The sequence below is a fragment of the Bufo bufo genome, unplaced genomic scaffold (assembly GCF_905171765.1).
Source record: "Bufo bufo unplaced genomic scaffold, aBufBuf1.1, whole genome shotgun sequence".
NCBI lineage: Eukaryota > Metazoa > Chordata > Amphibia > Anura > Bufonidae > Bufo > Bufo bufo.
In genome coordinates this window covers 15373-87461 of record NW_024401189.1, presented here as the reverse complement: position 1 = coordinate 87461, position 72089 = coordinate 15373, and the positions used below count along the sequence as shown (strand labels likewise).

Below are 72089 nucleotides of genomic sequence, written 5' to 3'. Positions count from 1 at the left end.
CATAGAGCACAGTGTGCAGATACTGCAGATGTTTACCTCACAGGACTTATAGGTGAGGACAGAACCCCTCTAATCATATACTGGGTAATGAGCCCCGTCCTCCACACCATAGAGCACAGTGTGCGGATACTGCAGATGTTTACCTCACAGGACTTATAGGTGAGGACAGAACCCCTCTAATCATATACAGGGTGATGAGCCCCGTCCTCCACACCATAGAGCACAGTGTGCGGATACTGCAGATGTTTACCTCACAGGACTTATAGGTGGTGACAGAACCCCTCTAATCATATACAGGGTGATGAGCCTCGTCCTCCACACCATAGAGCACAGTGTGCGGATACTGCAGATGTTTACCTCACAGGACTAATAGGTGAGGACAGAACCCCTCTAATCATATACAGGGTGATGAGCCCCGTCCTCCACACCATAGAGCACAGTGTGCGGATACTGCAGATGTTTACCTCACAGGACTTATAGGTGGTGACAGAACCCCTCTAATCATATACAGGGTGATGAGCCCCGTCCTCCACACCATAGAGCACAGTGTGCGGATACTGCAGATGTTTACCTCACAGGACTTATAGGTGAGGACAGAACCCCTCTAATCATATACAGGGTGATGAGCCCCGTCCTCCACACCATAGAGCACAGTGTGCGGATACTGCAGATGTTTACCTCACAGGACTTATAGGTGAGGACAGAACCCCTCTAATCATATACAGGGTGATGAGCCCCGTCCTCCACACCATAGAGCACAGTGTGCAGATACTGCAGATGTTTACCTCACAGGACTTATAGGTGAGGACAGAACCCCTCTAATCATATACAGGGTGATGAGCCCCATCCTCCACACCATAGAGCACAGTGTGCGGATACTGCAGATGTTTACCTCACAGGACTTATAGGTGGTGACAGAACCCCTCTAATCATATACAGGGTGATGAGCCCCGTCCTCCACACCATAGAGCACAGTGTGCGGATACTGCAGATGTTTACCTCACAGGACTTATAGGTGGTGACAGAACCCCTCTAATCATATACAGGGTGATGAGCCCCGTCCTCCACACCATAGTGCACAGTGTGCGGATACTGCAGATGTTTACCTCACAGGACTTATAGGTGAGGACAGAACCTCTCTAATCATATACAGGGTGATGAGCCCCGTCCTCCACACCATAGAGCACAGTGTGCAGATACTGCAGATGTTTACCTCACAGGACTTATATGTGAGGACAGAACCCCTCTAATCATATACAGGGTGATGAGCCCCGTCCTCCACACCATAGAGCACAGTGTGCAGATACTGCAGATGTTTACCTCACAGGACTTATAGGTGAGGACAGAACCCCTCTAATCATATACAGGGTGATGAGCCTCGTCCTCCACACCATAGAGCACAGTGTGCAGATACTGCAGATGTTTACCTCACAGGGCTTCTAGGTGAGGACAGAACCCCTCTAATCATATACAGGGTGATGAGCCCCGTCCTCCACACCATAGAGCACAGTGTGCGGATACTGCAGATGTTTACCTCACAGGGCTTCTAGGTGGGGACAGAACCCAACTGGTCTCATGTAAAACTGCAGCTTTTCCCCAAATCTTGAAGCATCCTTCTCATTTTGTAAGTTTGACCTTTGCCCTGCGGCAGCTCTGTCTTCAGACTGTGTACGGCCGTGTACTATGGGAACAGCTCTGCCCTCCTGTAATAGTTTCCGCTATTCACATCCGTCATAGGGTCTCAGTACCGGAGAAACGCTTCCATTCATTGTCAATGCGGACAAAGCGTAACAGAACGGAGCGCTCCAAAATGCATTCCGTTCCGCTTAGTTGCGATCTCATACCAGAGAGCAAACCGCAACATGCTGCAGTTTTCTTGCCGTCATGGGATGAGGAGCAAGATCCGTTTTCTCTTTCACAATAGAAAACGGATCCATCTCCCGTTGACTTTGAATGGAGTTCATGACGGATCCGTCTTGGCTATGTTACAGATAATACAACCGGATCCGTTCATATCGGATGCAGATGGTTGTATTATCAGAAACGGATCAGGCAAAAACGCAAGTGTGAAAGAAGCCTTAGACCTCTTACGCCAGAAACTGCCGTTTGTCACTGTTTAAGGCTCCATTCACTCGTCCGCAAATGGGTTGCGCATCCGTTCCGCAATTTTGCAGAACAAGTGCAGACCCATTCATTCTCTATGGGGATGGAATGGATGCGGAGAGCACACTATGTGCTCTCCGCATCCGCATTTCTGGAGTGCGCCACCGATCTTCCAGTCCGCGTCTCCGGAAAAAAATAGAACATGTCCTATTATTGTTCACAATTGTCCAGACAAGAATAGGCATTCCTATGGGGGTACCGGCCGGGTGTATTGCGGATCCACAATTTGCGTATCCGCTATACATTACGGACGTGTGAATGGACCCTAAACGCCACTTGGCCTGAATGTAGGCAACACCACCCTCTCCAATTTCTGAAAGGGGGGGTGGTGGGGGGGTCATCCGCCCATTGCTGCCAGTTTGCACAACGGGGAGATGCATCAACGGCCTTGCGGGCATCAGAAGCAACGCGGGTGCTGGGGTTCAGGGTAAGTATGACCAGTACGAGGGGACCGGGCATTTTGGGGGGCATTATAGGGGTTGTATAGTCATCATTGTGGGAGATGCATCCAGACGAGTTTCCTACTCCAGTATTGATCTCCTGTGCCCCCCCGGAGTGAGAGGCGCCTATTATACAGTCAGGTCCATAAATATTGGGACATGGACACAGTTCTAACATTTCTGGCTCTATACACCACCACAATGGATGTGAGATGAAACGGACAAGATGTGCTTCACCTGCAGACCGTCAGCTGTAATTTGAGGGTATTTACATCCAAATCAGGTGAACGGTGCAGGAATTACAGCAGTCGCATCTGTGCCTCCCACTTGTTAAGGAACCAAAAGTAATGGGACAGAATAATAATCATAAATCAAACTTTCACTTTTTAATACTTGGTAGCAAATCCTTTGCAGTCAATTACAGCCTGAAGTCTGGAACGCATAGACATCACCAGACGCTGGTCTCATCCCTGGTGATGCTCTGCCCGGCCTCTACTGCAACTGTCTTCAGGTCCTGCTTGTTCTTGGGGCATTTTCCCTTCAGTTTTGTCTTCAGCAAGTGAAATGCTCAATCGGATTCAGGTCCGGTGATTGACTCGGCCATTGCAGAACATTCCACTTCTTTCCCTTAGAAAACTCTGTGGTTGCTTTTGCAGTATGCTTTGGGTCATTGTCCATCTGCACTGTGAAGCGCCGTCCAATGAGTTCTGAAGCATTTGGCTGAATATGAGCAGATAATATTGCCCGAAACCCTTCAGAATTCATCCTGCTGCTTTTGTCAGCAGTCACATCATCAATAACTACAAGAGAAGCAGTTCCATTAGCAGCCATACATGCCCACGCCGTGACACTACCACCACCATGCTTCACTGATGAGGTGGTATGCTTAGGATCATGAGCAGCTCCTTTCCTTCTCCATACTCTTCTCTTCCCATCACTCTGGTACAAGTTGGTCTTGGTCTCATCTGTCCATAGGATGTTGTTCCAGAACTGTGAAGGCTTTTTTAGATGTCGTTTGGCAAACTCTAATCTGGCCTTCCTGTTTTTGAGGCTCACCAATGGTTTACATCTTGTGGTGAACCCTCTGTATTCACCCTGGTGAAGTCTTCTCTTGATTGTTGACTTTGACACACATACACCTACCTCCTGGAGAGTGTTCTTCATCTGGCCAACTGTTGTGAAGGGGGTTTTCTTCACCAGGGAAAGAATTCTTTGGTCATCCACCACAGCTGTTTTCCGTGGTCTTCCGGGTCTTTTGGTGTTGCTGAGCTCACCGGTGCGTTCCTTATTTTTAAGAATGTTCCAAACAGTTGTTTTGGCCGCGCCTGATGTTTTGCTTGCTTCACTGATGGTGACATCTCTTTGGATCTCATCTTGAGAGTTGACAGCAACAGATTCCAAATACAAATAGCACATTTGAAATGAACTCTGGACCTTTTATCTGCTCATTGTAATTGGGATAATGAGGGGATAACACACACCTGGCCATGGAACAGCTGAGAAGACAATTGTCCCATTACTTTTGGTCCCATAACAAGTGGGAGGCACATATGCAAACTGCTGTAATTCCTGCACCGTTCACCTGATTTGGATGTATATCCCCTCAGATTAAAGCTGACGGTCTGCAGGTAAAGCACTTCTTGTTAGTTTCATTTCAAATCCATTGTGGTGGTGTATAGAGCCAAAAATGTTAGAATTGTGTCCATGTCCCAATATTTATCGACCTGACTGTATTTGGGCTCTTAATAAATGAGGGCATCTCTGGCCCTCCGTGCGTGAAAAGATCAAATCTATGCCAGCTGGGGGCTATAATTTATGACCGTTTTTGGCATAAATTATAGTAAACACAACCAGATTTTGAAAAAAATTGCAAATGATGGTTCAAATCTTGCAGGCACCACAATAGTGGCATTAAAACATGGATTCCTGTGCCCCATGGTTAGTGCAGTGCATTCAGGAGGGGCACGCTCCCCCTGCCTGCCTCACAGTGAAGGAGGGGGGCCGCTCCCTCTTCTGTCTGCTTCAGTGATACTATGGAGGACCCTCAGCAGAATATGCACCCCGGGTCCTCCACCATCCTTAAAGGGGTTGTCCACCATTCTTTTGCCTTTCTTCAGAGTAGACCCCCCCTGTTGGGTAAATTGGCCGTTTGAGATTTAGATGACATTTTCGGTGGCAATCCTCATCAGGGATAGACCCCGAAATGACGGTTCTGTATAAATAACCCGGGCATCACACCTCAGTGCGCCAAAGTCATGGAAGCCAATGCTGCTTTATGCTACTTCCACAGCCTGCTGGGAGTTGTAGTACTCAGTGGCTGACCCCCAAGCAGCATCACCAATATCATGCTGAAATCAACCTGCATTACCATTTTAAGATCTCTGCTTGCTGTGATTCGGAGGATTCATGTTGCTATCCAGACTTAATACTTTTTTGTCCAATGTTTTTGACCGGATCTGCGACGGAGCCTTCGAGACAAACGTGAACGTGGCCACAAACATGAACGCAGCCATCGCGTCACGCACGCAGCCACAAACGTGAACGCAGCCTTCGGCGTCACGCACGCGGCCACAAACATGAACGCAGCCATCGCGTCACGCACGCGGCCACAAACGTGAACGCAGCCTTCGGCGTCACGCACGCGGGCACAAACATGAACGCAGCCATCGCGTCACGCACGCCGCCACAAACGTGAACGCAGCCTTCGGCGTCACGCACGCGGCCACAAACATAAACGCAGCCTTCGCGTCATGCACGCGGCCACAAACATGAACGCAGCCTTCGCGTCACGCACGCGGCCACAAACGTGAACGCAGCCTTCGGCGTCACGCACGCAGCCACAAACGTGAACGCAGCCTTCAGCGTCACGCACGCGGCCACAAACATGAACGCAGCCTTCGCGTCACGCACGCGGCCACAAACGTGAACGCAGCCTTCGGCGTCACGCACGCGGCCACAAACATGAACGCAGCCATCGCGTCACGCACGCAGCCACAAACGTGAACGCAGCCTTCGGCGTCACGCACGCGGCCACAAACATAAACGCAGCCTTCGCGTCATGCACGCGGCCACAAACATGAACGCAGCCTTCGCGTCACGCTCGCGGCCACAAACGTGAACGCAGCCTTCGGCGTCACGCACGCAGCCACAAACGTGAACGCAGCCTTCGGCGTCACGCACGCAGCCACAAACATAAACGCAGCCTTCGCGTCATGCACGCGGCCACAAACATGAACGCAGCCTTCGCGTCACGCACGCGGCCACAAACGTGAACGCAGCCTTCGGCGTCACGCACGCGGCCACAAACATAAACGCAGCCTTCGCGTCATGCACGCGGCCACAAACATGAACGCAGCCTTCGCGTCACGCACGCGGCCACAAACGTGAACGCAGCCTTCGGCGTCACGCACGCAGCCACAAACGTGAACGCAGCCTTCGGCGTCACGCACACGACCATATTTTTCATCTGTGTGCTGTGACTTAGTGATTTTCATTGGGCCATGCGCACATCTTTATTTTTTTCGGATGCGTGTGGCCATCCCACAAATGATAGAACATGTCTTAGTCTGGTCCGTAGTGTGGACGAGAATAGCTGTTACTATGGATGGATGGGGGGGAGAAAGATGCGGAAGGTGTCCGTGTTTTGCAGATCCGTGGTTTGCGGATCAAAATACAACATGGTCACATGCATGAGGCCTTTGGCTCTATCCGTAATCAAGAGCGTTTCTGTTTTATGACAGCAAGCGAAGGTGTTGACAACAGTGAGGAGGCGATTCACTAAGTATATCAAAGTAATTAAAGGGGTATTCAGGTTAGAACAAGTTAGGGGATGTGTTGGATCGGTGGGGGTCTAACTGTTGGGACCCCCACACAACTATCAGCATTGGGGTCCCATGTCTCCCTTTTTAAAGAAGCAATGGTCGAGCATGCAGTCCACCGCTCCATTCAGAGTCTATAGGACCGCCGGAGATAACCCAGCGCTGTACTCAGCCTATAGAGATGGATCGGCAGTGCGCAAGTTCTGTGGGGGTCCCACTAATCCAACCCTTCCACCCCACCCCCCTCTGGTCGCTGCTTTTTCAACCCAAATACCCCTTTAAAGACGGTTACATCAAGTTCTCCCCTATGCTGTAGGGGGATAACATAGATTGGTGGGGGTCCTACTGCTGACCATGAGAATGGAGAGGTCATCAGTATAAATCCCCTATAATTCACATGAAATACCAGACACAGCCCATGGGGAAGAGTGGCGCATTTATATAAAAACTACTCGCCGCCTCCCGACACTTCCCGCTTCTTCCCCGGTCCCTTCTGACACACTGGATATTAGCAGTGATTGGCTGATTGATCGAGAGGAAGCAGGAAGCGAAGACCAGTGGGAGATCCGGGAAGTGCCATGGCGGGAGCAGGGGGATCAGGGAGGGGAGTAATGAACCAGACATCCCAGCTAGTGCGAAGAGGAAACCTTAGGGGAAGAGATTGATCAAAATGGCTGAGGTGCCCACAGCAACCAAGCAGATTCCACCTTTATTTTCCAAAGGAGCCGTGAAAACAGGGAATCTGGTTGCTATGGGCAACTAAGCCAGTTCTACTTTACACCAGTTGTCAGTGTAGATTTCACACTATGCGATGCAAAGGGAGAGATCCGGCCAAATCCGCATACGTATCATATGCAGACTGTAGTTATTTTGTGGGATTAGAGCCAGATCGGCACCGCATCATTGCCGTTATGGCTTTAGAAAACCCTGGTACACAGCTGTTAGGCCTCATGCATACGACCATGTGCCGGCCGCGTCCGTGCCGCGTGCCTGCCATTCGCGGATGCTGACCCATTCATTTGCATGGGTGCTTCCGTGGGCTTCCAATCTGTGCCTCAGTTCAAGTTAATGGGTTCTCATCCGTGATACGATGCCCGTATATTGTGGACTTCCTGTTTGCGGGTCGCAATACCTGCGTGTAGCCAGCAGCGTGTTTCTGATGATGCCTTTCTTCCTGGAGGCCGATGCAGCAAAAGTACTGAAAACGTTGTTTATCCCCTGCCCGGCGGCGCGCTTCTCCGCACATGCTTGCAGTCACGGGGGCAGCGGCCTCCTCGCAAGTCACGGTAACCCCGCCCCCTTCCCTGCCCCTTCGCTGTGACTGACAGCGCTTATGCCCGACAGCCGGCCGTCAGTCACAGCCCCCGTGGCTGCCCCCGTGACTGCAAGCATGTGCGGAGAAGCGCGCCGGCAGGGGATAAACAACGTTTTCAGTACTTTTGCTGCATCTGCCTCCAGGAAGAAAGGCATCATCAGAAACACGCTGCTGGCTACACGCAGGTACTGCTGGCGGCTTAGGATGTGACAGGTTCCCTTTAAGGCTTCCTGCACACAAACGTTTTTTTCTGTTTCCGTTCTGTTTTTTGCGTTTTGTATACGGAACCATTCATTTCAATGGATTTGCAAAAAAAAAGGAAGGTATTCCGTGTGCTCTCCGTTTCCATATTTCCGTTCCATTCAAAGATGGAACATGTCCTATTATTGTCCGCATTACGGACAAGGATAGTACTGCTCTATTAGGGGCCAGATGTTCCATTCCGCAAAATACGGAATGCACACGGACGTCATCCGTGTTTTTTGCAGATCTGTTTTTTGCGGACCACAAAATACTGAAAAAGCCTTGCGGTCATGTGAAGGAGGCCTAAAGTGAATGGGTACGCGTGCTGTCCGTGGAGAACACGTGCAGCTCACATCTGTGAGTTACTGATGTGTGAATGAGGCTCAAGTCTGTAGTGGTCAGTCACTGGTGTGACTAAGGCTACTTTCACACTAGCGTTATTCTTTTCCGGCACTGAGTTCCGTCCTAGGGGCTCAATACCGGAAAGGAACTGATCAGGCATATCCCCATGCATTCTGAATGGAGAGCGATCCGTTCAGGATGCATCAGGACGTCTTCAGTTCAGTCGTTTTGCCTTTTCAGGACAGAGATAATACCGCAGCATGCTGCAGTTTTATCTCCGTCCAAAATTCCGGAACACTTGCCAGAATCCGGCATTCTTTCCCATTGACATTCGGCAAAATGGATCCGGCGTTGTGGTCTGCGCATGCTCAGGCCGCAAAAAATGTGAAAAAAAATAAATGCCGGATGACTCCAGAGAGACGGATCCGGCATTTCAATGCATTTGTCATATGGATCAGGATCCTGATCCGTCTGACAAATGCCCTCAGTTTGCATACGTTTTGACGGATTTGCCTGCCGCGTGAAGTGTGAAAGTACCCTTAGGCCTCATACACACGACTGGATGTGTTTTGCAGTCCGTAAAACACGGATGACTCCTATGTGACGTCCGTGTTGCAACTGTTTTGTTTTTGTGGAACCGTTAATGGGTCTGCGGTCGGCATTTTGCGGCTAAGAATAGGACATGTTCTATCTTTTGCTAAACATATGGAAGAGGAAAGCACACGGATGATCCATGTGGTATCCGTCATTTGTGGATCAGCAGTTTAGGGTTGGAGCTCCACTAAAACCTTTCCTCTATCCCCAGGAGAGGGTTTGATCTTCCTGATTGGTGGGGGTATGATGGCTAGGACTCCACTGATCCTGAGAACGAGGGTGGTCCTGATTGTTCCTGTCTGAACGGAGTGGTGGGTCATGCGTGCATGCTGATGGACTATTTACTCTCTGGGGCAGTTGGACAGAGCTCCGGACCTGTCTCCAACGTGCATGCTGGACCTGAAGCCTTGTTCACAGTCGGTGGTTTCCATTGGTGATTGTGGTCAAAAACCCAGAACAGACCTTTCAGTCATCGTGTAGGCTCCACTCTTGGTCTTGGCTCTAAACCACTCATTTTTGGCGGACCCTGGTGCCCTGTAACAAGCTGTAGACACAGCAGGGCTCCAGACTAAAAAAAAATAAACAGGAGCCATTGGTTCCTAAACTGAAAAATGTAGGAGCCAAATTAAATTTTTAGTCGCCAAATTGAAAAAATATATAATTATAATTTTTAAAAAAAGACTTGGAGAAGAGACACAGGTCACAGTGGTGAGTACCACATACCTATGACATCCAGTGACATCTCCTGTCATGTAGACCTTCTCTTTCCTCTTCTCCTCCATTTGACCCAGACCGCCATGACAAATTCTTTCAGCCGCATCTTGTCTCTACAGAGTTTGTTACAGACACGTTAGATTTTTCCATCAACCCCCCCCATCCTAGTGTCCCAACAATGGCATCCTGCTGCCACCCCCAATACTGTGCCCGTGGTGCTCCGCAATGCCCCATGTACTATACTGCTGAAAAAATAGTGACCCCACTAGAAATAATGTCCCTATAGTGTCTACAGCAATCATAAATGCCACCTAGAGTGCCCCCAGTAATAATGATAAAACCTTAGATTAATTCCCCCCATCGGCAGTAGGGTTGTCAGGATACCAAAATTTTGATTTGATTTCGATACCATAAAGTATTGGGATACATTTCCATTAGAAAAATAGCTGTAAAGTGGCCCATTTTGAGCCTTAGCAACCAGGGCCGGTGCAAGGATTTTTGCCAACACAAGCGAAGCTACATTTTGGTGCCCCCCCACCTCGCAGATCACCTGGCCCTGGTCCCGTCTGCAGCAGCTGGCTTCTCCTCCGTGTGGTCCTGGTATCTTCTATCTGCTTCAGACAATTGCTGGTTGAGGACCGTATTTTTCTCCCTCTAAGACGCACCTAGGTTTTAGAGGAGGATAATAAGAAAAAAATATTTTCCATTACACCTCAGGTCAGACCAGCAATCAGAGCCCCAATGTTAATCAGACCTCAGATCAGACCCCCAATGCCTCAGATCAGACCCCCATGTCAGACATCAGCCCCCCATGTCAGACATCAGCCCCCCATGTCAGACATCAGCCCCCCATGTCAGCCATCAGCCCCCCATGTCAGCCATTAGCTACCCAGGTCAGCCATCAGCCCCCCATGTCAGCCATTAGCCCCCCATGTCAGCCATTAGCCCCCCATGTGGCCATTAGCCACCCAGGTCAGCCATCAGTCCCCCATGTAAGCCATCATGCCCCCATGTAAGCCATCAGCCCCCCATGTCACATTTCTCCCTCTCCTTTTTACATAATCCCCTCTGTCACATCACCCCCATGTCACATTTCTGCCCCCATGTCACATTTCTCCCCCTCCATGTCACAAATTGTCACATTTCACCCCCTCAATGTCACATTTCTCCCCCTCAAGGCCCCAATGTCACATTTTCCCCCCACCATGTCAAATCACCTATGTCACATCAGCCCTCCATGTCACATTTCACCCCCTCAATGTCACATTTTTCCCCCTCAAGGCCCCAATGTCACATTTTCCCCCCACCATGTCAAATCACCTATGTCACATCAGCCCTCCATGTCACATTTCACCCCCTCAATGTCACATTTCTCCCCCTCAAGGCCCCAATGTCACATTTTCCCCCCACCATGTCAAATCACCTATGTCACATCAGCCCTCCATGTCACATTTCACCCCCTCAATGTCACATTTCTCCCCCTCAAGGCCCCAATGTCACATTTTCCCTCCACCATGTCCAATCACCTATGTCACATCAGCCCTCCATGTCACATTTCACCCCCTCAATGTCACATTTCTCCCCCTCAAGGCCATAATGTCACATTTTCCCTCCACCATGTCAAATCACCTATGTCACATCAGCCCTCCATGTCACATTTCTCCCCCTCAATGTCACATTTCTCCCCCTCCAAACCATGTCACATCACCACCTTCGTGCCACATCATAATCACATCATTACCCCCTATTGTGTCACATTTCAGTCCCCCCCCATGGCACATCATCTCCCCTGGCCCCATCCCCACGTCACAGACTACAGACATTGTCCCCCCTCCCATCATGTCACAGTCACCACCCCCCCTCCTCCATTTATGATTGTTGTTTGTGTAATAAACACCTTTATGCCGTGCACTCTGGCGCTAGTGCGCTCATCAGTGATCACCTACCCACCTGCTGCTACGGCAATCTGGCTGTGTGCGAGTCAGACTCACAGACACAGTCAGCTCCAGTCCCTGCTGCTGCTGCGCCATTCGCCTCCCTGGCTTCACCCCGTGACCGTGTTGCTGGGCCCGTGCCGCTCTGAGTGAGGGCCGCATGGCGCACGCAGGCTGGGGCGGGCGGCCGGCGGCGCAACTCACAAGTAAGTGATATATATAAAAAAATATCAAAAATCAAGGTTCATTTTTCCGCCCGCCCGCAGGGTGCGCCCTAAGGCAGCCGCTTGGTCTGCCTCATGGTAGCACCGGCCCTGTTAGCAATGCCCCCCGGACCATTAGGAGGGGGACCCATGGCTGAATTGGCATTAAGCCATATTTGAACTTTAGTTGACCTTGGTTGAGGAGGTTTGTGTTGGTAGGCTAGGAGGGCAGAGAAAGATGGTTTTAGGCGGGAAAGTTTCCCGCTGTTTTGGTTATGGTTTCTGGGCTGATGTGCTCTGCCCAGCAACCTTAAGTTGATTGGTTGGTAAGTGGGCCTGTAAATGCTCTAGGGCTAGGGCAGTTTTTCTGGGCCCTGGTGATAGGGCTCTGATTGGATATGGGAGTCCTCTGGAGTGAATAAGAAGGTGGGAGACACAGGCTGCGGTGCCTTTTGAATTGACCTGCAGCTGTCAAAAGGACCGTTCGTGCCCCGCCCGCCCTCCCAAATTTTTTATTTTAGTCGATTATGATAACGTTGTAATCGGGCCATGGCGCTGTGGGTGTTGAGGATAGTCGTCCCCGATATGGGGATGGACTTGTTTATGTGTACATTTGATCTTGTACTGCTGAAGGTAAGTCCGAGTCTATGACTGGACTTTGTTATGAGTATGTTTTTAAGTTATAATGTTATTTATTAAGTTAATAAACAGGCCATGGCCTTTAACTCCACTCTCTGTCTATGTGTATTATTTATAATAATAATAATATATATATATATATATATATATATATATATGTGTTCAGGTATGGGTTGCTTTGGTGTAAATGTTATGGGCGATCATTCTATATGACATATTCTGCCATGTCCGGTTTCAGTAAGTAGATGACAGAAATGGTCAGTATCGCTGCCCCTATACATTACAAGGATAAAATGCCAGTTACACTTTACAGCACCCGTCCCATGAAGTGATGGCATATTGCTTGGCCCCTGAACCATGTCCTAGCAGTGTGCCATCCCTCCATAGGACGGGCGGACAGCGTGTGCTGGGAGTGTCTGGTATAGAAAAGTCCACTCTTGAGGACTGGAGAAGGTGCCGTGGTGACTGTTTTGTCTCTTAGTTCGCAGCCATGGAAATGGAATTTATCCTCGTGGCCGACGATGCGAAAGGGGAGGTAATGGAAATTCCATGCGAGGATGATGGCACCGTTCTGCTGTCCACCATAACTGCCCAGTTTCCTGGTGCTTACGGCCTCCGATACAGAAATCCGATGAAGCGTTTTTCGCGCGGCGTCCGCCTGATCGAAGGCATTCTCTACCCTCCAGGAAATGGCTGGGGAAATCGGGTTTATATTGTGAACTACCCAAAAGGTGAGGAGAAGTTTTCATTTGTGTGGAGCCATAGTGGAAATATCTTGTGAGGACTTTCCAGCTGACCTGCCCCTGTGCAGCATACCCCTTACGTGCTGGTGGACGTGTGAGGGGAAGCAGAGGGGCATGGGGGGACATTACCTCTGCTTACAAGGATTCCTAGGATAAGTTCCTTATTAGAAGGTCTTTGGTCTGAGGGAGGAAACCTATGTCATTGTGGGGAGGACATTTAGTCCTGAGTTGGACCCTCACCTGGTGACTTCCCGACCCCCTGTGCGGTGAGAGGCAGTCCTCGCAGTCTCCTTGTTGGGCTCTGCAGCAGCCGCCGCTCCCTCTAGTTTTTAAGGAACTTTTCTAATTCATTTGACATTTTATTTTTATTTTTTATGTTGCAGAAACTAATGCATCTTCTGCTGTAAAAATCAAGCGAGCCGCGACAAAAACCTCTGATCTCATTGTGCTTAACTTACCATGGGAAACAACAGGGCAGGATCTAAAGGACTACTTCAGCGCCTACGGGGAACTCATTATGGTCCAGGTATTGATGGTGTTAAAGTCCCCCAGTGCCCGCTGTGGTTTCATGGTTCTTGCCACTTAACGCTTTTTCTTAATGTTTTGCCAGGTTAAAAAAGATGCCCAAACCGGCCAATCAAGAGGTTTTGGCTTCATAAGATTTACTGATTATGAAACCCAAGAGAAGGTGATGTCCCTGCGTCACGAGATAGATGGAAGATTGTGCCGTGTTTGTCTGGCTAATGTCACGGTAAAGCCATGTTCGCGCTTTGGTGTATGTGTTCACATCTGTTATGATGAAGTGGTCAGTAGTGAAGTCCCTTCCCCACTAGGACATTATATATGCCCCAAAAACTAACACAACCTGCAGTGTAAAAAGTGCAATGATGCCCCGCGGTAACACGCCACGTGGCTGCGTGTGTCCTGTGACCATCGCCTTTCCTGACTACAGGTCATGTGAGCTGAACTCGCAGCATCATAGTGATCCTAGGCTGCTGTGAGTTTGGGCTGCACTACCTGCAGCTGTCAATCACACCGCTATTCACCGACCAGGCCATTTTCCAAGGTTTTTTTGCAAGGTGGACTGAGGAAAAACTGCAAATCGGCTGTCTGGAATTATTATTTTGTGTTCAGTGTGGGATAAATGCATCTATATTTTGATGCATGGCTATGCATATAAGGCTACTTTCACACTCGCGTTTTGTGCGGATCCATCATGGATGGATCCGTTCAGATAATACAACCGTTTGCATCCGTTCAGAACGGATCAGTTTGTATTACTTTAACATGGCCAAGATGGATGCGTCTTGAACACCATTGAAAGTCATTGGAGGACGGATCGGTTTTCTATTGTGTCAGACTGTGTCAGAGAAAACGGATCGGTCCTCATTGACTTACATTGTGTGCCAGGACGGATCCGTTTTCTATTGTGCCAGACTGTGTCAGAGAAAACGGATCCGTCCTCGGTGACTTACATTGTGTGCCAGGACGGATCCGTTTTCTATTGTGCCAGACTGTGTCAGAGAAAACGGATCCGTCCCCATTGACTTACATTGTGTGCCAGGACGGATCCGTTTTCTATTGTGCCAGACTGTGTCAGAGAAAACGGATCCGTCCCCATTGACTTACATTGTGTGCCAGGACGGATCCGTTTTCTATTGTGTCAGACTGTGTCAGAGAAAACGGATACGTCCTCGGTGACTTACATTGTGTGCCAGGACGGATCCGTTTTCTATTGTGTCAGACTGTGTCAGAGAAAACGGATCCGTCCCCATTGACTTACATTGTGTGTCAGGACGGATCCGTTTTCTATTGTGCCAGACTGTGTCAGAGAAAACGGATCCGTCCCCATTGACTTACATTGTGTGTCAGGACGGATCCGTTTTCTATTGTGCCAGACTGTGTCAGAGAAAACGGATCCGTCCCCATTGACTTATATTGTGTGTCAGGACGGATCCGTTTTCTATTGTGCCAGACTGTGTCAGAGAAAACGGATCCGTCCCCATTGACTTACATTGTGTGCCAGGACGGATCCGTTTTCTATTGTGTCAGACTGTGTCAGAGAAAACGGATACGTCCTCGGTGACTTACATTGTGTGCCAGGACGGATCCGTTTTCTATTGTGTCAGACTGTGTCAGAGAAAATGGATCCGTCCCCATTGACTTACATTGTGTGTCAGGACGGATCCGTTTTCTATTGTGCCAGACTGTGTCAGAGAAAACGGATCCGTCCCCATTGACTTACATTGTGTGCCAGGACGGATCCGTTTTCTATTGTGCCAGACTGTGTCAGAGAAAACGGATCCGTCCCCATTGACTTATATTGTGTGTCAGGACGGATCCGTTTTCTATTGTGTCAGACTGTGTCAGAGAAAACGGATACGTCCACATTGACTTACATTGTGTGCCAGGACGGATCCGTTTTCTATTGTGTCAGACTGTGTCAGAGAAAACGGATACGTCCTCGGTGACTTACATTGTGTGCCAGGACGGATCCGTTTTCTATTGTGTCAGACTGTGTCAGAGAAAACGGATCCGTCCTCGGTGACTTACATTGTGTGCCAGGACGGATCCGTTTTCTGTTGTGCCAGACTGTGTCAGAGAAAACGGATCCGTCCCCATTGACTTACATTGTGTGCCAGGACTGATCCGTTTTCTGTTGTGCCAGACTGTGTCAGAGAAAACGGATCCGTCCCCATTGACTTACATTGTGTGCCAGGACGGATCCGTTTTCTATTGTGCCAGACTGTGTCAGAGAAAACGGATCCGTCCACATTGACTTACATTGTGTGCCAGGACGGATCCGTTTTCTATTGTGCCAGACTGTGTCAGAGAAAACGGATCCTTCCACATTGACTTACATTGTGTGCCAGGACGGATCCGTTTTCTATTGTGCCAGACTGTGTCAGAGAAAACGGATCCGTCCTCGGTGACTTACATTGTGTGCCAGGACGGATCCGTTTTCTATTGTGCCAGACTGTGTCAGAGAAAACGGATCCGTCCCCATTGACTTACATTGTGTGCCAGGACGGATCCGTTTTCTATTGTGTCAGACTGTGTCAGAGAAAACGGATACGTCCTCGGTGACTTACATTGTGTGCCAGGACGGATCCGTTTTCTATTGTGTCAGACTGTGTCAGAGAAAACGGATCCGTCCCCATTGACTTACATTGTGTGCCAGGACGGATCCGTTTTCTATTGTGCCAGACTGTGTCAGAGAAAACGGATCCGTCCCCATTGACTTACATTGTGTGCCAGGACGGATCCGTTTTCTATTGTGTCAGACTGTGTCAGAGAAAACGGATACGTCCTCGGTGACTTACATTGTGTGCCAGGACGGATCCGTTTTCTATTGTGTCAGACTGTGTCAGAGAAAACGGATCCGTCCCCATTGACTTACATTGTGTGCCAGGACGGATCCGTTTTCTATTGTGCCAGACTGCGTCAGAGAAAACGGATCCGTCCTCGGTGACTTACATTGTGTGCCAGGACGGATCCGTTTTCTGTTGTGCCAGACTGTGTCAGAGAAAACGGATCCGTCCCCATTGACTTACATTGTGTGCCAGGACTGATCCGTTTTCTGTTGTGCCAGACTGTGTCAGAGAAAACGGATCCGTCCCCATTGACTTACATTGTGTGCCAGGACGGATCCGTTTTCTATTGTGCCAGACTGTGTCAGAGAAAACGGATCCGTCCCCATTGACTTACATTGTGTGCCAGGACGGATCCGTTTTCTATTGTGCCAGACTGTGTCAGAGAAAACGGATACGTCCTCGGTGACTTACATTGTGTGCCAGGACGGATCCGTTTTCTATTGTGCCAGACTGTGTCAGAGAAAACGGATACGTCCTCGGTGACTTACATTGTGTGCCAGGACGGATCCGTTTTCTATTGTGCCAGACTGTGTCAGAGAAAACGGATCCGTCCCCATTGACTTACATTGTGTGCCAGGACGGATCCGTTTTCTATTGTGCCAGACTGCGTCAGAGAAAACGGATCCGTCCTCGGTGACTTACATTGTGTGCCAGGACGGATCCGTTTTCTGTTGTGCCAGACTGTGTCAGAGAAAACGGATCCGTCCCCATTGACTTACATTGTGTGCCAGGACTGATCCGTTTTCTGTTGTGCCAGACTGTGTCAGAGAAAACGGATCCGTCCCCATTGACTTACATTGTGTGCCAGGACGGATCCGTTTTCTATTGTGCCAGACTGTGTCAGAGAAAACGGATCCGTCCCCATTGACTTACATTGTGTGCCAGGACGGATCCGTTTTCTATTGTGCCAGACTGTGTCAGAGAAAACGGATACGTCCTCGGTGACTTACATTGTGTGCCAGGACGGATCCGTTTTCTATTGTGCCAGACTGTGTCAGAGAAAACGGATACGTCCTCGGTGACTTACATTGTGTGCCAGGACGGATCCGTTTTCTATTGTGCCAGACTGTGTCAGAGAAAACGGATCCGTCCCCATTGACTTACATTGTGTGCCAGGACGGATCCGTTTGGCTCAGTTTCATCAGACGGACACAAAACGCTGCAGGCCGCCCCCAGAGCGGAATGGAGACTGAACTGATGCATTCTGAGCGGATCCTTTTCCATTCAGAATGCATTAGAATGCAAACTGATCCGTTTTCGCTGAGCCCTGAACGGATCCCAGAAACAGAAAGCCAAAACGCGAGTGTGAAAGACTAATTCATTATGGGGAAAGAGGGATAACGTTATTCTAAAATACTTTGTGATCTTCAGATCGCTTGGTCCTTGCTCTGCAGTGTACGGGAGATTTTCTATATTTTTTATGGAGCGCTGCCACCTGTGGGGCTCCTTGAGAACTACAGCTGTAACATGGGTCTGATTTGTAGAAAGCTGCCATCTTTTAACGAGGACCTTTCCTGGGTTTGTAGTAATTGAGATACATATCTGTACTAGGGCTGCACGATATGGGAATTTTGTGCGATTGCGATTAGGGCCCTAAAAATTGCGATAAGGATATGCGATGCGATATTTTAAGGGAATTGTGCTAGAGGTCTATTTGCTTGGATTTTCAAGGTAAAATCACACACAAATTACTGGTAATGCTGAAATGTAGTTATGCTCAAGAACAGACATACACAGTGTTTTTCAAAATAAAACATCTTTTACTAAAGTAAATAACATATTTTCATGACTGCAAAAGTACGAAATACAAAACTTACCATTTTCTTAACAGCACTGCACAGAACAGAGAAATCAAATAGAGCAGATAGAAGAACATGTGTTCATTACAATAAGATTTTCCAAACACTGAACAAACAGGAACTTTTTACAGAACACCATAGTCAGCAGCAGCAACATAAGGTAATATACCGTATTTTTCACCATATAAGACGCACCGGCCCATAAGATGCACCGAGGTTTTTGAGGAGGAAAATAAGAAAAAAAATATTTTGAACCAAAAGGTGTGCTTTTGGTGGGTTTTGAACTAATGGTAGTCTGTGGATGACACTATTATGGGGGATTTGTGGATAACACTATTATGGGGGATCTGTGGATGACACTATTATGGGGGATTTGTGGATAACACTATTATGGGGGATCTGTGGATGACACTATTATGGGGGATCTGTGGATGACACTATTATGGGGGGGTCTGTGGATGGCACTGTCATGGGGGATCTCTGGATGGCTCTTATTGGGGTCTCTGGATGGCACTGTTATGGGGATCTGTGGATGACACTGTTATGGGGGGGATCTGTGGATGGCACTGTCATGGGGGATCTCTGGATGGCACTGTTATGGTAGATCTCTGGATAACACTGTTATGGGGGATCTGTGGATGACACTGTTATGGGGGGTCTGTGGATCACACTGTTATGGGCGGTCTGTGGATGACACTATTATGGAAGATCTGTGCATGACACTATTATGGGGGGTCTGTGGATGGCACTGTTATGGGGGGTCTGTGGATAACACTATTATGGGGGATCTGTGGATGACACTATTATGGGGGATCTGTGGATGACACTATTATGGGGATCTGTGGATGACACTATTATGGAGGATCTGTGGATGATACTATTATGGGGGATCTGTGGATGGCACTTTTATGGGGGATCTGTGGATGACACTATTATGGGGGATCTGTGGATGACACTGTTATGGGGGGTCTGTGGATGACACTATTATGGGGGATCTGTGGATGACACTGTTATGGGGATCTGTGGATAACACTGTTATGGAGGGGATCTGTGGATGGCACTGTCATGGGGGATCTCTGGATGGCACTGTTATGGTAGATCTCTGGATAACACTGTTATGGGGGATCTGTGGATGACACTGTTATGGGGGGTCTGTGGATCACACTGTTATGGGCGGTCTGTGGATGACACTATTATGGAAGATCTGTGCATGACACTATTATGGGGGGTCTGTGGATGGCACTGTTATGGGGGGTCTGTGGATAACACTATTATGGGGGATCTGTGGATGACACTATTATGGGGGATCTGTGGATGACACTATTATGGGGATCTGTGGATGACACTATTATGGAGGATCTGTGGATGATACTATTATGGGGGATCTGTGGATGGCACTTTTATGGGGGATCTGTGGATGACACTATTATGGGGGATCTGTGGATGACACTGTTATGGGGGGTCTGTGGATGACACTATTATGGGGGATCTGTGGATGACACTGTTATGGGGATCTGTGGATAACACTGTTATGGAGGGGATCTGTGGATGACACTGTTATGGAGGGGATCTGTGGATGGCACTGTTATGGGGGATCTGTGGATGGCACTGTTATGGAGGGGATATGTGGATGACACTGTTATGGAGGGGATCTGTGGATGGCACTGTTATGGGGGATCTGTGGATGACACTGTTATGGAGGGGATCTGTGGATACCACTGTTATGGTGGATCTGTGGATGGCACTGTTATGGGGGGGATCTGTGGATGGCACTGTTATGGGGGGATCTGTGGATGGCACTGTTATGGGGGATCTGTGGATGGCACTGTTATGGGGGATCTGTGAATTGCACTGTTATGTGGGATCTCTTGGATGACACTGTTATGGGGGATCTGTGGATGATACTATTATATGGGATCTGTGGATGGCACTGTTATGGGGGATCTGTGGATGACACTGCTTTGGGGGATCTGTGGATGTGTCACGGAACCATGAACCAGACGTACAACAAGAGATAAGTGAAAATAAGAAGGCTTTATTGAAAATAAAGCTGTAAAGCAAAAGTCCAAACGGATGGTGAAACCGAGCAGAGTCTTTGCGAAGCCAGAGGTCAGGAACCAGAAGGGTAGTCAGACGAAGCCAGGATCAGGAACCAGCAGGGTAGTCAGACGAAGCCAGGATCAGGAACCAGCAGGGTAGTCAGACGAAGCCAGGATCAGGAACCAGCAGGGTAGTCAGACGAAGCCAGGATCAGGAACCAGAAGCAGTCTTAGAAGCATGTGAACACAAGAGGACCAAGCAAGGAACTGAAGCCACAGACCTCCTATATATATGAGCTAGGCATCCAGCTCCTCCCAGGGGAAGGAGGAGCCGCAGGGTGGAAGGCTACAAGAAACCCAGAAACCAAGATGGCCGCCAGCACATGTCAAACGAAGGAGAGCAGCAAGCAGGTAAGACCATGACAGTACCTCCCCCTCAAGGGCCCCTCCTCCGCGGAGCACAAAACGGTTTCTGAAGGAAGCGTGCGTGGAAGGCTCGGAGCAAGGCAGGAGCATGGACATCTGTGGAGGGAACCCAGGAACGCTCCTCTGGACCATAACCACGCCAATGGACCAAAAACTGCAACCGACCGCGGACCAGGCGTGAGTCCAGGATATTGCTCACCTCATATTCCTCACGATTGCCCACTTGGACCGGACGAGGCCGAGGAACCGAGGAAGTGAAACGATTACACACCAGTGGCTTCAACAGGGAGACATGAAACACGTTGGAGATCCGCATGCCAGGAGGAAGCGCAAGGGCATAGGCTACCGGGTTTACCCTGCGAAGCACTCGGAAGGGACCAACAAAGCGAGGCGCCAGCTTGGGAGTGGGCACTCGAAGGTTGAGGTTGCGGGTGGACAACCATACACGGTCTCCGACCTGGTAGGAAGGAGCAGGCGCTCGTCTGCGATCAGCCTGGAGTCTCTGGCGCTGCGCAGAGACCTCAAGGGACTTCTGGATCTGTACCCAAGAAGCACGTAGGACGGAAAAGTGATCCTCCACAGCCGGAATATCCTGGGGAGAGAATACCTCCGGTAACACGGCAGGTTGGAACCCATAATTGGCCATGAAGGGAGACGTCCCAGAGGAAGAGTTCACCGCCGTGTTCCTGGCAAACTCAGCCCAAGGCAGGAGGTCAACCCAATTGTCTTGGTGATCGGAGACATAGCAACGAAGGAATTGCTCCAAGGCCTGATTGGATGGTTCTGCGGCCCCATTGGACTGAGGGTGGTAGGCCGAGGAGAAGGAGAGATGAATCCCCAACTGGGAGCAAAAGGCGCGCCAGAACCTGGACACAAACTGACTCCCCCGATCCGACACAATCTCCTTAGGCAAACCGTGCAACCGGAAGACCTCCCTGGCAAAAATCGTGGCCAACTCTTGTGCAGAGGGTAACTTCTTGAGAGGAACACAGTGGCACATTTTGGAAAACCGATCCTCAATCATGAGAATGACCGTATGGCCTCGGGATGCAGGGAGGTCCACAATGAAATCCATCCCCAGGTGTGACCATGGGCGCTCCCCGGTGGCTATGGGTTGCAGAAGGCCCAACGGAAGGTGCCGAGGGGACTTACTCTGGGCACAAACGGAGCATGCCGCTACATATGCGGCGATATCGGAACGTAGGGAAGGCCACCAGAACAGACGTGAAACAGCCCAGGACAGCTGATTCTTTCCAGGATGCCCCGCGGTCTTGGAGTTATGGTAGGTTCGCAACAACCGAGTGCGCAACTCCTCAGGCACAAAACATCTGCCGTTGGGTCTCCCAGAGGGAGCACCAGATTGAGCCGCCAAAATCTGCTCACCCAGGGGAGAGGTCAGGCTGGTGCGAATGGCGGCCAGGATCTGATTCGGAGGTATGACCGAAGTCGGAATCGACTCCTCCCTGGACAGCTCGGAGTACTGCCGTGATAAGGCATCCGCCCTGATGTTCTTGGAACCGGGTAGGTAGGAGACCACGTAATTAAAACGAGACAAGAACAGAGCCCATCTGGCCTGACGTGGTGTCAATCTCTTGGCCTCAGAAAGGTAGGTCAGATTCTTGTGGTCCGTCAGGATGAGAACCGGAACCACCGAACCCTCGAGCAAGTGCCTCCATTCTTTAAGGGCCTGCACGATGGCCAATAACTCCCTGTCACCAATCTGATAGTTGCACTCCGCGGAAGACAGTTTCCGGGAGTAAAACCCACAAGGAAGCAGAGGACCCTCTGGTGTTCTACGTTGAGACAGAAGGGCGCCTACTCCCGTCTCAGACGCGTCCACCTCGAGGACAAAGGGCAACCCAGGGTTGGGATGCGACAGAATCGGAGCCGACACAAAGGCGGACTTTAGGGCCTCAAAAGCTCGGATGGCCTCGAGCGGCCAGACCTGGGAATTACTGCCCTTCCTGGTCAGATCCGTGAGAGGCTTGGCCAGCATGGAAAAGTCCCGGATGAACTTCCGATAATAATTGGCGAAGCCCAAAAAGCGCTGCAGGGAACGAAGACCACTGGGCTGGGGCCACTGTAAGACAGCCGAAACCTTCTCAGGATCCATGGAGAACCCCTCAGCGGAAATGATGTAACCTAAGAAGGTTACCTGGGATCGGTGAAATTCGCATTTCTCAAGCTTACCGAACAGCTTGTTCTCTCGTAACCGTTGCAACACTCGTCTGACATCCAGAATGTGGGCCTCCATGGATTCAGAATATACCAAGATGTCATCCAAATAGACTACCACACACTGCTGCAACAGGTCACGGAAAACATCGTTGATGAATTCCTGAAAGACTGCGGGCGCATTGCACAACCCAAAGGGCATAACCAAGGATTCGTAATGACCGGTCCTGGTGTTAAACGCGGTCTTCCACTCATCGCCCGCCTTGATCCTTACCAGGTTATATGCCGCCCTCAGGTCGAGTTTGGTAAAGACCGTGGCCCCTTTAAGGCGATCGAACAGCTCGGAAATCAAGGGTATCGGGTAAGCGTTCTTGATCGTGATGCGATTGAGACCCCTGTAATCGATGCAAGGCCTCAACTCACCGCCCTTCTTTTTCACAAAGAAAAATCCAGCCCCTGCCGGGGACGAAGATTTGCGAATGTGTCCGCGTGAAAGCGCCTCCCTCACGTACTCCTCCATGGCCTCATTCTCCGCTACCGACAGTGGATAGACTTTGCCACGAGGAGGAACGGCACCAGATTGTAACTCTATGGCACAATCGTATGGGCGGTGCGGAGGTAGGGCAACCGCGCGCACCTTATCGAATACATCCCGGTACTCCTCGTATTCAGGAGGCAACAGAGAGTCCGAGGAAGTACACAGCAACTTGACAGACCCATGGATGCAACTAGCCCCACACTGCGGTGATCACGAGAGGATCTCGGCCGATCTCCAATCGAAAGTCGGATTATGCTTCTGGAGCCAGGGGTACCCCAAGACCACCGAGTAGTGTGGAGACGAAATAACCTGGAGGCAGACCGACTCTCTGTGAACGGCACCAATGGCTATCCCCACTGGAAGGGTCTCATGAGTCACGTGTGGCGGCAGAAGGGGTCTGCCGTCTATCGCCTCAAGAGCCAGTGGGGAACCTCGAGCCTGCAGAGGAATGGAATTGGCGGCAGCGAACACACTATCAATGAACAAACCACCAGCACCAGAGTCCACCAACGCCTGGGTCGTCACCGAGCCCCCGACCCAGGAGAGGACAACAGTGATCAGTGGTTTGTCAACACGGGAAACCGGGGACGAGGAGACTCCACCCAAGATCTGCCCCCGACAGGATCTCAGGGTACGAGCGTTTCCCGGACGGTTCGGACATGCCAACCGAAAATGCCCACCGAGACCACAGTACATGCATCGGCCCTCGCGTCTCCGGAGTGCCCTCTCCCCCTCGGACAGGCGAGCAAACCCCAGCTGCATGGGTTCACCCCCAGACAAGTCATCCCCAGGAGGCGTGGGAGGAGAGGGAGGCACGGGCGGGACAGCAAACGTAGGCACCAATCTGTTAGAAGACCTCCGCAGGTTCTCCTTAAAGGAAGGTCTCTCCCTGAGTCTGGTGTCAATCAAAATCAGGAAAGAAATAAGAGACTCGAGCTCAACTGGTAGGTCCTTAGCTGCAACCTCATCCTTCAAGGCATCCGAGAGACCATGAGAGAAAGCAGCGACCAGAGCCTCATTATTCCAGCCCACCTCTGCTGCCAGGGTACGAAACTCAATGGCGTATTCAGCTACGGATCGTGAACCCTGTCTGATGGACATAAGGAGCTTCGCAGCAGAGGCAGCACGAGCCGGCACATCGAATACCTTCCGAAGAGAAGCAACAAAACCGGAAAACTCGGCAACCACCGGATTGTTGTTCTCCCATAAAGGGCTGGCCCAGGCCAAGGCCTTGTCCGAGAGCAGCGAGATCAAGAAGCCCACCTTTGATCTCTCAGTAGGAAAGGCATGTGGCAGCAACTCGAAATAAATGCCCACCTGGTTAAGGAAACCTCGGCACTGAGTTGGCTCTCCCCCAAAGCGCTGTGGAAGAGGGGCAGAACCGGTCATACCCCGAAACACCGCAGGCGCAACAACAGGTGTCGGGGTAGACTCTGGCGCAACAACCGGAGCGGCAGTAGGAGCGAGCCCAGGAGCGACAACCGACCCATCGGCAACGGGAGCGAAATGAGCCGTGCGTTCAAGCAGGGTTTGCAACGCCACAGCGAACCGACCCAACAGGTGATCCTGCTGATCAAGTCTGGCAACCAGCGTGGGTAGCGAGGATGGCCCTGCACCGTCAGAATTCATGGCTTGGTCCTAATGTCACGGAACCATGAACCAGACGTACAACAAGAGATAAGTGAAAATAAGAAGGCTTTATTGAAAATAAAGCTGTAAAGCAAAAGTCCAAACGGATGGTGAAACCGAGCAGAGTCTTTGCGAAGCCAGAGGTCAGGAACCAGAAGGGTAGTCAGACGAAGCCAGGATCAGGAACCAGCAGGGTAGTCAGACGAAGCCAGGATCAGGAACCTGCAGGGTAGTCAGACGAAGCCAGGATCAGGAACCAGCAGGGTAGTCAGACGAAGCCAGGATCAGGAACCAGAAGCAGTCTTAGAAGCATGTGAACACAAGAGGACCAAGCAAGGAACTGAAGCCACAGACCTCCTATATATATGAGCTAGGCATCCAGCTCCTCCCAGGGGAAGGAGGAGCCGCAGGGTGGAAGGCTACAAGAAACCCAGAAACCAAGATGGCCGCCAGCACATGTCAAACGAAGGAGAGCAGCAAGCAGGTAAGACCATGACAGGATGATACTATTATGGGGGGTCTGTGGATGACACTATTATGGGGGATCTGTGAATGACACTATTATGGAGGATCTGTGGATGATACTATTATGGGGGATCTGTAGATGGCACTGTTATGGGGGATCTGTGGATGACACTATTATGGGGGATCTGTGGATGACACTGTTATGGGGGGGTCTGTAGATGGCACTATTATGGGGGATCTCTGGATGGCACTGTTATGGGGGATCTGTGGATGACACTATTATGGGGGATCTGTGGATGGCACTGTCAGGGCTGTGGAGTCGGAGTCGAGGAGTCGGGGGAAATTTTGGGTACCTGGAGTCGGAGTCAGCAAACAATGCACCGACTCCGACTCCTACTAAATTTAGATTGGAATAAAAAAAAAAAGCAAGTTTAAATGTCCCAATTCACAAAAAGTTATAATTAATTACTTCTCTACTGTAAGAATAAAGACCAATGCATGCAGTGCGTCACGTAACCGCAAAACGAACACGTTAAGTGACCGTGAAGAAGCTTTTCATGTGCTTCACTATATGGCACGCAACGCACAATTAGGAGCTGCAATACTTATACTTTCCATAGTGTTGTGTTCTGCTTTTACAGGGAACGCAGCGTCCATGTGTAACCTCGCCTCTCACTGATAAGGGGTTAAATAGAGAGTGAGACACTTGTATAAGTGAAGGGAATGGAGGGCCAATAGTTCAAGACTGAAGCTGTAAACCATTGGAAAAACTGCTGTCATTTAGCTAAGGCTATATAAACTTGTAAACTCCGATTGTAGCTTAAACTTTACACATGACTATGGGATTCTCCTAGGAAAATCATGTTTTAGAATAAATGCCCCTTCCTGGATCCTCCCACTGCCCTATCTTCAGCAGAAGATCAATTCCTGTAAAGATCCTGTTCCTGATGTTTATGCCTGCTGCTACTATCCAGCCACTTGATTGATTAATAAAAAAAAATTAATAAAACTTTGTTTTCATTGTGTTTGTCTTTTGCTTAAACTGTGCAATACAGTAGACTGTTGGCTTCCCAGCCAGTAGTCCTGTGGTAGGTTGCGTTTCTTTCCCTCAAGGAATGTATAAAATACATTCGCATATTAATACAGAGGAGTCGGAGTCGGGGAGTCGGAAGTACATAAAACTGAGGAGTCGAAGTCGGAACATTTATCTACCGACTCCACAGCCCTGGGCACTGTTATGAGGATCTCTGTATGGCACTGTTATGGGGGATCTCTGAATGACACTGTTATGGAGGAGATCTGTGGATGACACTGTGATGGGGGATCTGTGGATGGCACTGTTATGGAGGAGATCTGTGGATGACACTATTATGGGGGATCTGTGGATGGCACTGTTATGGAGGATCTGTGGATGACACTGTTATGGGGATTTCAGGATGGCACTGTTATGGGGGGATCTGTGGATGGCACTGTTATGGGGATCTCTGGATGGCACTGTTATGAGGATCTCTGTATGGCACTGTTATGGGGGATCTCTGAATGACACTGTTATGGAGGAGATCTGTGGATGACACTGTGATGGGGGATCTGTGGATGGCACTGTTATGGAGGAGATCTGTGGATGACACTATTATGGGGGATCTGTGGATGGCACTGTTATGGAGGATCTGTGGATGACACTGTTATGGGGATTTCAGGATGGCACTGTTATGGGGGGATCTGTGGATGGCACTGTTATGGGGATCTCTAGATGGCACTGTTATGGGGATCTCTGGATGGCACTGTGATGGGGCATCTGTGGATGACACTGCTATGGGGGGGATCTGTGGATGACACTGCTATGGAGGGGATCTGTGGATGGCACTGTTATGGGGGGGGGCTCTGTGTATAGCACTGTTATGGGGGGATCTGTGGATGACACTGCTATGGGGGGATCTGTGGATGGCACTGTTATGGGGGATCTCTGAATGACACTGTTATGGAGGAGATCTGTGGATGACACTGTTAGGGGGGATCTATGGATGGCACTGTTATGGGGGGTCTGTGGATGGCACTGTTATGGGGGATCTCTAGATGGCACTGTTATGGGAGGGATCTGTGGATGGCACTGTTATGGGGATCTCTGGATGGCACTGTTATGGGGATCTGTGGATGACACTGCGATGGAGGGGATCTCTAGATGGCACTGTTATGGGGGTGCTCTGTGTATGGCACTGTTATGGGGGGGGTCTGCGGATGACACTGCTATGGGGGGATCTGTGGATGGCACTGTTATAGCATCTTATGCTATGTGCCAACCACAGATCCCCCCCATAACAGTGTCCCTGCAGTGTGAATGACCCCAAATACAGGGGCTGGGGGCCGGCATCTTGATTAGGAAGATGTTGTATAATCTTATCTAACCTGCATTGCTAAAATATAATAATCATGTGTAATCCAGCTGTATTACTCACAACTAGGTTCTGTAGCAGGGAGGAGGCAGGCCGGGAGGATGGGCGGGTGGTGCGTCACTACGTCACGCGCCCGCGCTACCTGCTTCATTCATAAAGTGTGCGGCGCAGGTGCATGACGTAGTCAGTGACGCGCCTCTCCCGCCCGCCCTCCCGGCCTGCCTCCTCCCTGCTACAGAACCTAGTTGTAAGTAATAAAGCTGGATTACACATGATTATTAAATCTTAGCAATGCAGGTTAGATAAGATTATACAACAGTGAGCGGGGCCGATACATTAGGATACAGGGACTGCACCAGTCCCCACTGTCATTCCTAATCTAGATGCTGGCCCCCAGCCCCTCCTCCCTCTGTTGATACACCCGCCGACCGCGCTGTGCGGCATCGGGGCGGCCGTGTATCATTGTAGGTTATCACAGCATTTTTGGGTCGGCCAACTCGCCATATCACAATTGTTGATTATCGCGATACGATTGCTTTGGCCATATATCGTGCAGGCCTAATCTGTACCTGATGCTGCCACCCTGTCTGTTTTTTTTAAATAGCGCTTCTGCACCCCGTTATGGCCCCCCACAAATTCTGCGCTCATTATGCCAATACGGAGCAATGAGGAGGAGGCGGAGTCTTTCTCTGTGGGCGTCTCCTTCTCCCTGGCTGTGAGGGTCCGTGCTGCGATTGGACAGCGTTACCGCCAGGGAGAAGGAGACGTCCACAGAGAGACTCCGTCTCCTCCTCATTGCTCCGTATTAGCATACTGAGCGCGTAATTTGTGGGGGGCCAAAACGGGACGCAGGAGCGCTATTTTAAAAACCAGGCAGGGTGGCAGCATCAGCGGGGGGTACCCCGCAGGTACAGATATTTATCTCAATTACTACAAACCCAGGAAAGGTCCTCTTTAAGGGGATATGTCACTGAAGTCTTTACTGCCCGTTAAAACCAGACAGTGACACACAAGTCCCTTGGTTCTAATCTAGTTTCATGGCAGACTTTGTTCCTTCTATCTTCCGACCCGGACCGTGGAGGCAGCCATCTTGCCTGAACGGTCTGACAGCAATTACATTATTTAAAGCCGCCAGTATAGGCCATAGGTGCTGTTAACCGTAGGGGAGTCCTTGGCTTCTATGGGAGGATTTTATAGGCACACTGAGGAGTAGATACGTCATTGTAATCCTGCCTGTGAGGATAATGGTAGGATTATTGAAGTGATCTGTACAGCCCACAAGGTTGGCCTTAGTGGCTAGTGTGGGAACTGCAGTACTTTTTTGATTTTTTTTAATAGATTATATGGAAAACTTAAAAATTGCCACCAAAAAAGTTAGACCTAAAAACCTGATTTTACATTATTTTTGATGCATTCTTTTATTAGCTGTATATGGAGGGTTCTCTGGAAATGTTAACAGCTCTGCTGCGCCCATTCACGTGACGCTGCCATGTCACTTTATTACTATTCGTCACGACGTTGGGATGCATACTTCTAGGCCTCGCACTCATTTTGGCTTCTCTACAGCTAAGCCCGGATGAACCTATCCGCAGCTGTACGGTATATGTTGGCCGGTGCACTGAGGATATGACAGCGGAGGAACTTCGCCATTTCTTCACGCAGTACGGGGAGGTTGTGGATGTGTATATCCCGAAGCCATTTAAAGCGTATGCCTTTGTGACCTTTGTCGATGAGCAGGTAAGAGGCAGCTAAGTTATATATTGTATCTGTCATCTGTTCTGCAAGAGTAAATGGTTTTTAACGTGTTCATTCCTACATTTTAAAGGGGTTGTGCCAAGTTTTGAAGCTATCCCCTGCCCACAGAATAAGGGATAACGAAGTACCTGATTGGTGGGGGTCCAGTTCCCCATGTACACCCTGCCCATCCTGCTGTAGTCTTCAGAGGCTCCCATGGAGAGTGAATGCAGAGTCAGGGCTGTGGAAGACTTGGGGGCACTCCCTTTAAGTCTTCAGAGGCTCCCATGGAGAGTGAATGCAGAGTCAGGGCTGTGGAAGACTTGGGGCACTCCCTTTAAGTCTTCAGAGGCTCCCATGGAGAGTGAATGCAGAGTCAGGGCTGTGGAAGACTTGGGGCACTCCCTTTAAGTCTTCAGAGGCTCCCATGGAGAGTCAGGGCTGTGGAAGACTTGGGGCACTCCCTTTAAGTCTTCAGAGGCTGCCATGGAGAGTGAATGCAGAGTCAGGGCTGTGGAAGACTTGGGGCACTCCCTTTAAGTCTTCAGAGGCTCCCATGGAGAGTGAATGCAGAGTCAGGGCTGTGGAAGACTTGGGGCACTAAGTCTTCAGAGGCTCCCATGGAGAGTGAATGCAGAGTCAGGGCTGTGGAAGACTTGGGGCACTCCCTTTAAGTCTTCAGAGGCTCCCATGGAGAGTGAATGCATAGTCAGGGCTGTGGAAGACTTGGGGCACTCCCTTTAAGTCTTCAGAGGCTCCCATGGAGAGTGAATGCATAGTCAGGGCTGTGGAAGACTTGGGGCACTCCCTTTAAGTCTTCAGAGGCTCCCATGGAGAGTGAATGCAGAGTCAGGGCTGTGGAAGACTTGGGGCACTCCCTTTAAGTCTTCAGAGGCTCCCATGGAGAGTGAATGCAGAGTCAGGGCTGTGGAAGACTTGGGGCACTCCCTTTAAGTCTTCAGAGGCTCCCATGGAGAGTGAATGCAGAGTCAGGGCTGTGGAAGACTTGGGGCACTCCCTTTAAGTCTTCAGAGGCTCCCATGGTGAGTGAATGCAGAGTCAGGGCTGTGGAAGACTTGGGGCACTCCCTATAAATATTCAGAGGCTCCCATGAAGAGTGAATGCAGAGTCAGGGCTGTGGAAGACTTGGGGCACTCCCTTTAAGTCTTCAGAGGCTCCCATGGAGAGTGAATGCAGAGTCAGGGCTGTGGAAGACTTGGGGCACTAAGTCTTCAGAGGCTCCCATGGAGAGTGAATGCAGAGTCAGGGCTGTGGAAGACTTGAGGCACTCCTTTTAAGTCTTCAGAGGCTCCCATGGAGAGTGAATGCAGAGTCAGGGCTGTGGAAGACTTGGGGCACTCCCTTTAAGTCTTCAGAGGCTCCCATGGAGAGTGAATGCAGAGTCAGGGCTGTGGAAGACTTGGGGCACTCTCTTTAAGTCTTCAGAGGCTCCCATGGAGAGTGAATGCAGAGTCAGGGCTGTGGAAGACTTGGGGCACTCCCTTTAAGTCTTCAGAGGCTCCCATGGAGAGTGAATGCAGAGTCAGAGCTGTGGAAGACTTGGGGCACTCCCTTTAAGTCTTCAGAGGCTCCCATGGAGAGTGAATGCAGAGTCAGGGCTGTGGAAGACTTGGGGCACTCCCTTTAAGTCTTCAGAGGCTCCCATGGAGAGTGAATGCAGAGTCAGGGCTGTGGAAGACTTGGGGCACTCCCTTTAAGTCTTCAGAGGCTCCCATGGAGAGTCAGGGCTGTGGAAGACTTGGGGCACTCCCTTTAAGTCTTCAGAGGCTGCCATGGAGAGTGAATGCAGAGTCAGGGCTGTGGAAGACTTGGGGCACTCCCTTTAAGTCTTCAGAGGCTCCCATGGAGAGTGAATGCAGAGTCAGGGCTGTGGAAGACTTGGGGCACTAAGTCTTCAGAGGCTCCCATGGAGAGTGAATGCAGAGTCAGGGCTGTGGAAGACTTGGGGCACTCCCTTTAAGTCTTCAGAGGCTCCCATGGAGAGTGAATGCATAGTCAGGGCTGTGGAAGACTTGGGGCACTCCCTTTAAGTCTTCAGAGGCTCCCATGGAGAGTGAATGCAGAGTCAGGGCTGTGGAAGACTTGGGGCACTCCCTTTAAGTCTTCAGAGGCTCCCATGGAGAGTGAATGCAGAGTCAGGGCTGTGGAAGACTTGGGGCACTCCCTTTAAGTCTTCAGAGGCTCCCATGGAGAGTCAGGGCTGTGGAAGACTTGGGGCACTCCCTTTAAGTCTTCAGAGGCTGCCATGGAGAGTGAATGCAGAGTCAGGGCTGTGGAAGACTTGGGGCACTCCCTTTAAGTCTTCAGAGGCTCCCATGGAGAGTGAATGCAGAGTCAGGGCTGTGGAAGACTTGGGGCACTAAGTCTTCAGAGGCTCCCATGGAGAGTGAATGCAGAGTCAGGGCTGTGGAAGACTTGGGGCACTCCCTTTAAGTCTTCAGAGGCTCCCATGGAGAGTGAATGCATAGTCAGGGCTGTGGAAGACTTGGGGCACTCCCTTTAAGTCTTCAGAGGCTCCCATGGAGAGTGAATGCAGAGTCAGGGCTGTGGAAGACTTGGGGCACTCCCTTTAAGTCTTCAGAGGCTCCCATGGAGAGTGAATGCAGAGTCAGGGCTGTGGAAGACTTGGGGCACTCCCTATAAATATTCAGAGGCTCCCATGAAGAGTGAATGCAGAGTCAGGGCTGTGGAAGACTTGGGGCACTCCCTTTAAGTCTTCAGAGGCTCCCATGGAGAGTGAATGCAGAGTCAGGGCTGTGGAAGACTTGGGGCACTAAGTCTTCAGAGGCTCCCATGGAGAGTGAATGCAGAGTCAGGGCTGTGGAAGACTTGAGGCACTCCTTTTAAGTCTTCAGAGGCTCCCATGGAGAGTGAATGCAGAGTCAGGGCTGTGGAAGACTTGGGGCACTCCCTTTAAGTCTTCAGAGGCTCCCATGGAGAGTGAATGCAGAGTCAGGGCTGTGGAAGACTTGGGGCACTCCCTTTAAGTCTTCAGAGGCTCCCATGGAGAGTGAATGCAGAGTCAGGGCTGTGGAAGACTTGGGGCACTCCCTTTAAGTCTTCAGAGGCTCCCATGGAGAGTGAATGCAGAGACAGGGCTGTGGAAAACTTGTGGCACTCCCTTTAAGTCTTCAGAGGCTCCCATGGAGAGTGAATGCAGAGTCAGGGCTGTGGAAGACTTGGGGCACTCCCTTTAAGTCTTCAGAGGCTCCCATGGAGAGTGAATGCAGAGTCAGGGCTGTGGAAGACTTGGGGCACTCCCTTCAAGTCTTCAGAGGCTCCCATGGAGAGTGAATGCAGAGTCAGGGCTGTGGAAGACTTGGGGCACTTCCTTTAAGTCTTCAGAGGCTCCCATGGAGAGTGAATGCAGAGTCAGGGCTGTGGAAGACTTGGGGCACTCCCTTTAAGTCTTCAGAGGCTCCCATGGAGAGTGAATGCAGAGTCAGGGCTGTGGAAGACTTGGGGCACTCCCTTTAAGTCTTCAGAGGCTCCCATGGAGAGTGAATGCAGAGTCAGGGCTGTGGAAGACTTGGGGCACTCCCTTTAAGTCTTCAGAGGCTCCCATGGAGAGTGAATGCAGAGTCAGGGCTGTGGAAGACTTGGGGCACTCCCTTTAAGTCTTCAGAGGCTCCCATGGAGAGTGAATGCAGGGTCAGGGCTGTGGAAGACTTGGGGCACTCCCTTTAAGTCTTCAGAGGCTCCCATGGAGAGTGAATGCAGAGTCAGGGCTGTGGAAGACTTGGGGCACTCCCTTTAAGTCTTCAGAGGCTCCCATGGAGAGTGAATGCAGAGTCAGGGCTGTGGAAGACTTGGGGCACTCCCTTTAAGTCTTCAGAGGCTCCCATGGAGAGTGAATGCAGAGTCAGGGCTGTGGAAGACTTGGGGCACTCCCTTCAAGTCTTCAGAGGCTCCCATGGAGAGTGAATGCAGAGTCAGGGCTGTGGAAGACTTGGGGCACTCCCTTTAAGTCTTCAGAGGTTCCCATGGAGAGTGAATGCAGAGTCAGGGCTGTGGAAGACTTGGGGCACTCCCTTAAAGTCTTCAGAGGCTCCCATGGAGAGTGAATGCAGAGTCAGGGCTGTGGAAGACTTGGGGCACTCCCTTTAAGTCTTCAGAGGCTCCCATGGAGAGTGAATGCAGAGTCAGGGCTGTGGAAGACTTGGGGCACTCCCTTCAAGTCTTCAGAGGCTCTCATGGAGAGTGAATGCAGAGTCAGGGCTGTGGAAGACTTGGGGCATTCCCTTTAAGTCTTCAGAGGCTCCCATGGAGAGTGAATGCAGAGTCAGGGCTGTGGAAGACTTGGGGCACTAAGTTTTCAGAGGCTCCCATGGAGAGTGAATGCAGAGTCAGGGCTGTGGAAGACTTGAGGCACTCCCTTTAAGTCTTCAGAGGCTCCCATGGAGAGTGAATGCAGAGTCAGGGCTGTGGAAGACTTGGGGCACTCCCTTTAAGTCTTCAGAGGCTCCCATGGAGAGTGAATGCAGAGTCAGGGCTGTGGAAGACTTGGGGCACTCCCTTTAAGTCTTCAGAGGCTCCCATGGAGAGTGAATGCAGAGTCAGGGCTGTGGAAGACTTGGGGCACTCCCTTTAAGTCTTCAGAGGCTCCCATGGAGAGTGAATGCAGAGTCAGGGCTGTGGAAGACTTGGGGCACTCCCTGTAAGTCTTCAGAGGCTCCCATGGAGAGTGAATGCAGAGTCAGGGCTGTGGAAGACTTGGGGCACTCCCTTTAAGTCTTCAGAGGCTCCCATGGAGAGTGAATGCAGAGTCAGGGCTGTGGAAGACTTGGGGCACTCCCTTAAAGTCTTCAGAGGCTCCCATGGAGAGTGAATGCAGAGTCAGGGCTGTGGAAGACTTGGGGCACTCCCTTTAAGTCTTCAGAGGCTCCCATGGAGAGTGAATGCAGAGTCAGGGCTGTGGAAGACTTGGGGCACTCCCTTTAAGTCTTCAGAGGCTCCCATGGAGAGTGAATGCAGAGTCAGGGCTGTGGAAGACTTGGGGCACTCCCTATAAATATTCAGAGGCTCCCATGAAGAGTGAATGCAGAGTCAGGGCTGTGGAAGACTTGGGGCACTCCCTTTAAGTCTTCAGAGGCTCCCATGGAGAGTGAATGCAGAGTCAGGGCTGTGGAAGACTTGGGGCACTAAGTCTTCAGAGGCTCCTATGGAGAGTGAATGCAGAGTCAGGGCTGTGGAAGACTTGAGGCACTCCCTTTAAGTCTTCAGAGGCTCCCATGGAGAGTGAATGCAGAGTCAGGGCTGTGGAAGACTTGGGGCACTCCCTTTAAGTCTTCAGAGGCTCCCATGGAGAGTGAATGCAGAGTCAGGGCTGTGGAAGACTTGGGGCACTCCCTTTAAGTCTTCAGAGGCTCCCATGGAGAGTGAATGCAGAGTCAGGGCTGTGGAAGACTTGGGGCACTCCCTTTAAGTCTTCAGAGGCTCCCATGGAGAGTGAATGCAGAGACAGGGCTGTGGAAAACTTGTGGCACTCCCTTTAAGTCTTCAGAGGCTCCCATGGAGAGTGAATGCAGAGTCAGGGCTGTGGAAGACTTGGGGCACTCCCTTTAAGTCTTCAGAGGCTCCCATGGAGAGTGAATGCAGAGTCAGGGCTGTGGAAGACTTGGGGCACTCCCTTCAAGTCTTCAGAGGCTCCCATGGAGAGTGAATGCAGAGTCAGGGCTGTGGAAGACTTGGGGCACTCCCTTTAAGTCTTCAGAGGCTCCCATGGAGAGTGAATGCAGAGTCAGGTCTGTGGAAGACTTGGGGCACTCCCTTTAAGTCTTCAGAGGCTCCCATGGAGAGTGAATGCAGAGTCAGGGCTGTGGAAGACTTGGGGCACTCCCTTTAAGTCTTCAGAGGCTCCCATGGAGAGTGAATGCAGAGTCAGGGCTGTGGAAGACTTGGGGCACTCCCTTTAAGTCTTCAGAGGCTCCCATGGAGAGTGAATGCAGAGTCAGGGCTGTGGAAGACTTGGGGCACTCCCTTTAAGTCTTCAGAGGCTCCCATGGAGAGTGAATGCAGAGTCAGGGCTGTGGAAGACTTGGGGCACTCCCTTTAAGTCTTCAGAGGCTCCCATGGAGAGTGAATGCAGAGTCAGGGCTGTGGAAGACTTGGGGCACTCCCTTCAAGTCTTCAGAGGCTCCCATGGAGAGTGAATGCAGAGTCAGGGCTGTGGAAGACTTGGGGCACTCCCTTTAAGTCTTTAGAGGTTCCCATGGAGAGTGAATGCAGAGTCAGGGCTGTGGAAGACTTGGGGCACTCCCTTTAAGTCTTCAGAGGCTCCCATGGAGAGTGAATGCAGAGTCAGGGCTGTGGAAGACTTGGGGCACTTCCTTTAAGTCTTCAGAGGTTCCCATGGAGAGTGAATGCAGAGTCAGGGCTGTGGAAGACTTGGGGCACTCCCTTTAAGTCTTCAGAGGCTCCCATGGAGAGTGAATGCAGAGTCAGGGCTGTGGAAGACTTGGGGCACTCCCTGTAAGTCTTCAGAGGCTCCCATGGAGAGTGAATGCAGAGTCAGGGCTGTGGAAGACTTGGGGCACTCCCTTCAAGTCTTCAGAGGCTCTCATGGAGAGTGAATGCAGAGTCAGGGCTGTGGAAGACTTGGGGCATTCCCTTTAAGTCTTCAGAGGCTCCCATGGAGAGTGAATGCAGAGTCAGGGCTGTGGAAGACTTGGGGCACTAAGTTTTCAGAGGCTCCCATGGAGAGTGAATGCAGAGTCAGGGCTGTGGAAGACTTGAGGCACTCCCTTTAAGTCTTCAGAGGCTCCGATGGAGAGTGAATGCAGAGTCAGGGCTGTGGAAGACTTGGGGCACTCCCTTTAAGTCTTCAGAGGCTCCCATGGAGAGTGAATGCAGAGTCAGGGCTGTGGAAGACTTGGGGCACTCCCTTTAAGTCTTCAGAGGCTCCCATGGAGAGTGAATGCAGAGTCAGGGCTGTGGAAGACTTGGGGCACTCCCTTTAGGTCTTCAGAGGCTCCCATGGAGAGTGAATGCAGAGTCAGGGCTGTGGAAGACTTGGGGCACTCCCTTTAAGTCTTCAGAGGCTCCCATGGAGAGTGAATGCAGAGTCAGGGCTGTGGAAGACTTGGGGCACTCCCTTTAAGGCTTCAGAGGCTCCCATGGAGAGTGAATGCAGAGTCAGGGCTGTGGAAGACTTGGGGCACTCCCTTTAAGTAGAACAAATCTGCTGCAGAACTAAGCAGTGATGTCTGGGGGGCTGAGTGCAAGCGCTCACTTCTTGTTAACCAGGTATTCCCGTTTAATTGAGCAATTTACTAATATTCATCTATTTAAAATTCTGTTCATGGACCTTTTTATATCCGTGCCTTTGTCACAGTCCATTTTAGTCCTTTAAAATGCATCCGTAGGAGGGCTGGTTAGGACTAAACATGGCGTCAGTAATGTCATAAATTGTATGGTGAAGGGTGTGTGCATGACGGCCATGGATACATTACACAGGACTGATACATGGGCTGTACCATTCTTCTTCATATAGGGGTCAGCTGTCTGATATGAGAGGTATGTATGCAGAATTTTATATACATGCATATTAGAGGATTGTATCATTTCCTATTATATAAGCAAATAAACATAGTCCCCTGTATGTGGGCAATATAGCTCTGGCTTCCACAGATCAGACCTTCCATAGCACATCTATGGAGAAAATACTAATGGCTCCAGTTCTTGCCTGAGCATTGGGTAGCTTCTGAAATGTGCTCACACTGACAATTGTGGATATGACAGACCACCAGTTTTCTTAGCTTTCCCCTTTTTGCCATGTGGCTGTCTGGCTTTAAAGGGGTTGTCCCATCTATACTTGTGGCACATCCACTGGTGTGTCCTAAATGTCTGATGGAGGCAGGTCTCAGAAGTGGGACCAGCACAACGATCTTGAAAAGGGGACCCATGCTTGGCTATTTTTGAAACTTCCATAGAAGTGAATAGAGATCCATGCGTGCACAGCCTTCTATCAGGGTAAGGTAGGACCCCGTTCTCAAGATAGTAGTGAGTCCAAGAGTTTATGCCCTTAATCCCCAGATGAGAGCACTCACTTACATTCCTAATACAAGTCATTAAAGGAGTGGCTGCGTTCAAAGCTGAACCTGATACAAGCCCCCCTTTCCTTGCATCGTGTAGCTTGTCGCCAGCTGGTGACGTACCGAGCTTCACATCAGTGTGCTAGGCAGAGACTTGTGCCCAGCAGGGAACCCGGTGATGTCACTGGCACAAATGGGCCGTGTAGATAGCTGTTCTGGGTGCTTTTAGAGGAGAGTATCACTGATGCCAAGAACACTGCTATACACTACCCATTTGTGTTGGTGACGTCACCAGGCTCACTGCTAGATGGAAGTCTCTGCCTAGCATACTGATGTGAAGCCTGATCTGTCACCGGCAGTAAAACAGACCGTGCCCTGCACAAGTGGAGCATCGGAGCAAGGAAATGCTGCACTCCTACATGGTAATGGAGTGAAGGGGAGCTTATATCCGGCTTCAGCCCTGAACCTGGACAAGCCCTTTAACCCGTAGGATACCAGCACCGTACATGGACGGCGCTGGTATCAGGGTCACAAATCCCAGCACCGTACAGCTACGGTGCTCTGGGCGGGCGCAGGAGCTGCTCCCGCCTGATCAGCTGCAGGGGTCCGGCAGTTACTGATAGCCGGACCCCTGCTGTATAAGTCGGCATCGGTGAAAACGCTGATGCCGGCGCATTAACCCTTGCACTGCCTCGGTCAGCACTGACCGCGGTATCCTGCGGGGTGGCCAAACTATGCCAAAACAGCCATGTTTTTTCACCTTGCCTCACAAAGTTTAATACCTAGCGATCAAAATGGTACCAATCAAACCGTCACCTCATCCCGCAAAAAATGAGCCCCCACATAAGACAGTCACTTAACTTAAAAAATAAAAACCAATGGCACCCGTAAACCAATCCATCAAAATCTGCGCTGCAAAAGCCATATGGCGCTCCTTCTGTTCTGAGTCCTGCCATGAGCCCCCACAGCAGTTTATCACCACATATGGGGTGTTACCGTATTCAGGAGAAAATGGGTAACAATTTAGTTGATGCTTTTTCTCCTGTTACCCCTTGTGAAAATGAAAAATTTGGAAGAAACAAAACTTTATTTTTACAGCGAAGTGTTTCCAAATTCCGTAAAACGCTTAGGGGGTCAAAGTGCTCAATACCATCCTTAACATAATGTCACGGATGGTGTTGCAGGAAACAATAAGTAACAAATAAAGATCCGACTGACTTGATCCCAAACTAAGGAACAAAAGGGTGAGCCCTATTAAAGCCCTAGAGCTCTCCCTCACTGCTCAGCCCATGCAAAGATCTCAATGATAGAAAGTTGCATGTCCACGTACCTTAGACTGAGTGACACCTGCAAACCCTATAATAGTGAGGGGACACGACCACCGGCTCCCTGCACTTAATACGGAGGGAGTAAGGGTCATCTAGAATCAAGCCAACAGGAAAACACAAATACAGAAATAGACTTATCTGAGGAACCAGCAGTAGCAACTTCAAGCAGTGAACCCAATCCAGGAAGTAGTATAAACCGCAAAGTGAGGCAGTATGGGAGGAGATATATAGGGAGGCAATCACTGCTAATAGATGACAGCTGGGAGAGGGAGAAGAGATGTCAAAGCGAAAGCTAAACAAAAGAACATCATGCTGGAGGTACTGAAGAACGTCTGTCAGAACCTCTCAGAGACCTGGCGGTGACACATAGGGCCAGATTTATCATTACTCTGACAGCTCACTCCACTTTAACATATGGCTAAAGTCAGTTTTAGCCAAGTCAGATTTATGATCGGCCCTTTAAGACTGTAATAAATGTGGTTTGACGGAAGCAGTTTATCCGTCAGTAAGCAGCTTTACAAAAGTCGCACATCTTTACGAAAAAGTTGCACGTTTTATGAAAAAGTCGCATGTAAATTAAAAAGTCTCATAAGATAAGCATGGTCCTCACTGGAGTGAAATTGCGACTTTTTTGCGACTTTTTAAATAGTCCCAATAGTAAATCTGTTTAGAGATTCATTTACATAAGAAAACACGCCCACTTTCAGAAAACTGGCGAGCATAGTGCACAGCAGAGAAAAGTCGCAAATTTGTGCGCAGTTTTAGCGTTTGGGACTTTTTTTGGGACTTTTTCACTCCATTATTCTGACCTGAGCTAATGATAAATCTGGCCCATAATCTTTAAGGGGTGTAGTTTCCAAAATGGGGTCACTTTTTAAGGGTTTCCACTGTAGGGGTATGTCAGGCTCCCTTCAAATACAAAATGGTGCCTAATAACCAATCTTGTGAAATCTGCCTCCAAAATGTTTATTTTGCTGTTAACCCTTGCTGTATTGCAAGCAAAAATTGATTAATATAAAAAATTCTGAAATTTCACCTCCATTTTCCTTTAATTCTTGTGGAACACCTCAAGGGTTAACAAAGTTTGTAACATCAGTTTTGAATAATTTGAGGGGTGTAGTTTCTAAAATGGGGTCATTTATGGGTGGTTTCCATTATGTAAGCCCCTCAAAATCACTTTATAACTGAATTGGTGCTTAAAAAATGGTTTTGGAAACTTTGTTGAAAGTCTTCTAATGTCGTAAAAATAAAACGAATATTTACAAAATGATGCCAACATAAAGCAGACATATGGGGAATGCTGATTGGTAACCATTTTATGAGGCATTACTAGCTGTCTTAAAAGTAGAGAAATTCAAATTTAGAAAAGTCAATTTTTCAATTTTTTTGGAAAATTTGGGATTATTTTATAAATAAAGGTGAAATATATCGATTCAAATTTACCACTGTCATGAAGTACAATGTGTCACGAGAAAACAGTCTCTGAATGGCTTGGATAAGTATAAGTGTTCTAAAGTTATTACCACATAAAGGGACACATGTCAGATTTGCAAAAATCGGCCTGGGATTTAAGGTGGAAAGTGGCCCGGTAGTGAAAGGGTTAATCAATGTGCCGTTGTTTAGAAGCTCGGTAATTCCAATGTTTTTCCCAGTCATTGGTGCTAGAATTGGATTTGTAGATGTCACCTCGGTGAGTGAATGTCTTTATTTTTTTTCCCAAGGTTGCCCAGTCTATCTGTGGAGAAGATCTGCTTATCAAAGGATTCAGTGTTCACATATCTGCAGCTAAATACAATAGAAAGAGCCCTTTGGAGAGCGGTGGCAGAGTCCCAGGACCCATCTTTGGGAATTGGGGATATCCAAATAACAGGCCAAACAATAGTGGCCTTGCGCACAACCAGCCTAATAACATGAGGAGTGGTGGTGTCATGAACTTTAGGGCATTCAGCGTTGACCCTACAATGATGGCTGCTGCTCCGGCATCCTCAGGCCTTATGAACACGGCATATTGTTTGGTGGTCCAGCCCGTTCTGTGGATGCCTGTGCATTGGGAACAGCAATTGCGTTCCCAAACTCAAGAAAGATCCGCGCAGCGGCGTGTGCATGCGACCTTACAGAGCAGCTTGGGGATGATGGATATGCTTGAGAGTCAGCAGAATGAGCCTGGTCCACAAGGTATCAATCCGTGGGAAGGGAATCAGCCAAGAGACCAGCCACAGAGTTTTGGCTCAGGTAGTAACTCTTATGGCTTGAACTCTGCTATAGGCTGGGGTTCTCCTAATGCTGGCTCTGGTACTGGGTTCAATAGAGGCTTTAGCTCGAACATGGAATCAAAGTCCTCTGTTTGGGACATGTAGATAGTATGGCTTAGTGTGGGGGGTAGGTAAGTTTAAGATGTATCTCTCGATCCAGTGGCCATACTGAGCGTGTGCAGAGAGCTGTGGGAGCAAGTAACGCACCAATGTTTCTTGTTCATTTGGAAGACGAGCTTATTTTTTTTCCTGCCTAAAAGATATAACTGTTTCAATTGCGTTTGTGTTCAAATATAATAATTTTTCCCTCTTCTTGAAATGTCTACTGCTGTGAATGCTGTATGAGGTGTGCGTTCTTTTCTGTTTAACGCCAATGTGAACTGCATTTGATGCTGGTGGTGGCGGGTGGTAAACGCTCTGGAGTGAAATGAAAAATGCTCCTGTTCATAAAGTGTTGGGACTGTTTAGGTTTGTAAGTAATAACCAGAATGCTGTTTGCTGCAGTCATGTCTTCTGTGTTTGGATGCTTTTTACAAGACCTGGCAATGTAGAATTCTTAAATAGAGTTGAGCGAAGCCGAACTGTAAAGTTCCGGTTCGTACCGAACGTTAGGTTTTTTGGCACCCGAACCCGAACATTTACAGTGGGATGCAAAAGTTTAGGCAACCTTGTTAATCGTCATGATTTTCCTGTATAAATCGTTGGTTGTTACGATAAAAAATGTCAGTTAAATATATCATATAGGAGACACACACAGTGATATTTGAGAAGTGAAATGAAGTTTATTGGATTTACAGAAAGTGTTATAATTGTTTAAACAGAATTAGGCAGGTGCATAAATTTGGGCACTGTGTTGTCATTTTATTGATTCCAAAACCTTTAGAACTAATTATTGGAACTCAAATTGGCTTGGTAAGCTCAGTGACCCCTGACCTACATACACAGGTGAAGCCAATTATGAGAAAGAGTATTTAAGGGGGTCAATTGTAAGTTTCCCTCCTCTTTTAATTTTCTCTGAAGAGTAGCAACATGGGGGTCTCAAAACAACTCTCAAATGACCTGAAGACAAGGATTGTTCACCATCATGGTTTAGGGGAAGGATACAGAAAGCCGTCTCAGAGATTTCAGCTTCTGTTTCCACAGTTAGGAACATATTGAGGAAATGGAAGACCACAGGCTCAGTTCAAGTTAAGGCTCGAAGTGGCAGACCAAGAAATATCTCAGATAGACAGAAGCGACGAATGGTGAGAACAGTCAGAGTCAACCCACAGACCAGCACCAAAGACCTACAACATCATCTTGCTGCAGATGGAGTCACTGTGCATCATTCAACCATTCGGCGCACTTTACACAAGGAGATGCTGTATGCGAGAGTGATGCAGAGGAAGCCTTTTCTCCGCCCACAGCACAAAAAGTGCCGCTTGAGGTCGGCTAAAGCACATTTGGACAAGCCAGCTTCATTTTGGAATAAGGTGCTGTGGACTGATGAAACTAAAATTGAGTTATTTGGCCATAACAAGGGGCGTTATGCATAGAGGAAAAAGAACACAGCATTCCAAGAAAAACACCTGCTACCTACAGTAACATATGGTGGTGGTTCCATCATGCTGTGGGGCTGTGTGGCCAGTGCAGGGACTGGGAATCTTGTCTAAGTGGAGGGACGCATGGGTTCCACTCAGTATCAGCAGATTCTGGAGACCAATGTCCAGGAATCAGTGACAAAGCTGAAGCTGCGCCGGGGCTGGATCTTCCAACAAGACAACGACCCTAAACACTGCTCAAAATCCACTAAGGCATTTATGCAGAGGAACAAGTACAACGTTCTGGAATGGCCATCTCGGTCCCCAGACCTGAAGAGGAATGGTCCAAAATACCTTCAACCAGAATCCAGACTCTCATTGGAACCTACAGGAAGCGTTTAGAGGCTGTAATTTCTGCAAAAGGAGGATCTACTAAATATTGATTTCATTTCTTTTTTGTGCTGCCCAAATGTATGCACCGGCCTAATTTAGTTTAAACAATTATAGCACTTTCTGTAGATCCAATAAACTTCATTTCACTTCTCAAATATCACTGTGTGTGTCTCCTATATGATATATTTAACTGACATTTTTTATCGTAACAACCAACGATTTATACAGGAAAATCATGACGATTAACAAGGTTGCCCAAACTTTCGCATCCCACTGTACGTAAAAGTTCGGGTTCGGTGTTCGTCACTTTCTTGGCGCTTTTTGAAAGGCTGCACAGCAGCCAATCAACAAGCGTCTTACTACTTGCCCCAAAAGGCCATCACAGCCATGCCTACTATTGGCATGGCTGTGATTGGCCAACTGCAGCATGTGACCTAGCCTCTATTTAAGCTGGAGTCACGTAGCGCTGCACGTCACTCTGCTCTGATCAGTGTAGGGCAGTGCTTCTCAAATAGTGGGGGGCGCCAGGCTCCGTAAAGGGGGGCTCGTTCAGGGCGGCCTTTGGGGTGTGCGAATTTCTTCTGTATAATGCCGGCAGGCAGGCCGGGCGGCCAGCGCGTCCCTCAGTGATGTCACGTGCCTGCGCCGCCTGCTTTATGAATGAAGCAGGCGGCGCAGTCAAGTGACGTCACTGAGGGACACGCCGCCCGGCCCGCCTGCCGGCATTATACAGAAGAAATTCGGATATACGGTACTATTAGGAGTGAGGGGGGCATGTTTAATAACTTTAAACGGCGGCGGCGGGCACACGGAATCTGTGGATGGCACAGTTAAGGGGTGGGGGTCTGTGGATGGCACTGTTATGGGCTGGGGGGGGCACTGTGGATGGCACTGTTATGGGGTGGGGGGTCTGTGGATGGCACATATATAACAGTGCCAGCCACAGATCCCCCTGTAACAGTGCCAGCCACAGATCCCCCCCATAAGTGTCCGTCATCCACAGATCCCCCCATAAGTGTCCGTCTTCCACAGATCCCCCCATAAGTGTCCATCATCCACAGATCCCCCCATAAGTGTCCGTCATCCACAGATCCCCCCATAAGTGTCCGTCATCCACAGATCCCCCCCATAAGTGTCCGTCATCCACAGATCCCCCCATAAGTGTCCGTCATCCACAGATCCCCCCATAAGTGTGTGTCTGATCCACATTTCTTTCTTTTTTATTCTCTTATACGTTAATAAGGATACAGTGTTATGCAGAGGGGTACTTATAACAATTTTATAGACAAATTATACTATTTACAGTCGCGCGGGGGCGCAAAATGTTTTCTTCTTCCTAGGGGGGGCATGACAGAAAATAATTGAGAAGCACTGGTGTAGGGAGAGGCTGCAGCTGCTGTGAGGGAGACATCAGGGAGAAATCTTATCAAGAACTGCTTTATGTACTCAGCGATCTACAGAAAAAGTGTTTTGTGGGTGCAGTGCACAATTTTTTTAAGCCTGCCCTGAGCGAACTACTGCTGAAAACTGACTTTTTTTACTTCAGTTAGTCAATATCAATACATGATCGGCAGCCATTTTATGCAATGATAGTGCACCAGCACAGGCTATCTGCATGTCTGCATGTCCAGAAATACAGCTTTTTGCTTACTGGGGTTAAAAAAATTCATCTGTTAAATATAGTGCACATCGGAGATTACACGTGCATAAGTGACTGTCACATTTAGGACAGTCTATGTAACACAACCAATTGAAGTAGGTCAGACTACAGTTCCTGCTAGTGGGCTAAACCCTTTAAATCCAATGTATATTAACAACTAGTGGATAGCTTATTAAAACTTAACATTTATTAATGTCCAAGAGTAAAATAATAGGCCCTTATATAATGAAACACTCAAAGAATGTAACCACCGGCTACATTAATCTCCTACGAAAGCAATGCTTACAAGGAGATGGGAGAGGACCAAAACAGGGATAGCAAAGTAAAACAAAGATAGGATGAGAGAAAATAAGGCACAAGGCAGAGAGACTCAATGCTGGGTCGATTACCCTAGGTGTCCCTATCGCTACCTCTCTTCCCCCCTATCTAGTGTAGTAGCCCTGTTGTCACCCTCCCTAAACGTGGACTGCCCAGCTTTGCCCGACAGACAGAATATGGTCCTTGGGAATCACATATAAATCCACCGGTTATAAGGAGAGCACTTGAACTGGCCAAATGATGAGTTTGAAATGGTGTCGCACAGTGGCTGTTGATAGCCTGCAGCACCTAGTACAATCAACACTCGTAAATAAATAATACCTTTATTGATATCAGATAAACACAGAGTCCCGACGCGTTTCTTCAATAGTTTCTGATTCCTCAGGGGACCAAATCATATTTAAGTGACCCCTTAATATAAGGTCACTTATTCAAGTGGGGAACCTGATGTCAACCATCCCGGATTAGCACCGTAGTCAGTCCTGGATGCTGGTGGCTACACAGTGATCCAATGATGGTGAGATCGCAGACAGGTCTCTGTGTAGGCCTCAACCATATAAATGTTCAATTCCAGATACATACAGCCAATTTTCCCTTCCGTTCAAATGACCGGCAAATTTTTGGTCACCAATCACAACTAATATATAGATTTACCTATCAGTGTGAGTGTTGTCCAGGTATAAATAATACAACCCGGATCTGTGACCAAACAACTTTTAGGTCACCAATCACAACTGATATCTAGATTTACCTATCAGTGTGAATACTGTCCAGGTCTAAATAGCGCAACCCGGATATGATTACAGACAATGTTATTCATTGAGATGTTAATTTAAACACATTACAACAGTCCACCTGGTATTGATTAGTGTTGGGCGCGAATATTCGCGATGCGAATATTTCGCACGAATATCGCATATTCGCGATTTCGCGAATATTTAGAATATCGTTCTATATATTCGCGAAATCGAATATTCGTTTTTTTTCTTTTTTTTTTTATTATATTTTTTTCTTTCCCACTTCCCTAAAGTTGTTCTTACCTGTCCTTTGGATTCCTGGCTTCCTGGCTGCTCCAGTCAGTGGCGTTTTCAACTTACTGCTATATTCCATATTAGCTAAATTACAATCTAATCTTTATGTGTATTTTACGAAATTTCGCAATAGTCGCAATTGCGATGCGAGTAATATAACATGAAATATTCGCATGAAGATTTCAACTTAGCACTGCTATACTCCATATTCTAGCCTAATATGGAATATAGCTGTGCTAAGTTAGCACTGCTATATTCCATATTAGGCTAGAATATGGAGTATAGCAGTGCTAAGTTGAAATCTTCATGCGAATATTTCGTGTTATATAAGTCGCATCGCAATTTCGACTTTTTCAAATGTTCTTAATATTGCTCTAACTTCGTCTTTTAGAAATTTCGTAATATTGCTCTAACTTCGTCTCTTAGAATATTACGAATATTCTAAAAGACGAAGTTAGAGCAATATTACGAAATTTCGTAAAATACACATATAGATTGTAATTTAGCTAATATAGTACTATAATCCCTTTTTTTTCCTGTAATTTTTTTTTGCCTCTTCTGAACTTAAGTTTTGTAAAATATGTACACTATTAAAAATTATTACTATAGCAGTATATTAGCTTAAATACAATCTATGTGTATTTTACGAAATTTCGTAATATTGCTCTAACTTCGTCTTTTAGAATATTACGAATATTCTAAAAGACGAAGTTAGAGCAATATTAAGAACATTTGCAAAAGTCGAAATTGCGATGCGAGTAATATAACACGAAATAGTCGCATGAAGATTTCAACTTAGCACAGCTATATTCCATATTCTAGCCTAATATGGAATATAGCAGTGCTAACTTAGCACAGTGCTAACTTGCAAATGTTCTTAATATTCGTAATATTCTAAGAGACGAAGTTAGAGCAATATTACGAAATTTCGTAAAATACACATATTAGCCTAGCCATAGTCAAGTCATTAGCATAGGAACGTTGCCTTATACTATCAAGATAAATTTTCGCAATATGCGAAAAAATAATTTCGCGATAATTGGAATAATTGCGAATATTCGATTTCGACGAATATAACACGAATATTCATGCGAATATTCGCAAAATATCGCGAAATCGAAAATGGCACCTCCCGCTCATCACTAGTATTGATATCACCAGTAAGTGTTCAGAGACTGTACAATGGCGTGTGCTCATAAGTGCTAAACAGCAGCGGTATACAAGCACAAAAGGCCAGAAATATGGCTTTTTGGTTACTGGGGTGAAAAAACCCTCTAATATACTGCACATCTGGGATTACACGTGCATAAGTGACTGTCACATTTAGGCCAGAAATATGGCTTTTTGGTTACTGGGGTGAAAAAACCCTCTAATATACTGCACATCTGGGATTACACGTGCATGAGTGACTGTCACATTTAGGCCAGAAATATGGCTTTTTGGTTACTGGGGTGAAAAAACCCTCTAATATACTGCACATCTGGGATTACACGTGCATGAGTGATTGTCACATTTAGGCCATAAATACGGCTTTGGCATACTAGGGTGAAAAAAGCCTCTGATATACTGCACATCTGAGATTACACGTGCATAAGTGACTGTCACATTTAGGTCAGAAATACAGCTTTTTGGTTACGGGGGTGAAAAAAGCCTCTGATATACTGCACATCTGGGATTACACGTGCATAAGTGACTGTCCAATTTAGGCCAGAAATACTGCTTTTTGATTACTGGGGGTAAAAAACCCTCTAATATACTGCACATCTAGGATTACACGTGCATACGTGACTGTCACATTTAGGACAGAAATACAGCTTTTTGGTTACTCGGGTGAAAAAAGCTTCTAATATACTGCACATCTGGGATTACACGTGCATAAATCACATTTAGGCCAGAAATATACCTTTTTGGTTACTGGGGTGAAAAAACCCTCTAATATACTGCACATCTGGGATTACACGTGCATACGTGACTGTCACATTTAGGCCAAAAATACGGCTTTTTGGTTACTGGGGTGAAAAAAGCCTCTGATATACTGCACATCTGGGATTACACGTGCATAAGTCACTGTCACATTTAGGACAGAAATACGGCTTTTTGGTTATTGGGGTGAAAAAAAGCCTCAGATATTCTACACATCTAGGATTACACGTGCTTAAGTGACTGTCACATTTAGGCCAGAAATAAGGCTTTTTGGTTACTGGGGTGAAAACATCCTCTGATATACTGCACATCTGGGATTACACGTGCATAAGTGACTGTCACATTTAGGCCAGAAATACGGCTTTTTGGTTACTGGGGTGAAAAAACCCTCTAATATATTGCACATCTGGGATTAAACGTGCATAAGTGACTGTCACATTTAAGCCAGAAATACAGCTTTTTGGTTACTGGGGTGAAAAAACCCTCTGATATACTGCACATCAGGGATTAGACAAGCATAAGTGACTGTCACATTTAGGCCAGAAATACGGCTTTTTGGTTACTGGGGTGAAAAAACCCTCTAATATACTGCACATCTGGTATTACACGTGCATAAGTGACTGTCACATTTAGGCCAGAAATACAGCTTTGGCATACTGGGGTGAAAAAAGCCTCTAATATACTGCACATCTGGGATTACACGTGCATAAGTGACTCACATGTAGGCCAGAAATACGGCTTTTTGGTTACTAGGGTGAAAAAAGCCTCTGATATACTGCACATCTGGGATTACACGTGCATAAGTGACTCACATTTAGGCCAGAAATACGGCTTTTTGGTTACTGGGGTGAAAAAAGCCTCTAATATATTGCACATCTGGAATTACACGTGCATAAGTGACTGTCACATTTAGGCCAGAAATACGGCTTTTTGGTTACTGGGGTGAAAAACGCCTCTAATATATTGCATATCTGGGATTACACGTGCATAAGTGACTGTCACATTTAGGCCACAAATACAGCTTTTTGGTTACTGGGGTGAAAAAACCCTCTGATATACTGCACATCTGGGATTAGACAAGCATAAGTGACTGTCACATTTAGGCCAGAAATATGGCTTTTTGGTTACTGGGGTGAAAAAACCCTCTAATATACTGCACATCTGGTAATACACGTGCATAAGTGACTGTCACATTTAGGCCAGAAATACAGCTTTGGCATACTGGGGGGAAAAAAGCCTCTAATATACTGCACATCTGGGATTACACGTGCATAAGTGACTGTCACATTTAGGCCAGAAATACAGCTTTTTGGTTATTGGGGTGAAATAACCCTCTGATACACTGCACATCTGGGATTAGACAAGCATAAGTGACAGTCACATTTAGGCCAGAAATAAAACTTTTTGGTTACTGGGGTGAAAAAAGCCTTTGATATACTGCACATCTGGGATTACACGTGCATAAGTGACTGTCACATTTAGGCCAGAAGTACGGCTTTTTTGTTAATGGGGTGAAAAAAAGCCTCTGATATACTGCACATCTGGGATTACACGTGCTTAAGTGACTGTCACAATTAGGCCAGAAATACGGCTTTTTGGTTACTGGGGTGAAAAAAGCCTTTGATATACTGCACATCTGGGATTACACGTGCATAAGTGACTGTCACATTTAGGCCAGAAGTACGGCTTTTTTGTTAATGGGGTGAAAAAAAGCCTCTGATATACTGCACATCTGGGATTACACGTGCATAAGTCACTGTCACATTTAGGACAGAAATACGGCTTTTTGGTTATTGGGGTGAAAAAAAGCCTCAGATATTCTGCACATCTAGGAATACACGTGCATAAGTGACTGTCACATTTAGGCCAGCAATAAGGCTTTTTGGTTACTGGGGTGAAAACAGCCTCTGATATAGTGCACATCTGGGATTACACGTGCATAAGTGACTGTCACATTTAGGCCAGAAATACGGCTTTTTGGTTACTGGGGTGAAAAAACCCTCTGATATACTGCACATCTGGGATTACACGTGCATAAGTGACTGTCACATTTAGGCCAAAAATACGGCTTTTTGGTTACTGGGGTGAAAAAAGCCTCTAATATATTGCACATCTGGGATTACACGTGCATAAGTGACTGTCACATTTAGGCCAGCAATAAGGCTTTTTGGTTACTGGGGTGAAAAAAACCTCTAATATACTGCACACCTGGGATTAGACAAGCATAAGTGACTGTCACATTTATGCCAGAAATACGACTTTTTGGTTACTGGGGTAAAAACAGCCTCTTAAATACTGCACATCTGGGATTACACCTGCATAAGTGACTGTCACATTTAGGCCAGAAATACGGCTTTTTGGTTACTGGGGTGAAAAAACCCTCTAATATATTGCACATCTGGGATTACACGTGCATAAGTGACTGTCACATTTAGGCCAGAAATACAGCTTTTTGGTTACTGGGGTGAAAAAACCCTCTGATATACTGCACATCTGGGATTAGACAAGCATAAGTGACTGTCACATTTAGGCCAGAAATACGGCTTTTTGGTTACTGGGGTGAAAAAAGCCTCTAATATACTGCACATCTGGGATTAGACAAGCATAAGTGACTGTCACATTTAGGCCATAAATACGGCTTTTTGGTTACTGGGGTGAAAAAACCCTCTAATATCCTGCACATCTGGGATTACACGTGCATAAGTGACTGTCACATTTAGGCAAGAAATACAGCTTTTTGGTTACTGGGGTGAAAAAAGCCTCTGATATACTGCACATCTAGGATTAGACAATGTCACGGCGCACGTGCACTCAGTATAAAAGATGACACACCAACCAGGCTCTGGACGAGGGACAGGGGACGGGTCACCTCCTAATCTATCCCTGACCTCTTTTCCTGCACTGCTCAGCCCACAGACAGACCTTGAAGGTAGGTGTGCTGTGTCCTCCAGCCTGGACTGAGAAAACCCTGAACTCCCTGAGATGGTGAAGTGGGGAGAAAGGAGCAGCCTGCTCGCACAGAACCTGGATGGGATAAATGACACAAACAACCAAACTAGAAATGACACTTATCTTCTGAGAGCAGGAACTGACAGCCAACCTTCCCTCCAAACTTCCCAGACCAAAATGATCAGTATAATCTGCTCAGAGCACTTAGCTGGAGATCATTTAAACTAATGACTCCACCCAGTGCACCTGATGAGAGGCGGATCCAGCACGGCACCAAAACAAATACTAAACTTGTGCTGCAATCCTGGCCGACCTCCGCACATCGTCAGAGTGGGGCATGACAGACAATCATAGTGCACAGTGATGAGAGGCGGATCCAAAACTAATACTAAACTCGTGCTGCAATTTTGGCCGACCTCCGCACATCGTCAGAGTGGGGCATGACAGTACCCCCCCTTCTACGGGTGACCTCCGGACACCCTGGACCAACCTTATCCAGATGGGACCTATGAAAGGCCCTCACCAGTCGGCTGGCGTTGACATCTGACGCCGGAAACCACATTCTCTCCTCAGGACCGTATCCCCTCCAGTGCACCAGGTACTGGAGGGAACCCCGCAGAACTCTCGAGTCGAGAATCCTGGAGATCTCGAACTCCAAGTTTCCCTCGACTAGAACAGGAGGAGGAGGCAATGGCGATGGTACCACCGGTTTAACATATTTTTTTAATAAAGACTTGTGGAAGACATCATGGATCCTCCAAGTCTGCGGCAGATCCAGTCGAAACGCCACAGGATTGATCACCGCAGAAATTTTATACGGACCAACAAATCTTGGACCCAGTTTGCAAGATGGCACTCTCAACTTGATATTCCTAGTGGACAACCACACCAGGTCACCCACACACAGGTCAGGACCAGTCACACGTGTCCTGTCAGCCATTCGTTTATACCTCTCACCCATCCTCTCCAAATTACCTTTGATCCTCCGCCAGATAGAGGACAAGGCAGAAGAGAATCTCTCCTCCTCTGGCATCCCGGAGGAACCAGACCCAGAAAAGGTACCAAACTGGGGATGGAAACCGTATGCGCCAAAAAATGGCGACTTACCTGTAAACTCCTGCCTACGGTTATTCAATGCAAATTCTGCTAAGGACAAGAATGATGACCAGTCCTCCTGATTCTCAGCCACAAAGCACCTCAAGTAGGTCTCCAGGTTTTGATTGGTACGCTCCGTCTGACCATTCGACTGTGGATGAAAAGCCGACGAGAAAGAAAGTTGAATGCCAAGTCGAGCAGAACGCCCTCCAAACCCTAACCCTAACCTGGAGACAAACTGCGTGCCCCTATCAGAGACCACATCCGAAGGAATACCGTGCAATTTCACAATATTATCCACAAAAATCTGCGCAAGAGTCTTAGCGTTAGGTAGACTTGTTAGTGGTATAAAGTGAGCCATTTTACTGAAACGGTCGACTACCACCAAAATCACTGTTCTCCCGGAAGAACTCGGCAGGTCCGTAATAAAGTCCATGGACAAATGCGTCCAAGGACGAGATGGAATAGACAATGGAAGAAGTGAACCAGGTGGTCGAGTATAAGCAACCTTTGACCGAGCGCAGGTTTCACAAGCTGTCACGTAATTCTCAATATTCTTACGCAACCCAGGCCACCAGAACCTCCGGGACACCAGATCACAGGTGGACTTACCACCAGAATGTCCAGCGAGAACAGTATCGTGATGTTTCTTGAACACCTTGTATCGTAGGCCCTCAGGAACAAACAACCTCCCTGGGGGACACGAACCAGGAGCCCCCTCCTGAGATCCCAATACCTCCATCTCCAATTCAGGGTACAGAGCGGAGACCACCACTCCATCCGCCAAAATCGGCGCTGGATCTTCTAAATCACCTCCCCCAGGGAAGCTGCGAGACAAGGCATCTGCCTTGACGTTCTTGACCCCTGGGCGAAAGGTAACCACGAAATTGAACCTGGTAAAAAACAATGACCATCTGGCCTGTCTAGGGTTCAGACGCTTGGCAGATTGCAGGTAAGCCAAATTCTTATGGTCTGTATACACAGTAACGGGGTGAGAAGCCCCCTCTAACCAGTGACGCCATTCTTCAAAGGCCAACTTGATAGCCAACAACTCCCTATCTCCAACATCATAATTCCTCTTGGCGACCGAGAGCTTCCTGGAGAAGAAGGCACACGGGACCCACTTGCCAGGAGAAGGACCCTGCGAAAGCACCGCCCCGACCCCCACCTCTGATGCATCAACCTCGACCACGAATGGCTGAGATACATCCGGCTGCACCAGAATGGGAGCAGACGCAAAACGCTCCTTAATAGCCGAATAGGCCTGTAATGCCTCATCCGACCAGACAGAGACATCAGCGCCCTTCTTGGTCATATCAGTAAGAGGTTTGACTAGCGTGGAATAATTCAAAATAAATTTTCTATAATAATTCGTAAACCCCAAAAACCGCATCAAAGCTTTCTGATTCTCCGGTCGGTCCCACTCCAGAACCGCCCGGACCTTTTTGGGGTCCATACGAAAACCGGAATCAGAAAGCATGTATCCCAAGAATGGAAGCTCTTGCACCGCAAACAAACATTTCTCCAATTTGGCATACAACTTATTCTCCCGAAGGATCGTCAAAACCTGTCTCACATGATCCTGATGGGTCTTCAGATCAGGAGAATAAATTAGAACAACCCTACAGCCACTGGAGACTTAGATGGTCTAATATGACCCTTTGCCAAACTCTCGGCGACATACCTTCGCATGACCTCTCTCTCGGCTTGAGAGAGGTTGTAGAGCCGAGACTTAGGCAACTTAGCCCCCGGAATGAGATTCACTGGACAATCATAGTCACGATGAGGGGGCAATTCCTGAGCCCCACCCTCCGAAAAGACATCCGAAAAATCTGAGAGATACTGAGGCAAGGCCGTAACGAACACTTCAGAAATAGATGTGACAAGGCAATTATCCGAACAAAACTTGCTCCAACCAATGATTTGTCTCGCTTGCCAGTCTATAATTGGGTTATGTCTAGACAACCATGGCAACCCCAAAACTATTGGAGCTGGCAAATCCTTCATGACGAAACAGGAAATAATCTCAGCATGTGAATCACCCACCCTTAAATGAATACCATGAACAACGTGAGTAAGGCTCCCTTGAGAAAGAGGGGAAGAATCAATAGCAAAAACACGAATCTCGTTCTCTAACGTGCAAGTACTTAGTCCCAGGCCCTGAAGAAACAGAAAGTCAATTAAATTTACCCCAGCACCACATTCAAGAAAAACATCAACAAACACATTTCTAGACTCTAGCGCCACCATAGCTGAAAGGAGAAAACGGGAACTGCAGGGAACATGCATACCAGTCTGCTCCACCACACCATTCATACTACCAAGTGTGAGGGGAGGTTTTTTGTTTTTTTTCTTTTTTCTTTATCTCTTCCCCCTGTGGTTCAACATACGGACAAAAAAAAACAAAATGGCCCCTCTTCCCACAATAGAAACATAGATTGTGCACTTTTCGAAAATCTCTACTATCCGAATGGCAAGACATCTGACCTAACTGCATGGGTTCCTCCCCTACCCCAGAGTAACAAGCAATATCACCCTGGGCAGCTGGTGAAACAAAACCACACGGAGGGAATCCCCTGCACAGAGGGACCCTTACACCTCTCTCTGATACGTCTATCCAAACGTATAGCCAAAGACATTGCGTTCTCCAAAGTATCTGGGTATTCATGAAAAGCCAGAGCATCTTTCAACCTTTCAGATAACCCCTGACAAAACTGACTACGTAACGCGGGGTCGTTCCACCCCGACTCAGTAGCCCACCTCCTAAACTCTGTGCAGTATACCTCAGCAGTATGTTTACCCTGTAGTAAGTTAAGTAATTTTGACTCTGCCATCGAAACTCGATCTGGGTCATCGTAAATCAATCCCAGGGCTTTAAAAAACTCCTCCACCGACCGGAGGGCCAGAGAATCGGACGGCAGAGAAAAAGCCCAGGATTGCGCGTCCCCTTTAAGCAAAGACATGATGATACCCACCCTCTGATCCTCATTACCTGATGAAAATTGGCACAATCGAAAGTACAAATTACATGACTCTTTGAAACTGAAAAAATCATCAGTACCCCCTGCTAATTTCTCAGGAAGAGCAACTTTAGGCACCCCAACAATTTGACCTGTACCTGAAGCCAACACCCTCTGACACTGTGTGACCGTACTACGCAGATCCGCAACCTCCAGGGACAAACCCTGCATGCGGTCAACCAGTGCATCAATTGACGCCATCACATAAACGCTGAGCAATGGCAGTCACAGTATGGCGGATTATAATGTCACGGCGGACGTGCACTCAATATAAAAGAAGAAACACCAACCAGGCTCTGGATGAGGGACAGGGGAAGGGTTACCTCCTAGTCTATCCCTGACCTCTTTCCCTGCACTGCTCAGCCCACAGACAGACCTTGAAGGTAGGTGTGCTGTGTCTTCCAGCCTGGACTGAGAAAACCCTGAACTCCCTGAGATGGTGAAGTGGGGAGAAAGGAGCAGCCTGCTCGCACAGAACCTGGATGGGATAAATGACACAAACAACCAAACTAGAAATGACACTTATCTTCTGAGAGCAGGAACTGACAGCCAACCTTCCCTCCAAACTTCCCAGACCAAAATGATCAGTATAATCTGCTCAGAGCACTTAGCTGGAGATCATTTAAACTAATGACTCCACCCAGTGCACCTGATGAGAGGCGGATCCAGCACGGCACCAAAACAAATACTAAACTCGTGCTGCAATCCTAGCCGACCTCCGCACATTGTCAGAGTGGGGCATGACAGACAATCATAAGTGACTGTCACAATTAGGCCAGAAATACGGCTTTTTGGTTACTGGGATTAAAAAACCCTCTAATATACTGCACATCTGGGATTACACGTGCATAAGTGACTGTCACATTTTCAGAAATACGGCTTTTGGTTACTGGGGTGAAAAACCCCTCTGATATACTGCACATCTGGGATTACACGTGCATAAGTCACTGTCACATTTAGGCCTGAAATACGGCTTTTTGGTTACTGGAGGGAAAAAACCCTCTAATATATTGAACATCTGGGATTACACGTGCATAAGTGACTGTCACATGTAGGCCAGAAATACGGCTTTTTGGTTACTAGGGTTAAAAAAGCCTCTGATATACTGCACATCTGGGATTACACGTGCATAAGTGACTGTCACATTTAGGTCAGAAATACAGCTTTTTGGTTACTGGGGTGAAAAACTCATCTGATTTACTGCACATCTGGGATTACACGTGCATAAGTCACTGTCACATTTAGGCCTGAAATACAGCTTTTTGGTTACTGGAGGGAAAAAACCCTCTAATATATTGAACATCTAGGATTACACTTGCATAAGTGACTGTCACAATCACATTTAGGCCAGAAATACGGCTTTTTGGTTACTGGGGTGAAAAAAGCCTCTAATATACTGCACATCTAGGATTAGACAAGCTAAAGTGACTGTCACAATTAGGCCATAAATACGGCTTTTTGGTTACTGGGGTGAAAAAACCCTCTAATATACTGCACATCATGGATTAGACAAGCATAAGTCACTGTCACATTTAGGCCAGAAATACGGCTTTTTGGTTACTGGGGTGAAAAAACCCTCTAATATACTGCACATCTGGGATTAGACGTGCATAAGTGACTGTCACATCTAGGCCAGAAATACGGCTTTTTGTTTACTGGGGTGAAAAAACCCTCTAATATACTGCACATCTGGGATTAGAGGTGCATAAGTGACTGCCACATTTAGGACAGAAATACGGCTTTTTGGTTTCTGGGTTGAAAAAACCCTCTAATATACTGCACATCTGGGATTACACGTGCATAAGTGAGTGTCACATTTAGGCCATAAATACGGCTTTTTGGTTACTGGGGTGAAAAAGCCTCTAATATATTGCACATCTAGGATTACACGTGCATAAGTGACTGTCACATTTAGGCCTGAAATACGGCTTTTGGGTTACTGGAGGGAAAAAACCCTCTAATATATTGAACATCTAGGATTACACTTGCATAAGTGACTGTCACATTTAGGCCAGAAATACGGCTTTTTGGTTACTGGGGTGAAAAAAGCCTCTAATATACTGCACATCTAGGATTAGACAAGCTAAAGTGACTGTCACAATTAGGCCATAAATACGGCTTTTTGGTTACTGGGGTATAAAAAACCTCTAATATATTGCACATCTAGGATTAGACAAGCTAAAGTGACTGTCACAATTAGGCCATAAATACGGCTTTTTGGTTACTGGGGTGAAAAAACCCTCTAATATACTGCACATCATGGATTAGACAAGCATAAGTCACTGTCACATTTAGGCCAGAAATACGGCTTTTTGGTTACTGGGGTGAAAAAACCCTCTAATATACTGCACATCTGGGATTAGACGTGCATAAGTGACTGTCACATCTAGGCCAGAAATACGGCTTTTTGTTTACTGGGGTGAAAAAACCCTCTAATATACTGCACATCATGGATTAGACAAGCATAAGTCACTGTCACATTTAGGCCAGAAATACGGCTTTTTGGTTACTGGGGTGAAAAAACCCTCTAATATACTGCACATCTGGGATTAGACGTGCATAAGTGACTGTCACATCTAGGCCAGAAATACGGCTTTTTGTTTACTGGGGTGAAAAAACCCTCTAATATACTGCACATCTGGGATTAGAGGTGCATAAGTGACTGCCACATTTAGGACAGAAATACGGCTTTTTGGTTTCTGGGTTGAAAAAACCCTCTAATATACTGCACATCTGGGATTACACGTGCATAAGTGAGTGTCACATTTAGGCCATAAATACGGCTTTTTGGTTACTGGGGTGAAAAAGCCTCTAATATATTGCACATCTAGGATTACACGTGCATAAGTGACTGTCACATTTAGGCCTGAAATACGGCTTTTGGGTTACTGGAGGGAAAAAACCCTCTAATATATTGAACATCTAGGATTACACTTGCATAAGTGACTGTCACATTTAGGCCAGAAATACGGCTTTTTGGTTACTGGGGTGAAAAAAGCCTCTAATATACTGCACATCTAGGATTAGACAAGCTAAAGTGACTGTCACAATTAGGCCATAAATACGGCTTTTTGGTTACTGGGGTATAAAAAGCCTCTAATATATTGCACATCTGGGATTAGACAAGCATAAGTGACTGTCACATTTAGGCCAGAAATACAGCTTTTTGGTTACTGGGGTGAAAAAACCCTCTAATATACTGCACATCATGGATTAGACAAGCATAAGTCACTGTCACAATTAGGCCAGAAATACGGCTTTTTGGTTACTGGGGTGAAAAAACCCTCTAACATACTGCACATCTGGGATTACACATGCATAAGTGAGTGTCACATTTAGGCCATAAATACGGCTTTTTGGTTACTGGGGTGAAAAAACCCTCTAATATACTGCACTTCATGGATTAGACAAGCATAAGTCACTGTCACATTTAGGCCATAAATACGGCTTTTTGTTTACTGGGGTGAAAAAACCCTCTGATATACTGCACATCTGGGATTAGAGGTGCATAAGTGACTGCCACATTAAGGACAGAAATACGGCTTTTTGGTTACTAGGGTTGAAAAAACCCTCTAATATACTGCACATCTGGGATTACACGTGCATAAGTGAGTGTCACATTTAGGCCATAAATACGGCTTTTTGGTTACTGGGGTGAAAAAAGCCTCTAATATATTGCACATCTAAGATTACACGTGCATAAGTGACTGTCACATTTAGGTCAGAAATAAGGCTTTTTGCTTACTGGGGTGAAAAAAGCCTCTGATATACTGCACATCTGGGATTACACGTGCATAAGTCACTGTCACATTTAGGACAGAAATACGGCTTTTTGCTTACTGGGGTGAAAAAAGCCTCTGATATACTGCATATCTGGGATTACACGTGCATAAATCACTGTCACATTTAGGACAGAAATACGGCTTTTTGCTTACTGGGGTTAAAAAAGCCTCTAATATATTGCACATCTGGGATTACACGTGCTTAAATTACTGTCACATTTAGGCCAGAAAAACACCTTTTTGCTTACTGGGGTGAAAAAAGCCTCTAATATACTGCACATCTTGAATTATACAAGCATAAGTGACTGTCACATTTAGGCCAGAAATACAGCTTTTTGGTTACTGGGATAAAAAAAAGCCTTTGATATACTGCACATCTGGGATTACACGTGCATAAGTGACTGTCACATTTAGGCCAGAAATACGGCTTTTTGGTTACTGGGGTGAAAAAAGCCTCTAATATAATGCTCATCTGGGATTACACGTGCATAAGTGACGGTCACATTTAGGCCAGAAATACAGCTTTCTGGTTACTGGGGTGAAAAAACCCTTTGATATACTGCACATCTGGGATTAGACAAGCATAAGTGACTGTAACGGACCGTTTCAGCAGACAAGGGGTTAAAATCCGTTTAGGCAATATGCCCCTTTCTGAGAGACAGGCACAGCTACTGCAGAACACCAAACTCCCGAACTGGATACAAAATAGCACTCCAAACTGGAACCTCACGAATAGCTGCTAGCAGACGAACAGGAATCAGCTTACACTCCTGGCAATCAGTCTCTAACAGCATACAGCGGATCCCCCCAATAACGAGACAAGGCTCCGTGTTGAGGGTCAAGCAGTGGTCTGACTGTACTTCAAGTACAGCCTCTTTTATTCATAAACCACAAACATAGTACTGCCCACAGGGTTTTGAAATACAACCAATCAGTAATTTACAACACATACAATGTAAGTACAGCAACCAATCGTTCACGCCCCCAGAGGACCAGAAGGGAGACTGCGACACAGTACAGATACAACATATCCCCACAATGCATCATGGTTTCCTCCTCTCTGTCCCGGAGACAACCGAGGAGCGATCCAATTATCTCTCTGGACAAAGGGAAATCGCCAATACACATGTGGATACAACAGGACAGACATCACCATTTAAACACACAATGGGACAATGGCACAATAGAAACACACCCAGCATATTCCTCCCAAGCTGACAAGTTACACTTATTATAAATTGTTACAACTTTGTGAGTTTACATTGTCCATACATATAACTTACATCAATTTAAACAGTATAACTTGGGGACAAACCTATCCAAAATTCACTTGAATAGGTTCAGGGGTTTAAACGTTAGTATGCGCCATAATCCTGAGGCAAGAGGCTTTTAAACAGGCCTCTCCAAAACCCAATGGCGAGGTTGGTTTCGCCACAGTGACTGTCACATTTAGGCCAGAAATGCGGCTGTTTGGTTACTGGGGTGAAAAAACCCTCTAATATACTGCACATCTGGGATTACACGTGCAAAACTGACTGTCACATTTAGGCCAGAAATACAGCTTTGGCCTAGTGGGGTGAAAAAAGCCTCTAATTTACTGCACATCTGGGATTACACGTGCAAAAGTGACTGTCACATTTAGGCCAGAAATACGGCTTTTTGGTTACTGGGGTGAAAAAAGCCTCTGATATATTGTACATCTGGGATTACACGTGCATAAGTGACTGTCACATTTAGGCCAGAAATACGGCTTTTTGGTTACTGGGGTGAAAAAACCCTGTAATATACTGCACATCTGGGATTAGACAAGCATAAGTGACTGTCACATTTCGGCCAGAAATATACGACTTTTTGGTTATTGGGGTGAAAACAGCCTCTGATATACTGCACATCTGGGATTACACGTGCATAAGTGACTGTCACATTTAGGCCAGAAATACGGCTTTTTGGTTACTGGGGTGAAAAAAGCCTCTAATATATTGCACATCTGGGATTACACGTACATAAGTGACTGTCACATTTAGGCCAGAAATACAGCTTTTTGGTTACTGAAGTGAAAAAACCCTCTGATATACTGCACATCTGGGATTAGACAAGCATAAGTGACTGTCACATTTAGGCCAGAAATACGGCTTTTTGGTTACTGGGGTGAAAAAAACCTCTGATATACTGCACATCTTTGAAATTCAAAAACAGGGGCACATCAAGGTTAAAGTAAGAGTGCCAGCACACGGTATATAATACACAATGTAGTTCGAAAAGGAAGAAAAGAATACCGAGATTAGAGCCGCACATCTAAAAAAGTATCAAATTTATTTAAAGCAACAGACACTACAAAGAATGGGTTAAAATTATTGTATACAATAAATCAAGGCCATGTGAACCAACCATGTACACATGCCACCCTGACTCACCACAAAGCCATGAACATGCCCCCACATGTATAAATATATAACAGTTTAAAGTGCATGAAATCCATCAACAATAAATAATGGAGAGCTACAATAATTATCATTTAAAGTAGCATGGTGGGGGTATGCACATCTGGGATTACACGTGAATAAGTGACTTTCACATGTAGGCCAGAAATACGGCTTTTTGGTTACTAGGTTGAAAAAACCCTCTAATATACTGCACATCTGGGATTACACGTGCAAAACTGACTGTCACATTTAGGCCAGAAATACAGCTTTGGCCTAGTGGGGTGAAAAAAGCCTCTAATTTACTGCACATCTGGGATTACACGTGCAAAAGTGACTGTCACATTTAGGCCAGAAATACGGCTTTTTGGTTACTGGGGTGAAAAAAGCCTCTGATATATTGTACATCTGGGATTACACGTGCATAAGTGACTGTCACATTTAGGCCAGAAATACGGCTTTTTGGTTACTGGGGTGAAAAAACCCTGTAATATACTGCACATCTGGGATTAGACAAGCATAAGTGACTGTCACATTTCGGCCAGAAATATACGACTTTTTGGTTATTGGGGTGAAAACAGCCTCTGATATACTGCACATCTGGGATTACACGTGCATAAGTGACTGTCACATTTAGGCCAGAAATACGGCTTTTTGGTTACTGGGGTGAAAAAAGCCTCTAATATATTGCACATCTGGGATTACACGTGCATAAGTGACTGTCACATGTAGGCCAGAAATACGGCTTTTTGGTTACTAGGGTGAAAAAACCCTCTAATATACTGCACATCTGAGATTAGACAAGCATAAGTGACTGTCACATTTAGGCCAGAAATATGGCTTTTTGGTTACTGGGGTAACGACTCAGTTTCTTTTGGCACAGGTTGCAAATGGCATTGCTGTTATCAGAGGCAGACTCACAAAAAAAATGCCACACTGCTGAGCTTTGCAATGATGGCATTCTGGTGGTGGTAACTCCTTGCAACGACCTCCCCCTGCTTCCAACTCGTCTCCTCCTTCTCTCTGTCTCCCCTTCTGAACTTTCCCCCTCTTCTTCTTCTCTTCGAGCAGGCACCCACGTGGCATCCACGGACACATTGTCATCATCAACCGCTTCACTTGTATCTGACACCTCTGTAAAGGAAGCAGCAGCGGGTACAACATCATCATCATCATCACACTGTACGTCCATGTGTGTAATCCTGCCTGACTGAGACATATCCCTGTTATCTCCATCCTCTGGCAATAATGGTTGCGCATCACTAATTTCATCCAACTGATGTGTAAATAACTCCTCTGACGGATCAAGTGAAGCGGCTGTGGTGGTAGTGGTGGTGGTGGCGGCGGGCGGGAGAGTGGTAACTTGAGAGCAGGTGACCGAAGCTGAGCTGGAGGAGGATGGTGCGTCAAGGTTCTTAGCGGAAGCTGTTGAAGATTGGGTGTCCTGTGTAAGCCAGTCAACTATGTCCTCAGAATTTTTCGGGTTCAGGGTACGTGGCCTCTGAACACTGGGCATTATTCCAGGGCCAGTGGAAATCACAGCACCACGACCACGACGGCCCCTGCGGGGTGGCCTGCCTCTGCCTGTCGTGCAAGGTACTGTGCCACCCTATATAAGTGGTGGGCAGTGGGCACAGTACAGTCTGTGTGGGCCTGACACACACTGGCTTGCAACTGCGATTATATCACAGAGAAAAAATAAATTGACTTTAGTTTTATCTGCAAGGTATTGTGACACCCTGTAACGGTATGAGTGGTGGCCTGGCCAGTGGCCACAGTACAGTCTGTGGGCCAGACCCTCACTGGCTTGCAACTGCGATTATATTTATTACAGAGAAAAAATAAATTGACTTTAGTTTTATCTGCAAGGTGTTGTGACACCCTATATGAGTGGTGTGCACACAGTACAGTCTGTGGGCCTGCAGCCTCTCACACACGGGCAAGCAACTGCAATATATATATATATATATATATATATATATATATAAAAAGCAGACTCATGTACCAGCCCTAAAAAGGGCTTTTTGGGGTGCTGTCAGGACGCTGTTCTTACAGCAGATGAGTCTGTGGACACTGAATACACTGCCCTAGCTAACGCTTTCCCTATTAAATCAGCAGCAGCAGCACTGTCCCTCCTCTCACTAAGACTGCAGCTTCCGAATGAATCTAAAATGGATGCTGTCCAGGAGGTGGGAGGGTCTGGAAGGGAGGGTCTGCTGCTGATTGGCTGGAATGTGTCTGCTGACTGTGAGGTACAGGGTCAAAGTTTGCTCAATGACGACGAACGCGAACAAGCCATGTTCGCCGTGAACTGTTCGCCGGCGAATAGTTCGCCGGCGAATAGTTCGGGACATCACTAATCTGGGATTACATGTGCATAAGTGACTGTCACATTTAGGCCAGAAATACGGCTTTTTGGTTACTGGGGTGAAAAAACCCTCTAATATATTGCACATCTAGGATTAGACAAGCATAAGTGACTGTCACATTTAGGCTAGAAATACGGCTTTTTGGTTACTGGGGTGAAAAACCCTCTGATATACTGCACATCTGGGATTAGACAAGCATAAGTGACTGTCACATTTAGGCTAGAAATACGGCTTTTTGGTTACTGGGGTGAAAAACCCTCTGATATACTGCACATCTGGGATTAGACAAGCATAAGTGACTGTCACATTTAGGCCAGAAATACAGCTTTTTGGTTAGGGTGAAAAAACCCTCTAATATACTGCACATCTGGGATTACACGTGCATAAGTGACTGTCACATTTAGGCCAAAAATACGGCTTTTTGGTTACTGGGGTGAAAAAAACCTTTAATATACTGCACATCTGGGATTACACATGCATAAGTGAGTGTCACATTTAGGCCAGAAATACGGCTTTTTGGTTACTGGGGTGAAAAAAAACCTCTAATATACTGCACATCAGGGATTAGACAAGCATAAGTGACTGTCACATCTGGGATTACACGTGCATAAGTCACTGTCACATTTAGGCCAGAAATTGTAATTGTACACGGGATTGCGCTCCAGCCTGGATCGCAGCGGCTCCCTGTGATGATACGCTGGCTTGCGCTCCAGCGTGGAACGCACCGGCCGTCTGCGATGATACGCTGGCTTGCGTTCCAGCGTGGAACGCAGCGACCGCCTGTGTTGTTACGCTGGCTTGCGCTCCAGCGTGGAACGCAGTGGCCGCCGGGCCGTCGTGTGAATCCGCCCACTTACCGTCTGGCTCTTAAATAGAAGACAGGTGCTAAGCAGGGTGTTCCACTAATGGAGTGCGCACCCTGCTAGCTCCATTGCATCTGAGGACTCCGTCCCCATATCCAGACCTGGATCCCTAACAACGTCGTGAAGGACTGCTTACCTCTTGCCACTGGCTTCCCACGGCTGGCTCCCTAGCCAGGAACAACTAACCGCAAGTATATGCCTGATACCTGTTTCGATTAATATCCTGGAACTCAGAGTGGGGTGGTTCCCTGCTGGTGAGAGGCGGTATTCCCAAACCAACTCTGAACTCAGGACATGCTATACTAACTCTGAACCTATGGCATACTATGTACTAAACTGAGGACATGCAATATACTAACTCTGAACCTATGGCATACTATATACTAAACTGAAGACATGCTATATACTAACTCTGAACCTATGGCATACTATATACTAAACTGAGGACACGCTACATACTAACTCTGAACCTATGACATACTATATACTAAACTGAGGACATGCTACATACTAACTCTGAACCTATGGCATACTATATACTAAACTGAGGACATGCTATATATTAACTTTGAACCTATCGCATACTAGATACTAACTCTGAACTGTGCACAAGCTTATACTAACTTGTGACTCCTGTATACTGGGAGATCTTCCTCTCCATCAGTAAAACTAACTAGATGAATAGCGGTAGATGATTTTGTTACCCCAAACTCTCCGCCCAAGACTGAGAGAGACGCCTGGGGTACATACTGAGTAACCGCGAATCCCACAGCCAAAAACAAGGGCGGTGGGATAATAGTGGATGTCCATTGCTTCCGCAGTTGAGATCCTAACTGATCAACTAGGTGCGTTACATATTAGTGGAACCCTCATGGATCCAGCGGAGGTTGTAGGTCACCTCCTCACCCTCACTAAGAGGGTGGAGACCCTCAATGTGACCGTACAACATCTTCAGCTTGAAAATCAGACACTACGGCAACTTGTCACTCACGGGCCAGGACACCCCCGTGATGGACCAGAACCCAAGGTCAGCCCACCTGAGTTATTCTCGGGTGACCGAAGGCAGTTCAGGGATTTCCTGAACGCGTGCAAACTGATGTTTGAGCTGCAGCCCCAGACTTACCCAACCGACAGAACAAAAGTACTTACCATGATCTCATACCTCAGGGGGGAGCCCAGAGCATGGGCCAATACTTATTTAGAAAAAGAAGACCCAGTCCTGGAATCCTTCCCTCTGTTCCTTGAAAAAATGGCCCTTCTCTACGAGGACCATAGTAAACAGCTGACTGCTGAAACCGCTATACGCAGCCTAAAACAAGGGAGACGACCTGTAGAGGACTTTATTGCGGAATACACTCGCTGGGCCCGGGAGACTGAATGGAATGATCTTACTCTCAGGAATCAGTTCCGCCTAGGTCTTTCTGAGGCACTGAAGGACGAATTTGCCCGAAGAGAATTACCACTTACACTTAATGCCTTGATGCAGAAGGCCACCACTATTGACAGACGGCTGAGGGAACGCAGAGCTGAGAGAGTCTCAGGCTTCACACCCAATCCAAGACCGTCCAGCCAGGGTCCTGCTGTAGAGATGATGGAGATTGGGGCGATCCGAGGACCTCTGACCGAGAGAGAGAAAGCCAGGAGACGTAACCTTAACCTCTGTTTATACTGTGCATCTGCTGACCATACCGTTGACGGTTGTCCCGCGATACGTAAGAAGTGCGAAGGTAAGAGCGGCACGTCTTGTACCTTAGGCAGTTTAAATAATAGTACTGGTGGTTACATATATACGTCTCTCACCTTACAGTGGGACCAAAACCGGATTATCGTTGAAGCCATGGTGGAGACGGGAGCTTCGGGGAATTTTATCGACATGCATCTGGTTGAGCGAAATAAAATTCCCCACATGAGAAAAAACGTTCCTATATCCGTGAGTTTCATTGACGGTACTACATCTAGTCCTATCCACAGTCAGACTCATCCCCTTATGGTGATATGTGAAAATAACCACACAGAATTCTTATCCCTTGACATCATACACTCTCCATTGTTTCCCGTGATTCTTGGGTTGCCATGGTTGCAACTACACCAGCCAGCCCTCCTATGGAAACAGGGGAAAGTTCAGTTTACGTCACCTTATTGTATGGAGACCTGCTTTCCTCTCAAAACTCTCATGCACGTGGGAGTGAACCAGGTCCCCAGCCAATACGCGGACTTCGCTGAGGTATTCAGCGCAAAGAAGGTGGAATCTCTTCCGCCCCATAGATCTTACGATTGCCCCATTGACTTGCTGCCGGGTAGTGAGATACCCACGGGAAGAATTTATCCATTGGCACAACCAGAACTTGTTCACCTCAAACAGTACCTAGAAGAGAACTTACGAAAAGGTTTTATTCAGCCTTCAACCTCCCCGGCAGAAGCAGGGATGTTCTTCGTGAGAAACAAAGACTCAAGCCTAAGGCCCATCATAGATTACAGAGCCTTGAACAAAGTGACAATCAAAAATCGCTACCCCCTGCCGCTAATATCCGAACTCATAGAAAGATTACAAACAGCAACAATCTACACCAAGCTGGACTTGAGAGGCGCATACAACTTAGTTAGGATCAGAAAGGGTGATGAATGGAAGACAGCTTTCCGCACTCGGTACGGACTCTTCGAGTATACAGTGATGCCTTTCGGGTTGTGCAACGCCCCTGCCACATTCCAAAATTTTATTAACGACATCTTTAGGGATCTACTGGACGTATGTGTAATCATCTATCTTGATGATATACTGGTGTATTCTGATAACTTACACGATCACAGGAAACATGTCCGTTGGGTTCTTGCACGGTTAAGTGTCCATCGCTTATACGTCAAACAGGAAAAATGTGTATTCGAGACTACTTCTCTTCCCTTCCTCGGATACATAATCTCACCCAAAGGTATCCAGATGGATCACTCGAAAATCACTTGCATCCAAAATTTGCCGATTCCGGATTCCAGGAAAGCTCTTCAACGGTTCCTGGGGTTCTCAAACTTCTACAGGAAATTTATTAAAGATTTCTCCGCTACCACTAAACCACTAACCCGCTTAACTAGTGTCAATATGAAATTCGTTTGGTCCAAGGACGCCCAATCAGCGTTTGATTTATTAAAGAACAGGTTCACTACGGCACCGATACTGACTCTCCCAAATCCGAACCATCACTACGTGCTGGAAGTAGACGCATCCCAGGCAGCCATAGGAGCTGTTCTGTCCCAGCGAAGCTCCTTTTCAACTCCGTTACATCCTATCGGGTTCTACTCCCGGACGCTAAATACCGCCGAATTCAATTACCCCATAGGGGAAAAGGAACTCCTCGCCATAAAGTGTTCCCTGGAAAATTGGAGGCATTTACTTGAAGGATCAATACACCCCATCACAATTTATACGGATCACCGTAATCTACAATACCTGAAAACCAATAAAACACTATCAGGCCGTCAAGTACGGTGGAGTTTTTTTTTTGACAGGTTTCATTTTCAAATTACATACCGACCAGGCTCAAAAAATGGGAAGGCCGATGCCTTGTCACGACTGGCTGAAATTCGCACCACAGACACGGCCCCCACATGGATCATTCCACCGAAGAAACTCGTCCTTGCCACCATAACGTTGGAAACCCAGCTCAAGGATGCTCTAATTAATGACCATGCTAATACCCCCCCTGGTCTTTTTACAGAACGAACAGGGTCTCCTTTACAAGGACAGCCAACTGTACATACCACCCTCCCTCACCAATCAGGTGATCAAACTTTGCCATGATTTACCCCTTGCAGGACATCCCGGCATTGCTAAAACCACAACCCTGGTACGCAGGAACTTCTGGTGGCCAAAGATGACCAAACAAATTGAGGAAAACAGTTTCCACGTGCGAGACCTGTGCCTCATGTACAGTAAAACTGACAGGAACCGACCTTATGGTCTCCTAATGAGTCTTCCCATCGCTAATAGACCCTGGGAATGGGTCTCGATGGATTTCATAGTTGAACTTCCCCTTTCCAGAGGAAAAAACACCATCATGGTGGTAGTGGATTTGCTGACTAAGATGGCACACTTCGTACCCCTCAAGAAGTTACCCTCCTCCAAGGAAACGGCCGTGGTATTCCTGTCTAATATTATTAAGTTACATGGAATTCCTAGCCAGGTCATATCAGACAGGGGTTCGCAATTCGTATCCAAATTCTGGAGAGCACTTTGTTCTAGACTTCAAATCGACCACAGAATGTCTACCGCCTATCACCCCCAAACTAATGGGCAGACTGAAAGGGTGAATCAGTGTCTGGAACAGTTTCTCAGATGTCACTGCTCATTTCTCCAGGATGACTGGGAGGGCCTACTTCCTCTTGCTGAATTCGCCTATAATAATTCTACGAATTCCTCCACATTACATTCTCCATTCTTTGCTAATTACGGATTTCACCCTAGGTCTCTTCCTCAAACCAGCCTTCCCACAAACGTTCCAGCCACAGACGATTATCTGACTACTTTGCAAACTACCCTTAAGACGCTAAAAGACAACCTTCAACGGGCAAAGGAAAGACAGAAGTTTTACTACGACCGTCGTAGGAGAGAAAATCCTCCCTACCAGGTCGGGGACTCGGTTTGGTTATCGACAAGAAACCTTCGGTTGGGGGTACCTTCCAAGAAATTGGGAAGACAATTCCTGGGTCCTTTTCCGATAGAAAGGATTATTAACCCCAACACGGTGAGACTCACCCTTCCTCCTCGATTACAGGTACATCCCACATTCCACGTGTCACTACTGAAGCCGTTTAGACCTAGACCGTTCCCATCAAATGATCCTCGACCCTTGCCCCCGATAGAGGTCCAAGGAGAAGAAGAATTTGAAGTTGAGCAGCTCCTTGATTCCAGAAGAAGACGGGGGAAGATCCAGTATCTCGTTAGATGGAAGGGGTATGGTCCCCAGGATGACTCTTGGGAAGATGTGCAAAACGTTCATGCTCCCAGACTCCAAAGATTGTTCCATAGAAGATTTCCCAACCGACCCTCTCCTAGTGGGGTACCCCGGAGGGGTCCCTTAAGGGGGAGGTACTGTAATAGTACACGGGATTGCGCTCCAGCCTGGATCGCAGCGGCTCCCTGTGATGATACGCTGGCTTGCGCTCCAGCGTGGAACGCAGCGACCGCCTGTGTTGTTACGCTGGCTTGCGCTCCAGCGTGGAACGCAGTGGCCGCCGGGCCGTCCTGTGACTCCGCCCACTTACCGTCTGGCTCTTAAAAAGAAGACAGGTGCTAAGCAGGGTGTTCCACTAATGGAGTGCGCACCCTGCTAGCTCCATTGCATCTGAGGACTCCGTCCCCATATCCAGACCAGGATCCCTAACAACGTCGTGAAGGACTGCTTACCTCTTGCCACTGGCTTCCCACGGCTGGCTCCCTAGCCAGGAACAACTAACCGCAAGTATATGCCTGATACCTGTTTCGATTAATATCCTGGAACTCAGAGTTGGGTGGTTCCCTGCTGGTGAGAGGCGGTATTCCCAAACCAACTCTGAACTCAGGACATGCTATACTAACTCTGAACCTATGGCATACTATGTACTAAACTGAGGACATGCAATATACTAACTCTGAACCTATGGCATACTATATACTAAACTGAGGACATGCTATATACTGACTCTGAACCTATGGCATACTATATACTAAACTGAGGACATGCTACATACTAACTCTGAACCTATGGCATACTATATACTAAACTGAGGACATGCTATATACTAACTCTGAACCTATGGCATACTATATACTAAACTGAGGACATGCTATATATTAACTTTGAACCTATCGCATACTAGATACTAACTCTGAACTGTGCACAAGCTTATACTAACTTGTGACTCCTGTATACTGGGAGATCTTCCTCTCCATCAGTAAAACTAACTAGATGAATAGCGGTAGATGATTTTGTTACCCCAAACTCTCCGCCCAAGACTGAGAGAGACGCCTGGGGTACATACTGAGTAACCGCGAATCCCACAGCCAAAAACAAGGGCGGTGGGATAATAGTGGATGTCCATTGCTTCCGCAGTTGAGATCCTAACTGATCAACTAGGTGTGTTACAGAAATACGGCTTTTTGGTTACTAGGGTGAAAAAACCCTCTGATATACTGCACATCTGGGATTAGACAAGCATAAGTGACTGTCACATTTAGGCCAGAAATACGGATTTTTGGTTACTGGGGTGAAAAAAACCCTCTAATATACTGCACATCTGGGATTACACGTGCATAAGTCACTGTCACATTTAGGCCAGAAACACGGCTTTGGCATAGTGGGGTGAAAAAAGCCTCTAATATACTGCACATCTGGGATTACACGTGCATAAGTGACTGTTACATTTAGGTCATAAATACAGCTTTTTGGTTACTGGGGTGAAAAAAACCCTCTTATATACTGCACATCTGGGATTACACGTGCATAAGTGACTGTCACATTTAGGCCAGAAATACAGCTTTTTGGTTACTGGGGTGAAAAAACCCTCTGATATACTGCACATCTGGGATTAGACGTGCATAAGTGACTGTCACATTTAGGCTATAAATACGGCTTTTTGGTTACTGGGGTGAAAAAATCCTACAGGAGGGTAACATTCCTATATGCAGTGTCCATCATAGCATGCACTGCCCTGCTCGGCGAGCGCCATGGGATATATGTTATATTGTTATATTAGCCTTGATGGTGTGGTTTCAGTTTTTTATTGTTTTGTTTTCTATGGGTTTGCCCCCTTTGTCACCTGTGTACCGGCTGGAGGAGAACCCTCATGAGTGTAACTATGTCACGACATCCTGGACAATACCCGTTTGATAACTGCGGGTTCCGTGGCGGTCCTTGGGATTTGTCAGGATTGTGGGAGTGGGAACCCTGTGATGGGGTCCATCCCTACCTGTCGGTGACTTAATACTCAGCTATGGAGCTGGTTTTGGTGCTGGGCAGAGTGGACTTGCAGACCTACGGTGGCTTTCCAGTGACCAAGATGGCGTGTCTGTGCCTGATTCTCACTGGGCATGCGCTGAATAACACACCGAGGCTGTCTATCGGAGCGGCGCTTGGGGAACGTGCATGCGTGGGCAAGTGCCTGCGACGCATGATGTTCGCGGCCTCAGGAGCTCCCTGATTGGCGCAGTACTGAGTAGGCACACAGCGATGTGTACAATGGCGAGATGCCGCATGGAATGTGTCTCCTGCCTGATTGGTATGCCTGCGTTATTTTTCCTTTGCTCCTCCCCCTGTATTTTAGATGATCACTTGTATGACATGATCAATTCTTTATATATGAATTACAAGTTTATATCACAAGATTAGCATAGTATGTATAGCATGTATTATGATTGATATGTATGAT

At 47.5% G+C, this 72089-nt stretch overlaps 1 protein-coding gene across 1 annotated transcript; it reads left to right on the top strand.

Annotated features, from left to right (window-relative positions):
* The first annotated feature begins 12895 nt into the window (after window positions 1–12895).
* LOC120985013 (TAR DNA-binding protein 43-like) lies at window positions 12896–41519 on the top strand. The gene is made up of 6 exons (XM_040413461.1): window positions 12896–13136; window positions 13532–13674; window positions 13759–13899; window positions 29550–29720; window positions 40821–41078; window positions 41193–41519. The coding sequence occupies exons 1-6, from the start codon at window positions 12896–12898 to the stop codon at window positions 41454–41456; spliced, it is 1218 nt and encodes a 405-aa protein (XP_040269395.1). The 3' UTR covers window positions 41457–41519.
* Window positions 41520–72089: the final 30570 nt, after the last annotated feature.

Excerpts from the sequence above, each read along its gene's own strand:
- LOC120985013 (XM_040413461.1), top strand. The coding sequence starts at position 12,896 with ATGGAAATGGAATTTATCCTCGTGGCCGACGATGCGAAAGGGGAGGTA. Across the intron at positions 29,721-40,820 it reads TGACCTTTGTCGATGAGCAG|GTTGCCCAGTCTATCTGTGG; the intron begins GTAAGAGGCAGC and ends TTTTTTCCCAAG. Across the intron at positions 41,079-41,192 it reads CAATGATGGCTGCTGCTCCG|CGGCGTGTGCATGCGACCTT; the intron begins GCATCCTCAGGC and ends AGATCCGCGCAG.